Source organism: Mus caroli, unplaced genomic scaffold (genome assembly GCF_978045245.1).
Source record: "Mus caroli unplaced genomic scaffold, Mus_caroli_1 scaffold_6, whole genome shotgun sequence".
NCBI classification, from domain to species: domain Eukaryota; kingdom Metazoa; phylum Chordata; class Mammalia; order Rodentia; family Muridae; genus Mus; species Mus caroli.
The window spans coordinates 131,959,443-132,031,531 of NW_028227261.1; the positions used below are offsets into that span (position 1 = coordinate 131,959,443).

The 72,089-nt window shown below is 40.1% G+C and overlaps 1 pseudogene; it reads right to left on the reverse strand.

Moving 5' to 3' along the window:
* Positions 1-7,105: 7,105 nt before the first annotated feature.
* Positions 7,106-11,335, reverse strand: LOC110292424 (endogenous retrovirus group K member 10 Gag polyprotein-like; annotated as a pseudogene).
* Between the last annotated feature and the right edge of the window lie 60,754 nt (positions 11,336-72,089).

Below are 72,089 nucleotides of genomic sequence, written 5' to 3' on the forward strand. Positions count from 1 at the left end.
ATATTTTTAATGTAACATCTGTATTCATTCTTCCAGTATTTCATACATGCATACAATGTATTCTGAACATATGCCCCCCAGACTCCCACTTCCCCCAACTCCTTTCAGCTCAATTCTCATCACCTACCTACTCTCCTAATTTTACATCTGCTTCTATAAATATTTTTAATAATCATCAAAGTTACTTTGTGCTGATCAAACACTTACAGGCATCTCAAATACTCTTTTGGGTATGGACCTATCAACAAGAATGTGATTGACCTACATGGGCCCACCTGACTCTTCCTCTCCCGGAAGCCACTAACTATCAGTAATGGCTATCAGATTAGGAACCCTCTATACTAACACTAAGCTGTTGATTGGCTTGTTCTTGTTCATGCGTTATGAAGACTACCATAGGGGCTGTCAGGTCATGACTGTACTGTCAGGTCCAGAAGATATGGTTGCCCTCTGCCTCTCCCTGACCTCTGGTTCTTAAAATCATTCCACCTATTTCAGGTGCATCTAGTTTTAAAATTACTTTTTAAGTTTATATGTTACAGCTTTACAGCCCTTAACATCTCAATAAAATGCCTTTAAAGTAAAAATTAGCATTGCTAAATTTATTAAATCATACTTATAAAAACTTAATACAATGAAATGTGTGTAGTGTTTTGCTCTCCAAATCTAGATGAATGATAGAAAGCTCAACCAAATTTCAAAAGCACTTCCCTTCTGTGAAGACACAGAGATTCCTCTTTACATAATATGATACACTTTAGGTATATTTTGATAAAAGACTGAATAAGCAGTTGTTATCATCTAAAATCACTTGATCTCCTACCTTTTCACTTCCTCCTTTCTTAGCCACCCTCCCTGTCTCATCGGTTTCTTTAAGTTGGTCCTCAGCATCTTTTCTCCCTTACTGGTTCTCTTGTGGGTGAGTGGGTCTGCTTCCAAACTTAGACCTCCGCCCTCTTGTCCGCCATCACTGACTTCTCATTTGTAGAAATACAGGATCCCCTCCATCCAAATTTTATTTTACTGTTTTTATTTTCTGCCATTAACTTCTAATATTTCCCGAAGCCTCTTAATAATATACTACTTTTATGACTTTTATCCTGTAGTGACCATAATCTTTAAAACACTCCTTGGCCAGCTCACCTAGACATTGTTATGACTTTCCTAACCATGACTTCTGTGTGTTTTCTTCCTTTGGATTCTAAACAGCTCTGATCATCACTGCATTCTAGTGATGCCAGCTGTTTCAAACTTGACATATTCCTGCTTTGTCTTATTTTACATACATTTTCTTTCTGATTTAAAGCACATAAAGATTGGGATTGCTGTGTTGAGATGTGCCTGAGTCGTTCTGTCAGGAGTCAGCCCCCACACATTGCACACACTGCTTAAGCTTGTGTTCTTTCTCCTTATTGCCATCACATGCAGTGAATGGGAAAGCAATTCTATATCAGAGAAACAAGTGTGCATCTCGCTGCCTTTCTAGTCTGCTTCATAAAACTCAGTCAACTCAGAAGCCCTCAGTCCTGCTGACCGCAGCTGGACTTTGGGGTTTTTGCTTATTTTTTTATAATGTACTTCAGTACTTGTGTGATATTTTTTTAAGGACAGTCAATTTTGTTTCCAATGAGATTATATACCATCAGGATGAAAGAAAATCCTTTATGTGGCAGGTACAAAGTCACATATTTGCCATTTTTCATCATGTATCTTCTATAGATTAATAATGTTGAAGACACTTAGAATCTATATAAAAACATAAAATTGTAAGATAGGTTTATCTAGTTTTCCTCTAGTTAAAAAAAAATCTGTTCTCTACCTATCTGAAAGCAACTTTAATTTTTTTTCTCATTCTTAAAATGTTCTAAAATTTAATCTAATTGAATAGAATTGTATCATTTTGCCCTCTCCTTTTCTTCTCTCCAGCCTCTCCCAGCTACCTTCCTTCAAACCCCTCCCATGCCTCCACTTTCAAATTGGATAGTCTCTTTGCCCTTGATTAGTTTTTTTTTTTTTTTTTGGGAGGGGGGTTGGTTTTTGGTTTTTGGTTTTTCGAGACAGGGTTTCTCTGTGTAGCTCTGGTTGTCCTGGGACTCACTTTGTTGACCAGGATGGCCTCCAACTCAGAAATCTACCTGCCTCTGCCTCCCGAGTGCTGGGATTAAAGGCGTGCACCACCATGCCCAGCTTCATTAATTAGTATTGTTACATACATGCATATCAGTGGGTATATACATCCACACATATGCATATGTATGTGCATATGTATATATATATATATAATATTCATATTTTATGTGAATTTTGTATAAATTCATATAAATATACATATAAAATATACATATATTCACATCTCTGTATTTATGTACACATACACAATCTGCTGAAACCCTTTTTGTTAGTGTTGTGTATTCAGTTTCAGGCCTGACCATTTTGCTTTGAGCAATCTGAGAGAGGCTAAATTTTCTCCTAATCACCATTAGCTGCATGTAGTTATTTGTGTAGAAGCAGGAGCCCATGAGATTTTCCCCTTCCATATGAACAAGTTCACTGATATCATCGATGTTCCAGTCTTGTTCATTCAGCAGTTTCTAGAAGGTTGTTCCATAGCAGATTTCCTGTTATTCTGGTTCCTACATCTGTCTGCCCCCTCTTACTTAAGGTTCCTGAGCCATAGATACAATAAATTAGTAAATACATATGAAAACCCAAAGTGTAATGGGTTAATCTGGGAGGAAAAATGTGATCAAATATGTTGTATAAATTTATTAAAATTAGTAAAAATATTTTATTAGTTAAAAAAACAAAAACAAATGATAGCAAGAATCATGAAGTTTCCAAACACTGAAGAATATGTTTTTGGCATATCTGTTGCAAGCCGTTCAGTTGCTCACATGGACCAGGTATACCTGAGAGGCAGGCCAGTGCCTGGAACCAGCTGCAGGTGATGGCGTGCAGGATAGGGTGTAGTCTCTGGAATAGCTCCGGGGGGCCTCTCAGCAGGTAGCAGTATCTTGAAGAGGAACAGCAACAATGGCTAAACAATAGAGTTATCTAGGAAGGAAGGCTCCACACTAGGTAATCTCCTTAGTGGCAGCAAGGTCAAGGTCTGGCCTGCTTCAGGTTTGTTGGAGGTTACATCTCCTCCCTGTTATTAATATTTAAAAAATAAGGCTGGACTGAGGCATAAAATTTATTTATGCTCCATAGTCCTGTCCAGGTGTTATGGTGGCTGGCGGCCTCCCCTGTCTTAGGAAATCTTAGATCTTCCCAAATCATCCTTATCTGTCATAGGAGTGTACATGCAGCTTGTTTGTGTTTATTTTACACAAAACATGGCTCTGTGGTGTATTATTAATAGCCACGGCCTCTTGGCATGTACCCCTGTCTTAGATTGGTATGATTCCGAGATCTAGGTGCCCGTCATTGACTGCCAGGCCCTCATTAGCACACCTTATTTCCAATTCAGACCAAAGCCACAATATGTACTTAGAATGCTTCTTCATGAACATTAATAACTACAACCTGTGCTGTTGGAGGTGAGGCTGTACACCTGCTGTGGTCAGGCTGAAGGGCATTGAGTGACCTGCTTGAAAAACAAAGTCGAGACAGTGAAAGGCACAGTACAAAAGCTTCTTTTGGGGAAGTCCAGGTACTCCATTCAATTGCGAATTAGCAATGATCAGACTTAGACTTAGAGCTCCCGGTGTGGGGGAGGTGACTTTGAGAATTGCAGAAAGGCTACAGCTTCCCTGGGAGTGGAGGCTGTGCTCCAATCTAACTTTTTGGCTAAAGAGGATTTGTAGTCATAATCAATGTTAGAGTCATACATACTAGAAGATTCAGGATCTGTGTCCAGTTGACAAACTAATCTCTCAGGCAGCCATCACGCTCCGTCTTCTTTTTTGTGAAAAAACACAGACGGAGTCCCTTCCCCAGATTAGGACCGGGTCTGGACCCTTCCATTCCTAGGTTAATGGGTTCCACCACTTTACCATGGCATAAGAACTAGAAGTAACTGGATGCCAGTGGCGATCCACTGCAGACTGATCTTTAATGTCAGTCTGCAAAAAATTTAGAACAAATAAAGCAAAAGCAAGATGTGCCTTTGGTGACCTTGGGGAATATAACTGTCCTTGTTTTGTTTTTAAAAGCCTATTTTTTAAAGTGCAATGAGCACATTCAACTATTCCTTGTCCCATGGGGTTATAAGGAATTCCAGTTTTATGTTTGATGCCAAATTCTTTACAAAATGAAGTAAAATTTCTAAGTTTAGGCAATCCCATGGCATTAAAGGCTTGTAGGCAACTATCAATTACATTTTTGGAGGCTTCTCCAGTATGCAGAGAAGCAAAAAGAAATCCTGAACAAGTATCAATACAAACATCTATATATTTTAATTTTCCAAATTCTGCAAAATGAGTTACATTCATTTGCCAAATATGATTAGGCATAAGACCTCGAGGATTAACTCCTAAATGTGGCAATGGAGACAATGTAATACATTTAGGACATTGTTTTACAATCATTCTTGCCTGCTCCTTAGTGATCTTATGTCGGAGCCTTAAGGTATAACTAGAGATATGAAATTTTTCATGATCACGTTTGGCCAAAGCAACAGGATCTGAAATTAAGGCTTCTCCTTTTACAGCTCTGTCGATGCAATCATTGCCTTCAGCTAAAGGTCCAGGAAGAGCAGAATGAGATCGTATGTGGCCAATATAAAATGGGTGTTTTCGGGCAAGAATGATGTTTTGCAAGTGTGAAAACAGGGATCCTACTGGCGTATTAAAGTTAAACGTACCACAGGTCTCCAATAAGGGTACCGATTGTGCAACATATAAACTATCAGTAAAAATATTAAAAGCCTCATGCACCGCTGAAAGACATTCAGTACTGCTAATTCTGCTAATTGGGCTGAGAAGCCAGGAGTCTTTATGATTGATTACCTGTTGATTATTTATAAGAAATCCAGTTCGTCCTTTAGAGGTGCCATCAGTAAACACCAGAACAGCACTGTGTAAGGGTTGTAAAGAGGTCATATTAGGAAATATCACCTCATGTACATTCAAAAATTTTATCAACCTATCTTGAGGGTAGTGGCTGTCTATAGTTCCGTTAAACCCTATTTGAGCAAGCAACCAATCTGTACTATGCTGCTTCAGCCAAGTGTCTTGACTTACACTGTAAGGCTGAACAATAATATCTGGCTCTTTGCCAAAATAAGTTAGTGCCTGCTTCCTTCCAAGGATAATCATCTGGGCTACTGCTTCATATTATGGCAAGATAATACATTTAGGAGAAATCCTCAAATGTATCCACATTAGAGGAGACTTTTGTCATAACAATCCTGTAGGCACATGAATCATATCAAAAATTAGCATATGTAAAGGCAAAGAGTAATCTATATAAGTGACAAATTGCTCTTCAATAGATTTTTCCACTTGTTGTAAGGCCAGCAATCCTTCTGAGGTTAGAGATCTAGGGGAGGTAGGATCAGAACTCCCTTTAAGACTATCAAATAAAGGTTTCAACTCCCCTATAGTGAGCTTTAAATAGGGGTGAAGCCAATTAATATCACCTAACAATTTTTGAAAATCATTCAAAGTCCTTAAGTTGTCTCTGTGAATAACTATCTTCTGGGGAAAAGCAGCTTGATCAGTAAGTTTAAAGCCCAAATAATTATAAGGATCATGAGTTTGTATCTTTCCAGGAGCTATCTGTATTCCTTTTTCAGCTAAATCTTTTTGTAAATCTCTATAACACAAAAGCAAATCCTGGGGGTCTTTTCCTGACATCAAAACATCATCTGTGAAATGAATGATGTAAATCATGGGCCATTGTCATCTTACAGGCTGAATGGGTTGTGCCACAAACTTTTGGCATAAGGTAGGACTATTAGCCATGCCCTGTGAGAGAAATATACATTGATATCTCTTCATAGGTTCCTTAAAATTTATAGAAGGAACACTAAAAGCAAATTTTTCACAACCCTTTGGATGTAAAGGAATAGTAAAGAAACAATCCTTCAGATCTACCACAATTTTATGATATCCTTTAGGAATGGCTACTGGGGATGGAAGCCCAGATTGTAAAGGTCCCATAGATACCATGGTCTCATTAACTTTTCTTAAATCTTGTAACAATCTCCATTTACCAGATTTTTTCTTGATAATGAAAATTGGTGTATTCCAAGGGGACTGAGATTCTCTGGTTGCTCCTGCACTAGTGAAGAAGCGGCTTCTATTTTTTCTTTAGGTAAAGACCACTGATCCACCCATACCAGAATATCATTAAGCCATTGAATTTTATCGGCTTGGGATGCAGGCAAGATAGTGGCCACTACTGAAAATACTCCAAACCTCTTGTGTTAGAGTGACGTTTAGGATCTTCAAAAGTCTTAATTCCTTGTCCCTATTTTTTAATCCATGACCAGGCAAAAGTCCCTGCCTGAGCATCTGCTTAGTCACCATCTCATTAGGACTGTACATTATAACGCCCATCTGTGACAAGAGATCTCTTCCCCATAGAGTTACAGGCAAATTTGACATAACATATGGCTGAATTTTTCCTGATTTTCCTTCCCCATCTCTCCAGGTTAGCAATTTGGAGCTTCGTTTTGGGTTACTAGCATAACCAATTCCTTGAAGGTGAGTAAGTGTATCAGTCAAAGGTCAAGTTGAGGGCCAATCCTGTCCTCTATGATTGTTACATCGGCTCCAGTATCTATCAACCCTTCAAAGCTTTTTCCATCAAATGTCAATTTAAGGTTAGGTCTCTAATTAGTAATAGATTGAACCCAATTCACAACAGAGGAGTCAAAAACACCTTGTCCTCTCTCATTCTTAACAAATCTGGACGGTGATGGATGTAGAGGAATTAAAACAAGTTGAGCAATTCTTTGATTAGCGGGTACAGTTATTAACACCATGAGGGGAAGCAGCTATGATTTTAATTTCTCCCTCATAATCATTATTTATAACACCTGTATAAATCTGCAGGCCTTTTACAATAGAACTGCTTCGTCCTAAAAGAAATCCAGAAGTTTCTACAGGTAGAGGTCCAATGACTCTGGTAGGCAGAGTTTGGACTCCCATTTCTGGGGTTAAAACTGTGTGGGTGGTGGAACAGAGGTCCAATCCTGCACCTCCTGGTTTTGCCCTGACAAGTTCAAAAACTGATCTCTTTGGCTGGGCAGGAGGTTTATAGCCCCATAAGCTGTTTTCTATGAGTAAGTCGGGGCCTGGAGCTGGCCCCTCCTCTCGTTTCCCGGCAACAGATGGCCCAGAGTGCCTGACTTGGATTTGCACACCTTAGCCCAGTGGTTGCCCTTTCTGCACTGGGGACAAATTCCTGGGGCACAGCCTACTTGCCCACTCTCAGCACCTTTGTTCTTAGGACAATCACTTTTAAAATGACCCAAACTTCCACACTTAAAACATGCATTATTTCCTCGTTTCCTCAGCAACATTGCTTGTACGCGGTCCCTTACAAAGCAGCTCCGAAAGCCAAACCCTAATTATATGACAGCCCGATTTCTGCACAGAGACGGACATATCCCGCTAAATCTGTTTGTCCTTTGTGCGGCTGGATAGCAGCACGACACATTGCGTTAGCATTCACATAAGCCAATTGCATAACGAAAGGACTGCCCGTGTAAGATTTTCCAAGGATTCTACTAGCTGCTATTAATAGCTTATCCACAAAGTTCTGGTAAGGCTCATCAGAACTCTGCCGAATGCTGGCTAAACTCCCACCAACATCCCCTCTAACCGATAACTGTCCCCAGCCACTGCAATCTGCACGTACACTCCAACAGGAAAACCAATCTGATTAGCCTGGCCCTCATACAGACCTTCTCCCAGAAGCATGTTCCTATCCCAGTCTAGATTACTGGTCTCAGCATTTAAACCTGCAGTTTTCTTACTGGCATCTCGCCATTCAGAATCTCAAAGTAAGAAATCTCCTCCTGACAGGGTGGCCTTACATAGAGTTTTCCAATCTAGGGGGGGTAAGTGTGACTTTACGACCATATCCAGTAATGCTTGTGTGAAAGGGACTGAAGGACTGTATTGCACAACAGCTGTTTTTAACTCCTTTATCAACTTGAAATCCAAAGTCCGGTAATGTCTGACTCTAGTATCTTGCTGGTCAATTACTTCCATGACAGGAAAGGCTAGCACATCAGAAATATCCTGTCCTCTCCCACGAGCCTGACTCACAGCTTTTCCTAGAGGCGCTTGGTACATTTCAGAAGAGTTACTCCTTCCTGTATCTGACATCCTTTTTAGCTCCCAAAGCTCATTAGTCAATTTTTGCAGCCTAACTTCAAACTCTAATTTGCTTAGTTGCGTGTCCCTATGAGTAGCATCTCCCATGGTGGAGGCTAGGTGGAGCAGGAGACTTGCAAGGAGGCCAATCCTCCTCAGAGTATTTGTCACCTCCTGTTTCTGAGTGATTTGCTTTGTCTAAAATTAGCTCATCATCAGCGTCTCTATATCTATCAAATTTAGAGTTGAGAGGACCCTTTTCTGAGAGGCGCTCTTCCTGAGATTCATCAAGCTCTGCCTGGGTACCATCTAACCCCTGTGAGATCACCTTTTCAATAGCATCTTTTACAAGCACCCAGAGACAAAGGGTGAAATTATCTGCCTGAGTGATTTTCAAGGCTTTTCCAATTTTCTCCCAGGTTCTGATATCTGAAGTTTCTTCTTCCTTGAACCATGGGCAACAAGAATCTATTCTATCTAGAAGATTTTCTAACAATTGTACTTCGAGCCCTACTCCTCTTGCTCGAGGTAACTCTTGAAAACTGAGGACTGATTCATTTCTTTCTTTCTTTCTTTCTTTTTTTTTTAAACCCTTTTCCTCTCGCCTGAGGCAGCTTTTAAAAGCTTCGAACTACCACCTGATCAGTTCCTAGTTCCGATAATTCCCCTGTAGACCCAAGCGGATCCAGCGCTGGTTTAGCACTGAATCCAAACTTAGCCCATATCTTTTCACACCTGTAGCACCCTTTTATAAATGAAGTTTTAAACTAGCGCTAAATGTGTACCTGTTGCTTCGGTCTCCGATGCGATCCTTTTCTTTTTCTTCCCGTGGAGCTCCACACACAACAGCGTTCCTTCAGCGTCTTCCTGAACTTCTTCAGGTCCCAGTCTGGGCGCCAAATTGTTGCGAGCCTTCCACTGGCTCACATGGACCTGGTACACCTGAGAGGCGGGCCAGCGGGCCAGAGCTGAAAGGAAGGGAAACTAGGCGAATGAGAGAGGAATGGAACTAAGACAGTATTCTGATCAATGCTCAAATGTTTAATGGCAGACACACTTTATAAAGGAGCCTTCATCCTTGGAGCCTGGAACCAGCTGCAGGTGATGACATGCAGGATAGGGCATAGTCTCCAGAATAGCTGTGGGGCCTCTCAGCAGGTAGCAGTATCTTGAAGAGGAACAGCGACAGTGGCTGAACAATAGGGTAATCTAGGGAGGAAGGCTCCACACTAGGTAATCTCCTTAGTGGCAGCAAAGTCAAGGTCTGGCTCAGCCTGCTTCAGGTTTGTTGGAGGTTATACATATCCATCCCTTCTATCTATTTTCTGACATAAGAAACTTTGAGAGGATTAATATTCTGACACAGACAGGCTGTGCAACCTTAGTTACCATTTTATTTCCCTATGGAAACATTTGATGGCATTCTGTGTAATAAAATCAGTGTTGAGACCTGCTCCCCTAGCATAACTGTAGCCATTTTGTTTTGTGCCTGCAGCCAACCATCTTATGCTGTTACAAAGAAACTTTCTCGTGTGCTGTTACTAGGAAACTTTCTCATGCCAGAGCTGATTGCATATTCTGTCATGTTTTATACTTTGCTGTTTTGAAAACCAATCACCATTCAAGTAAGTTAGAAACTCTTTGTATAGTTAGCCATCATAAGCTTAGACCCAAACCAAATGCCTGGCACCTATGTGTGAGCTTTTATGGTTTTTGCCCTTCTAAGCTGCCCCTGGGATGGACCCCAACATAAGAGAGACACCTGTACCAATATAAAAAGGCATTTGTAATAAAACTTACATTTTGAATAGGGGTCAAGTAAGATCCCAAGGCCTCCCTGGGAATTGACATCCTTCTTGGCAGAAAGAGACATGAACTGACATCCTGGTTGGCAAGATGGGACATGAATGATAGGCAAGGCAAGTCACCCTGCCACAGTTGAATAATCCAACGAATGAGAACAGGATAAGTGTATCGCAAAGTCATGTTCATAAGGAAGTCCCCTATCCCTAAGCCTGATTGGTGGAATAATTTGGTACAGCTGTTTGTGGATTTCAGGCTTAAAAGCTCTAGGAGATTCTGGCTCGGGGTCTTAGTCTCAGCTCCCGAGTCTAGTCTATATTCCTGATTGATCAGTCCTGAGGCAAATGGTCAATAAATTATCCATCTGACTGAGATCAGTGTTCCTATAGTTTGTGGGGCAACTTCAGAACCCTAACAATCAGTAACAAAAGTACTGTTATTCTAATCCTTCCAATGTTTCCCACCGCACGTATTTAAAACATACTTTCCATTAATCTGAAGTTTCTGATTCCCACTGCTCAGCCTAAAACTTGAGATAGTTGATAGGAAAATCCCTTTATTTACCTTACCAGTTAGATGCTTAATGCAATTGTATTTGTCAGGGCTCTCTAGAGTAACAGAACTTGCAGAATGAATCTATATAGAGAGATGTATAGATGAATGTCTCACCTAGTCTTCAGTATAGACAGGAACCATGAAGAAGTAGACTCGAATGTCAGTGAAGAAAGGGAGTTGCTAGCAAGAAAAGGGCAATAAAGCAAAAAGCAAAGGCTTTTGCTCTAGGTTTCCAGCAGAAGTTGTGGCCCAGATTAAAGGTATGTGCTCTTGACTCACAATCCAGATTAAAGGTGTATTTCTTCCTGCTCCAAAGGTATAGATTAGATGTGGAAGTCAACCAGGCTGTGCGCTGACTCACCACCTCACTGGGGGCATTGTTGATGTCTGCAGCCCATCTTGCCACCAAAGGTCACATGGATAGCAATGGTCTGTGCTGCAGCCTGAAGCCACATTGATGTCCAAAAGCCCATGTTGTTGGGCCCATGTTGACATTCATGGCCTGCACTACCACCTGAGGTCTTTGTGGTGTCTGGGTCTGTGCTGCCACCAAGATCTTTGTCTGGATCCATGGTCCTACTGCAGCCAGGGTGAGTGCTGATGCCTATGGCCTGTGTTACCACTGAAGGCCATATGGATATCTGTGGTCTGTGTTTCAGCCTGAGGCCATATTGATGTCCATAAGCCATGATGCAGTTGGGGGCCATGCTGACGTGAGTGGCCTGTACTGTCACCTGAGTCTATATGGATGCTCCATGATCTGAGCACCCCCCCTCCCCCAAGGTTTTTGTCTGGGTCTACGGTCTTACTGTGACCAGGAGCCACATTCATGGTCTATGTTGTTGCCAAAAATCTGTGTGGAGGCCCATGATTCATGTTTCCACTGATGGTGAAGAGCAAGAAGGCTAATTTGGCTATGATATCCGTGATTACAGATGAAGAGTTGAGAGGGCAGTTAAGAGGGAGCTTCTATTCCCTATCACCCCACACCTCCCCAATGTATCCACCTAGACAGGAATTCACCAAAGAGAACTCTTCAAATGTATAATCGAGAGACTGAAGAATAGCTTTTCACAATTCAGGCGGGAGTATGGGCAAGAAAGACTCAGTTCTAGTTATGGGATAGGCCTTTGTTTGACCATGCTCCAGTGAATATATAAATAAGACAATTGAATTTTTTTATATTCTTACTTTTATTTTTACTTCTGGGAATGACTCACAATAGAGAATAGACATGTAAGGACTGGGAATTATTTTTTACTTTTGGGGCTGGCTCACAATGTGGGGTAGAACCCAAAAAACTGGGAAGTAAACGTGATCCGCATGCATGATATGAAATTCCCAGAGAGGCAAGAAAAATATTATGTTGAAAAAAAAACCAAAAAAACAAATCTACTTACTTTAAATTAAGCAAAAAAAAAAAAAAAAAAAATCCTTCAAAGGTGTGCCCTCCATTTTGGATTTTAGTTTATTCTAGATGTAGTTAGGTTGGCAAACAAGAATAGCCATCAGAACAAGTGGACTTCTAAGTACATCAAAGGCAAAAGTAAATTCACACTCTTCATCATACACCAACACTGGCATCTATATCTAAATACTCCGTTCTGTTCTTAATAGACAAAGCCAGTTTATATTAAAAATACAATGTCTATAAAAACCATTCAGTCTCAAGAGCCAAAATACCTGTTTATGTGGCTGAAGCCTTCTGATAAATATACTCCAAGTATAACGGTTTTGTTACTTTTTCTGTTATTATGACAAAATCTATTTTTAAAGCTACTTAAAGGGCAGTTGTTTTGACTCATGGTTTATAGGGACAGTTCACCATAACCTGCCCATGAGTGTGGGGTTCATTATCAAGTGAATGGTGAGTCAGAGAACAGAGAGAGAGAGAGAGAGAGAGAGAGAGAGATGCTGGTACTCAGCTGGTTTTGTCATTTTTATTCAGTCTGAAACCTCACCCTGTGAAGCGAGATTACTTATAATTAGCATCACCAAATACAGTAAACTTGAAGAATGAGAGGTCTTCTGAATCTCTGAATGTTGTTCAGAGGAACATATCTTTTCAGACATATAAATTTAAAGTTGAAGGGTATTAATTTATAATATAAGACATTAGATAAATTCCAAACACATTTGTTGTGTTTGACCATGTATAACTTACCAATGCCCTGATTTTTCTGTGACACAGGAGAGTTGGATGACTTTCAGAAGAGACATGTTTAAAATGAGACTTTAATAAAAACTAATTCATAATAATTTAATAAAATCTCTCCATCTCATCTGGGGATTTTACTTTTAAAAAATAAGCAATTCCATTACTCAGCTCCAAAGAAATGTGAAATTATAGAGTTTTAATGTAATACATGATACCAGAAAATATTGAATTGAGTGAAGTAACAGAGAGACAAACACCACACATTCTCAGTTATTTGTAGATGCCAGCTCCAAGGCTTTAGATGTACGTATATGACCAAGTATAAGACTAGTACCAGAGAAGTCAAGAAGGACCATGTAGGAAGTTCATAGAAGGAGCTCTATGGAAGGAGCAGTAAAGCACAGGTATTAAGGAAGGATATAGGGAAAAAGAAGAGAGCCTTACCTGAAAAGCTGGAAGGAGGGCAACACAGGAAGGGCAAGTATAGAAGAAAGATGAATAGCACTAAGTACGTTATTAAAGGGCATACATAAATATATCATTCTATAGTTTCTTAAGATTGAATGTATACAGACTCATCCCCAGTTATACACCTGCTCCCATCTCCCTTTTCTCTCTGACTCAACATGTTTATGTTGACCATAACTTATATTTGTATTGTCTTCCATTTTGATTTGCATTGGAATCTAGCTAGTAGGAGGAAAAATAACCAAATAAAAAGTAAAATAATATAAAAACCTGCCATTTCTCCCCCCATGATTCTGCTTTGTAGATAGTAGTGTAGTTCAGATTAGATTAACCAGGGCAGAGTGTCCGAAGCATGGATGCATTAATTGGCCATTTCTGGACTTAGCCACACTGGGAAACAGAGGCCAGGATCCAATTAGAAAACTGACTTTGCCTGCCATAGAGTTCAACTATGTGAAATTTTCTCACACATACTTTATTATAATTTTGAAAACATATATGTAATAAATTGTAGTTATCTTTGTATTAATAAATGATTTTAAATGATTAGTGATTTCTCAGCAGTCATAATATTCCTCTTTCACGGACACTCCTCCATTGCTGCTGGGAGTAGAAACTGATACAACTACACTATAAATCAATCTGGCAGTTTCTCAGAAAATTGGAAATAGTTCTATCTGAAGATTCAGCTATACCATTCCTAGGCATATACCCAAAAGATGCTCTACCATACCACAAAGACATGTGTTCCACTCAGCTCATAACAGCTTTACTCATAATATCCAGAAACCAGAAGGAACTCAGATGTACCAGAATAGTGGATACAGAAAATATGGTTCATATTCACAATAGAATAGCATTGAGCTATTAAAATCAATAACATCATGAAATTTACAGGTAAATGGATTGAACTAGAAAATATCATCCTGAGTAAGGTAACCTAGACCCAAAAGGGTATGCATGATATGTACTCACTAATGAGTAGATATTAACCATAAAGTATAGGATAGCCATGATACACTCCACAGAGCCAAAGAAGCTAAACAGGTGAGGAACAACTTGGGAAAGCCTAAGTGAGTATGTTTGAATCTCACTTAGAAGAGGGAAAAAAAATAGTCATTGGAGGCAGATGGAGGGAGGAAACTGGGTGGGACAGGGGATTGGGATGGAGATTAGGGGAGGGGGTCAGAATCAGGAGTGAGGAGAGACAGAGAGGGCCAGAGAGCCAGGAGAATGAATGAAAAACACAGCTGGCAAGAGTGGGGGTTTGAGATATCTATATGACAGAGACCAAGGATTGGGGAGACTCCCAGAAGTTAATGTGGGTGACCTTATCTGAAATGCAGAGCAGTAGGGATATGAAACCTGAAGAGGCCACCTCCTGCAGCCAGGCAGGATCCCCCAGTGATGGGATAAGGACACTAACCCACCCACAAAACTTTTGACCCAAACTTTGTCCTGTCTAAAAGAAATGTAGGGACAAAGATGGGGCAGAGATTGGGGAATGGCCAACTTGAGACCCATCCCATGGGCTCCCCATCCACCTCTCCATCCCCTCACACTGTTCCCTCCTTTCATTCACCTTGATGACCCCCCTTTCCCCTTCTGAATGATATTCAAGCATTCTCCTTTGGGTCCTTCTTGTTATTTAGCTTCTTTGTGTGTATAGATTGTATCCTGGGTATTCTGTACTTTATGGCAGATATCCACTTATAAGTAAGTCCACACCATGCAAGTCCTTTTGAGCCTGGGTTCAAAATATCAACCTCACTCAGGATGATATTTTCTAGTAAAAGTCATGATGCCCTCGTTTTTAAAAGCTCAGTAGTATTCCCTTGTGTAAATGAACCACATTTTATTTTTTTGTTATTTGATTGGTTTTCTTGTCTGTTGTTTGTTTTATCTAATATTCATTATGTATATATGTTTTATAAGTGTGTTTTCAATCTATTTTACGTTTTCAGAACTTCTTATCACACACTGTGGTAAGAACACATGACTTAGCATTACAACTATGCATTAGCCTAAGATGAAAAATTGATTATATGGGAAACTCAAGGCAAATAAGGTTGGTTGTTATACATTTTTCTCTTGCAGCTTTAAAAACAGGCTGAATACAGAGTAGGATGTCAGTCTTAAGGCTTAAGTGACTTTAAGCTGTATTGTTAACTCTTGCTGTGAGATTCAGGAAAAATTTCTGTTTCTTAGAATGAAAGAGATATTTTGATAATATTGTATCACCACAATGATGTGTGTGTGTGTGTGTGTGTGTGTGTGTGTGTGTGTGTGTGTATTACATTCTTATAATTTAAACAGTTTTCTGTAATCTCTAAAGTGGTATATAGTAATGAATATAGCTCCACAAACAATTTATCATTCCTGCAGAATTATTTTCCTTATTTTTTCTTTTTTCTGTTTTTTAATTACTTTTATTTTTTATAGTCTAGTCATTGCTCCCCTCCCTGTCCAGCCTCCCTCATCTGACCCTGTCTCCAAGAACATGTCCCCCAATCCCACCAGTCCTCCCCACTCCCTGGGGCCTCAAGTCTCTCACTGGTTAGGCATATCTTCTTACACTGGGGCCAGACCAGACAGTCCTCTGCTGTATATGTGTCATGGGCACCAGACCAGCTAATATTTGCTGTCTAGTTGGTGGCTCAGAGTCTGAGAGATCTCAGGGGTCCAGGTTAGTTGAGACTTCTGGTTTTCCTATGGGGTCTCCTTCCTCCTCAGCTTTTTCCAGCTTTTCCCTAATTCAACCACAGGGGTCCCACAACTTCAGTCTAATGGTTGGGTGCAAGTATCTGTTTCTGTCTCAGTAAGCTGCTTGTTGGACCTCTTGCAGGACAGTCATGCTACGTTCCTGTCCATAAGCACACCATGGCATCAGTAATAGTGTCAGGTCTTGGAGTCTCCCCTTGAGATAGATCCCAATTTGGGCTGGTCACTGGACTGCCTTTCCCTCAGTCTCTTCTCCATTTCTGTCCCTACAGTTCTCATAGACAGGAACAATTCTGGCTCAGAGTTTTTGATTGTGGAATGGCAACCTCATTCCTTCACTTGATGCCCTGTCTTTCGACTGGAGATGGGTTCTACGAGTTCTTTATCCAGTCTTCAGTTGAGAGACATCTGGATTGTTTCCAGCTTCTGGCTATTACAAACACAGCTGCTATGAAGATAGCTGAGCAAGTGTCCTCATGGTATGGTGGAGCATCCTTGTCTGGCCTCAGTGGGAAAGGATGTGCCTAGTCTTGCAGTTACTTGAGATGCCAGGGTGAGTTGGTGTCCAGGGAGAACTTTCCCATTCTCAGAGGAGAAAAGGAGTTCTGGGAGGGGCTGTGTGAGGGGGAAGGGGGAGGGCTGCAATCAGGATGGAAAGTGAATAAATAAATAGAAAAAATAAAAACATTTAATAATTTAAAAATCAAATAAATAATCATTTTAAAATGTCATCTAAAATTAAAAAAAAAAAAAGTAAATTGACATGGGAAATGCCATCTTAATTGCCCTGAGGAAAAATCTACTTCAGAAATTTAAATAACCAGATTCTTTGTTTTTCATTAAGGTTTTCTTCCCTATCATCCACTTTTCTTTCTGTATTTCCCCCTCCAGTTTATCTTTCCTTCCCTCATTAAGAGCTGTTTTTGAGACTCTCTCTTTCCTTTCATCCTTCTGCCCAAGAGTCCCATCTTAGGTGATGGCTGCTTTCATTTTGCCTGGCATTTATCACCACTGCTGTCTTCACCCCCTTCCCTCTGTGGCACCAATCATGCCCACTACAATGGCAGGTGGATTTGTGTTTTCTGGCCTCACCTGTCCTTAAAGCGTCATCTTTATTTTAGGACAACTACAAACTTGTCCCAACTAAACTCACTAGCATTATTAAGCAAATTTCCATTCCTTATATTTTATTTCAGTTAATGTCTGACCTGGGAATTGACCCTCTAATCCTAACTTTTCCCTTCGTATTTTCAGGGATAAAACATTGCCAGTACTAGCCATAAGTGTGTTTTCTCAGTCTGTTTCTTCTGCGTCTTCCTATTCGAATGCACATTGAAGAATAAAACCATCACCAGTTCCTGCCCTTTTTTTTTTTTTTTTTTTTTTTTGCCAAAAGCAATCTGTAACAGGTCACTTCCTGTCTCACTTCCGGAAATGCACACACGAGCAACTCTAATGCCCCTGCTCCAGTGAGATTTCCTCAGAAACTGGACGAATGTGCATCTCACTTCTCCATGATCCTGGAGGACCTTGTACCAATCTTTGTTCCGGCTCCTGTTGAGTTGCTACACAAATTGTTCTCCTATGTGTGGCCCCAAGTGGACGGTTGGAGTGGGTGGCCCTACGCACCTTTTCTTTTCCATCATGTCTATCACATTACAAATGTTCAATAAATATTTGTTAAAGGAATGGATTAATTACAACACTCTCTTTTCTTCCTATCATGTTGTCTCAGTACTATAAAAGAGTCTTCTCTGTAAAACAATAGTATTCCAAAGGGGGATTTAATAATTCTGTAACTTGAAAATAAGCCCAGTTTGCTTAGAAAGCATATTCTGCTTCTACACTGGGAATTTTTATCTTGCTGATGTCAGCAAAACTGAACTCGGTTTTCTGAGTGAAATTAGTCTTGATTAGTTTATATTTGTTTTTTATTTGGAAACTATGAAATGTCTAGACAAAAAAATTGAAGAGAGTCCTTTCTTTCCTCTTCTATTCTGTGGCTGCATTATTGTCTACATATTCTAAACTGTGTTGATCATTGAAAAACTTGTTTGCTTTGGGTTCCAAGTCATCTTATGCCAGCTATCTTTGATACATTTGATACAGCATTTTTGCCTTTAAGAAGTTTTGTTTGTTTTTGAGACAGGGTTTCTCTGTATAGCCCTGGCTGTCCTGGAACTCACTCTGTAGACCAGGCTGGCCTCGAACTCAGAAATCCGCCTGCCTCTGCCTCCCGAGTGCTGGGATTAAAGGCGTGCGCCACCACGCCCGGCTAAGAAGTTTTACAATATTAAAATTAATATTCTTTTAGAAGGCAAGATGCAGTAACAACTGCACAGACTCTTTACAGATTTCAATTTGTAGCTGTAAAATGAGAACCAAGCCACAAAGATAATGTTATTGGAAAGAGTAAACTGAATAGTATTTATCAGCTGTTCAGAAATAAGCCTCATACTTAAAGCACATCATCAATAAAAGATGATTATTCTTTACTAGTCTATGCGTTTATTTTCATTTATAATAATTTTGTGTTTGTTAAGTTGTCACTATTAATATATTTTATTTTTCTATCCAACTTTCAGAAATGGAGAGCTAACATCACCCTAAATAATTATTGTAATCAATGACATCACTAATCATAAATAATTATTTTAGCCGAAGCTTTTGTGCATATCAGCACTCAAACCTTTTAGACACTTTCTTAAATAGTTTCCACCTTCTGGTTATGATCAATTCCCCTTGGGAAGGGGACAAAGGATGTATGTAGAAAAGGACAAGACTGTCATTGGGACATAAAATTGATAACATATCCCAGAATGCAATGTGCCCTCATGAAAATGATTTAGAGACTGTAAAATCTGCCGAAGTTAATCAAGGTATATTAATGGCTTCTTGAAGTTCCTTACATTTGAGGAATGGAGGGCCGGGAAGCCATAGAGGAAAAACGAAGCCATTTGGTAGCTAACGTTCAAGGATTGAGATGTTGAAGATTCTTATATTTATTCTCAATTTATTATCTCCAAAGCACTGGGAACTGGCTCTGGATTTGACAATGATACCTTCCCCTTTACAAAAGGAAGTCATAGAAAGAAGTTCAAACTGAAACTAAAACCTACTGGCTTGAAACATAGGTGGCTGTTGTTCAGCAATAGTGAAGAATATAAAATTATGGTCACTAACATGCAGCTTTTAAATATTTTTCCTAAACCTAAGAGGCTTTTTTAGCTGAAATCCATGGGAAGACTACTGGCTCCCTTTCCCATATAGTTTTGGTGGCGTATCTATTTATATAATATTAAAGCACTTGTCTTGGCTGATGATGTAACTCAATGGTTAAGTATTCAACCAGCATGTGCAGGACTTTGATCTGAAGTCCTTGAATCAGTACTGATATATCTGAATTTCCAGGTTTTGTTTTTGTTTCTTGTTTGTTTGTTTAACTTAAGAATCATCATACTATTTTTTGCACCTTGAATTCTTGAGTATCTATTAAACTTTTAGAACTTTGGGTCTATGCTTCTCAGGATAAGATTGAATCCATGGTGGGCTTTTAAACCTTTTCCTGCTTGGTGCAGTGACAGAAGCAAGCCTGTAGTCCTAGCTACTTCAGCAGTTGGAGCAGGAGGATCACTTGAATCTAAGACTTCTGGGTTGCAATGCCCTAGGTTGAATGAGTGTCTTTACCAAGTTGTCAAAATGCCTTTCTATTGGGGGCCGGAGACTACCAGGTTGCCTGAGAAGGGGTGAACCAGCTAGCCTGTGACATTACCATGTCTGCCGCATATGAGCTGGGTAACTAAGCTAATTTTTTGAACAGAATTATGATTCTCACTATGACATGGAGATAACGTGCTATTCTGCCTATCTCCTTCAGATAAAATCAAAGACCACATCCTGTGTAACTATAGCACTGTGTTATCCTTGAGTAGGGGTTGATGGACAGCACTGCTGGCTTTCAGGTTATTATTTACAAAGGGGTACTTTGAATTAATTGAGAAGACCTGTATTACAGCACAGAAATTCAAACTTCTCAGTTTTCTGAGAGTTATCTTAATTTGCATGCTGCATAAATAGTAATATTTGTAGAGAACCTCATGACTCCAATACATAATCAGGTCAGAGGAGCTGATTACAGAGACAGTAAATTAATCTTCTTTTAGTACTAATTAGCATTGAAATTTGGTTCTGATTCTGCATTTACTTAAGGCACCTCCATGTTTTCCTTCTCATTCTTTAATTTGTCCAGAAAATATTGAGCAAAAGCCCACAGTATGCTGGGGGCTGAGCTGGGAAGTCACTGTACTTGAAACCTGTAAAACACTTGCTTATAATTTAAAGTGAAAGCTGTTTCATAAAGGAATGTGCCAATAAGCAGAGTGGGAACACAGGAGAGAGAAGGCCTGATTCTGCCTGAAGGGGTCAGAAAAGTCTTCCCATTGTTTTACTGTTGCTTTCTTTAAAGAGTGAATAGAGACATAGCGTTGAATCAGTTCCAGAGTCACACTCAATATATCACCATCCTAATGCAGAAGAAAGAATCGTGGAAACTGAAAGGAAACACGATAACGAAGGAAGATAAGCGTCTTCCGGTCAATTGAGATTCTTTCATTTTAAACAACCTTTACCCTGTGTAATAACTACATTCATTCATTCATTCATTCATTCACTCTCTCTTCTTCTCAGGCATCAACTCTCTGTATTACTCTCTTGATATAAATATTTTAGGGACCTTCTAAAACTAAGAACTCATTGCTATGGCTGAGAATACCATGGACAGTGTGGCAGCCATGTGGTCACTACCTCCCCACCACTTGAGCCTTTCCTCTAAACACTACTGAGATGCACAGTTGATCAAACCATCCTTTTTTTTATATATATATATATATTTTTATTACATATTTTCCTCAATTACATTTCCAATGCTATCCCAAAAGTCCCCCATAGCGCCCCCCACTTCCCTACCCACCCATTCCCATTCTTTTGGCCCTGGCATTCCCCTATATTGGGGCATATAAAGTTTGCAAGACCAATGGGCCTCTCTTTCCATTGATGGCCGAATAGGCCATCTTTCGATACATATGCAGCTAGAGACAAGAGCTCCAGGGTTCTGGTTAGTACATCATGTTGTTCCAACAATAGGGTTGCAGATCCCTTTAGCTCCTTGGGTACTTTCTCTAGCTTCTCCATTGGGAGCCCTGTGATACATCCAATAGCTGACTGTGAACATCCACTCCTGTGTTTGCTAGGCCCCGGCATCGTCTCACAAGAGACAGCTATATTTGGGTCCTTTCAGCAAAATCTTGCTAGTGTATGCAATGGTGTCAGCGTTTAGAAGCTGATTATAGGACGGATCCCTGGATACAGCAGTCTCTAAATGGTCCATCCTTTCATCACAGCTACGAACTTTGTCTCTGTAACTCCTTCCCTGGGTGTTTTGTTCCCAATTCTAAGAAGGTGCACAGTGTCCACACTTTGGTCTTCATTCTTCTTGAGTTTCATGCGTTTATCAAATTGTATCTTATATCTTGGGTATCCTAAGTTTTGGGCTAATATCCACTTATCAATGAATACATATTGTGTGAGTTCTTTTGTGATTGTGTTACTTCACTCAAGATGATGCCCTCCAGGTCCATCCATTTGGCTAGGAATTTCATAAATTCATTCTTTTTAATAGCTGAGTAGTACTCCATTGTGTAAATGTACCATAATTTCTGTATCCATTCCTCTGTTGAGGGACATCTGGGTTCTTTCCAGCTTCTGGCTATTATAAATAGGGCTGCTATGAACATAGTGGAGCATGTTTCCTTTTTACCGGTTGGGACATCTTCTGGATATATGCCCAGGAGAGGTATTGCTGGATCCTCCGGTAGTACTATGTCCAATTTTCTGAGGAACCGCCAGACTGATTTCCAGAGTGGTTGTACAAGCTTGCAATCCCACCAACAATGGAGGAGTGTTCCTCTTTCTCCACATCCTCGCCAGCATCTGCTGTCACCTGAATTTTTGATCTTAGCCATTCTGACTGGTGTGAGGTGGAATCTCAGGGTTGTTTTGATTTGCATTTCCCTGATGATTAAGGATGTTGAACATTTTTTCAGGTGCTTCTCTGCCATTCGGTATTCCTCAGGTGAGAATTCTTTGTTCAGTTCTGAGCCCCATTTTTTAATGGGGTTATTTGACTTTCTGGAGTCCACCTTCTTGAGTTCTTTATATATATTGGATATTAGTCCCTTATCTGATTTAGGATAGGTGAAGATCCTTTCCCAATCTGTTGGTGGTTTTTTTGTCTTATTGATGGTGTCTTTAGCCTTGCAGAAGCTTTGTAGTTTCATGAGGTCCCACTTGTCAATTCTCGATCTTACAGCACAAGCCATTACTGTTCTATTCAGGAATTTTTCCCCTGTGCCCATATCTTCAAGGCTTTTCCCCACTTTCTCCTCTATAAGTTTCAGTGTCTCTGGTTTTATGTGAAGTTCCTTGATCCACTTAGACTTGACCTTAGTACAAGGAGATAGGAATGGATCGATTCGCATTCTTCTACATGTTAACAACCAGTTGTGCCAGCACCATTTGTTGAAAATGCTGTCTTTCTTCCACTGGATGTTTTTAGCTCCCTTGTCGAAGATCAAGTGACCATAGGTGTGTGGGTTTATCTCTGGGTCTTCAATTCTGTTCCATTGGTCTACTTGTCTGTCACTATACCAGTACCATGCAGTTTTTATCACAATTGCTCTGTAGTAGAGCTTTAGGTCCGGCATGGTGATTCCACCAGAGGTTCTTTTATCCTTGAGAAGAGTTTTTGCTATCCTAGGTTTTTTGTTATTCCAGATGAATTTGCAGATTGCACTTTCTACTTCGTTGAAGAATTGATTTGGAATTTTGATGGGGATTGCATTGAATCTGTAGATTGCTTTTGGCAAGATAGCCATTTTTACAATGTTGATCCTGCCAATCCATGAGCATGGGAGATCTTTCCATCTTCTGAGATCTTCTATAATTTCTTTCTTCAGAGACTTGAAGTTTTTATTATACAGATCTTTCACTTCCTTAGTTAGAGTCACGCCAAGATATTTTATATTATTTGTGACTATTGAGAAGGGTGTTGTTTCCCTAATTTCTTTCTCAGCCTGTTTATTCTTTGTGTAGAGAAAGGCCATTGATTTGTTTGAGTTAATTTTATATCCAGCTACTTCACCGAAGCTGTTTATCAGGCTTAGGAGTTCTCTGGTGGAATTTTTAGGGTCACTTAGATATACTATCATATCATCTGCAAAAAGTGATATTTTGACTTCATCTTTTCCAATTTGTATCCCTTTGATCTCCTTTTGTTGTCGAATTGCTCTGGCTAGGACTTCAAGTACAATGTTGAATAGGTATGGAGAAAGTGGACAGCCTTGTCTAGTCCCTGATTTTAGAGGGATTGCTTCAAGCTTCTCACCATTTACTTTGATGTTGGCTACTGGTTTGCTGTAGATTGCTTTTATCATGTTTAGGTATGGGCCTTGAATTCCTGATCTTTCCAAGACTTTTATCATGAATGGGTGTTGGATCTTGTCAAATGCTTTTTCCGCATCTAACGAGATGACCATGTGGTTTTTGTCTTTGAGTTTGTTTATATACTGGATTACGTTGATGGATTTCCGTATATTGAACCATCCCTGCATCCCTGGGATGAAACCTACTTGGTCAGGATGGATGATTGTTTTGATGTGTTCTTGGATTCGGTTAGCAAGAACTTTATTGAGGATTTTTGCATCAATATTCATAAGGGATATTGGTCTGAAGTTTTCTATCTTTGTTGGGTCTTTTTGTGGTTTAGGTATCAGAGTAATTGTGGCTTCATAGAATGAGTTGGGTAGAGTACCTTCTGTTTCTATTTTGTGGAATAGTTTGTGAAGAACTGGGATTAGATCTTCTTTGAAGGTCTGATAGAACTCTGCACTAAACCCATCTGGTCCTGGGCTTTTTTTAGTTGGGAGACTATTAATGACTTCTTCTTTTCTTTGGGGGATATAGGGCTGTTTAGATCATTAACCTGATCTTGATTCAACTTTGGTACCTGGTATCTGTCTAGGAACTTCTCCATTTCATCCAGGTTCTCCAGTTTTGTTGAGTGTAGCCTTTGGTAGAAGGATCTGATGGTGTTTTGGATGTCTTCAGGATCTGTTGTTATATCTCCTTTTTCATTTCTGATTTTGTTAATTAGGATGCTTTCCCTGTGCCCTTTAGTGAGTCTGGCTAAGGGTTTATCTATCTTGTTGATTTTCTCAAAGAACCAGCTCCTTGATTGGTTGATTCTTTGAATAGTTTTTCTTGTTTCCACTTGGTTGATTTCACCCCTGAGTTTGATTATTTCCTGCCGTCTACTCCTCTTGGGTGAATTTGCTTCCTTTTGTTCTAGTGCTTTTAGGTGTTTTGTCAAGCTGCTAATGTGTGCTCTCTCTAGTTTCCTTTTGGAGGCACTCAGAGCTATGAGTTTTCCTCTTAGAAATGCTTTCATTGCGTCCCATAAGTTTGGGTATGTTGTGGCTTCATTTTCATTGAACTCTAAAAAGTCCTTAATTTCTTTCTTTATTCCTTCCTTGACCAAAGTATCATTGAGAAGAGTGTTGTTCAGTTTCCACGTGAAGGTTGGCTTTCTATTATTTATTTTGTTATTGAAGATCAGCCTTAGTCCATGGTGATCTGATAGGATGCATGGGACAATTCCAATATTTTTATATCTGTTGAGGCCTGCTTTGTGACCAATTATGTGGTCAATTTTGGAGAAGGTACCATGAGGTGCTGAGAAGAAGGTATATCCTTTTGTTTTAGGATAGAATGTTCTGTAGATATCTGCCAGATCCATTTGATTCATAATTTATCTTAGTTTCACTGTGTCCCTGTTTAGTTTCTGTTTCCATGATCTGTCCATTGGTGAAAGTGGTGTGTTGAAGTCTCCCACTATTATTGTATGAGGTGCAATGTGTGCTTTGAGCTTTACTAAAGTTTCTTTAATGAATGTGGCTGCCTTTGTATTTGGAGCATAGATATTCAGGATTGATAGTTCCTCTTGGAGGATTTTACCTTTGATGAGTATGAAGTGTCCCTCCCTGTCTTTTTTAATGACTTTGGGTTGGAAGTCAATCTTATCAGATATTAGAATGGCTACTCCAGCTTGTTTCTTCATGCCATTTGCTTGGAAAATTGTTTTCCAGCCTTTCATTCTGAGGTAGTGTCTATCCTTTTCTCTGAGATGAGTTTCCTGTAAGCAGCAAAATGTTGGGTCTTGTTTGTGTAGCCAGTTTGTTAGTCTATGTCTTTTTATCGGGGAGTTGAGTCCATTGATATTAAGAGATATTAAGGAAAAGTAATTGTTGTTTCCTGTTATTTTTGTTGTTAAAGTTGGCATTTTGTTCTTGTGGCTGTCTTCTTTTAGGTTTGTTGAGGGATTACCTTCTTGTTGTTTCTAGGGCGTGGTTCCTGTCCTTGTATTGGTTTTTTTCTGTTATTATCCTTTGAAGGGCTGGATTCGTGGAGAGATAATGTGTGAATTTGGTTTTGTCGTGGAATACTTTGGTTTCTCCATCTATGTTAATTGAGAGTTTGGCTGGGTATAGTAGCCTGGGCTGGAATTTGTGTTCTTTTAGTGTCTGTATAACATCCGTCCAGGATCTTCTGGCTTTCATAGTCTCTGGTGAAAAATCTGGTGTAATTCTGATAGGCTTGCCTTTATATGTTACTTGGCCTTTTTCTCTTACTGCTTTTAGTATTCTATCTTTATTTAGAGCATTTGTTGCTCTGATTATTATGTGTCGGGAGGTATTTCTTTTCTGGTCCAGTCTATTTGGCGTTCTGTAGGCTTCTTGTATGTTCATGGGCGTCTCTTTCTTTAGATTTGGGAAGTTTTCTTCTATAATTTTGTTGAAGATGTTTGCTGGTCCTTTGAGTTGAAAATCTTCATTCTCATCCACTCCTATTATCCGTAGGTTTGGTCTTCTCATTGCGTCCTGTATTTCTTGGATGTTTTGAGTTAGGATCTTTTTGCATTTTACATTTTCCTTGATTGTTGTGCCGATGTTCTCTATGGAATCTTCTGCACCTGAGATTCTCTCTTCCATCTCTTGTATTCTGTTGCTGATGCTCGTATCTATGGTTCCAGATTTCTTTCCTAGGGTTTCTATCTCCAGTGTTGCCTCATTTTGGGTTTTCTTTATTGTGTCTACTTCCCTTTTTAGGTCTAGTATGGTTTTGTTCATTTCCATCATCTGTTTGGATGTGTTTTCCTGTTTTTCTGTAAGGACTTCTACCTGTTTGATTATGTTATCGTGTTTTTCTTTAAGGATTTGTAACTCTTTAGCAGTGTTCTCCTGCAATTCTTTAAGGGATTTTTGTGCTTTCTCTTTATTGTCTTCTGCCTGTTTAGCAGTGTTCTCCTGCATTTCTTTAAGTGTGTTATTAAAGTCCTTCTTGAAGTTCTCTATCATCGTCAGGAGATATGCTTTTAAATCCGTGTCTAGCTTTTCCGGTGTGTTGGGGTGCCCTGGACTGGGCGAAGTGGGGGTGCTGGGTTCTGATGATGGTGAGTGGTCTTGGTTTCTGTTAGTAAGATTATTACGTTTACCTTTCGCCATCTGGTAATCTCTGGGGTTAGTTGTTATCGTTGTCACTGTTTAAAGATTGGAGCAGAAGCTGTGTTCCACTCACCAGCAGTCTCTAAATCCTGCGGCGGGGGTCGTGGGTAGCTGACGGTACCCCGGTGCTGGTCCAGCCGGAAGAGGCCTGTGGTCCTACACAGGCTGTTTTTCTGCTTCCCTAACTAATGCAGTCTCTGGTCCCGCGTGCAATTGGATTGGAGCAGAAGCTGTGTTCCACTCTCCAGAAGTCTTAAGATCCTGTGGTGGGTGTTGTGTGTAGCTGGCGAGTGTCAGCCGACCCTGCGCCCCAGCTGCCCAGGTGCTTTTCTGACCGGAAGAGGGTTGTGGCCCTATGTAGGCCGGATTTCTCTCTCCCCAACCAGAGCAGTCTCAGGTCCCGCGTGATTGGACTGGAACAGAAGCTGTGTTCCACTCACCAGCAGTCCCAAAATCCTGCGGAGGGGGTCGTGGGTAGCTGGCGGGTGTCAGGCAACCCTGCGCTCCCGCTACCCAGGCGCTGATCCGGCCGGATGAGGCCTGTGGCCCTACTCAGGCCGGTTTCTGCTTCCCTAACTAATGCAGTCTCAGGTCCCGCGCAATTGGATTGGAGCAGAAGCTGTGTTCCACTCACCAGCAGTCCCAAAATCCTTCGGAGGCGGTCGTGGGTAGCTGGCGGGTGTCAGGCAACCCTGTGCTCCCGCTACCCCGGTGCTGATCTGGCCGGATGAGGCCTGTGGCCCTACTCAGGCCGGTTTCTGCTTCCCTAACTAATGCAGTCTCAGGTCCCGCGCAATTGGATTGGAGCAGAAGCTGTGCTCCACTCACCAGAAGTCTTAAGATCCTGTGGCGGGTGTTGTGGGTAGCTGGCGAGTGTCAGCAGACCCTGCGCCCCAGCTGCCCGGGTGCTTTTCTGACCGGAAGAGGGTTGTGGCCCTATGTAGGCCGGATTTCTCTCTCCCCAGCCAGAGCAGTCTCAGGTCCCGCGTGATTGGACTGGAGCAGAAGCTGTGTTCCACTCACCAGCAGTCCCAAAATCCTGGGCGGGGGTCGTGGGTAGCTGGCGGGTGTCAGGCAACCCTGTGCTCCCGCTACCCTGGCGCTGATCCGGCCGGATGTGGCCTCTCAAACCATCCTTTTAAGAGGCCTTTGTTGTTCAACCTGGCTGTTCTCATTCTTCAGGTCTCCTCTGTCAGATGGGTTTCTCTGCTAATTGAATCTAAGTTTATTCCTATTTTCCCCCAATATTCTTTCATTCGACCATTCTGGTCTACTTGACAGAGCCTTGCAAGCTTAAACAATATATTGGTTTGATCTTTGTATGCTATCTACTTCCCTTTTTCTGTTTTGTCTCCACTATCAAGTACACATCTTTGCATAAAAGAGGTTCTTTACACCGATTTAAAGAATGGACAAGTACTTTATCATAGCTGTCATGATTAGAAACGCGGTTGTCAGTAGCCAGTTTGAGAACTGTTTCTGTTTGGATTGCACAATTCAGGGTGAACTGAGTGGCAAACAAGTGTCCAGATTTCCAGGTATTGAGCCTATGGTTTAAAAGTTGCTTCCCTGTCATTTGGCTTTCAACAAGAGTGATGGGAATTTGCCTACCAAAGTAGTTTTGGCACTGACTGGTACCATTTGCTTCTCTAGACCTCTGTAAATGTTGCTCCCACAGATACCTAGACACTTGAGAACTGTACCTGGGCGAACACTCTTCTCTCAGGTTAGCCAGTCAGCACAGAGTTACTAAGCAGTCAGAATGCACAGCATCAGTGTGGGTGGATGTTAATAGGTGTCAGAGTCTGGCTTAATAGAATGCCAGACACTAAGTAATGTGTAAAGAAGACAGGTCTGCCTGGTTCATGATTCTTGTTGACAGGATGTCCAAAGAGCACTTCATGAGGGCTGTGGCTGAGTAACATGACAGATGCTGAAAGAGAATTGGCAGCAGGTAGAAGGGACACTCGTGTAAGTGAGCAGCAAAGTCCTAGTTTCCTCTCTATTAGAAACCTTTCCGTACTACAACACAAGATGCTCTGCTGGGCTTGTTCATTCATTTGTTTGTTTCTTTGTTTGTGGTCTTGCGATGTAACCCAGGCAGCCGCTCAAATTGTGACTTCCTGACTGTTGAGGGCACATAGAGTCATGGGATACCATGTTATACAAAACCCTTTTCTCTTTTTTTTTTTTCAAGTTCTAATTCATTTTCTTTTATTTTTTTATTACATATTTTCCTCAATTACATTTCCAATGCTATCCCAAAAGTCCCCCATACCGCCCCCCCACTTCCCTACCCTCCCATTCCCATTCTTTTGGCCCTGGCATTCCCCTATATTGGGGCATATAAAGTTTGCAAGTCCAATGGGCCTCTCTTTCCAGACCCTTTTCTCTTAAAGATCTGCCACTTTCTAATATTGTCACCTTAGGACCAAGCTTTCACAACATGAGGGACAATCCATAAGTAAACCATAACAATCGACTCTGTTCCATTTCAGCCTTGCAAGTGCCTTTCAGAAAGGAAGTATCTTGTACCTAGCACTTTGAGAGGTAATTAAAAGAAATAGTGAGGTGTAATATGGATTCCATACCCCTAAGGCATGTCCGGACTGACAAGAAATGTGGTGAGGTGTTTGCTAAATCAAAATGTGAAGTGGGCTGTGATCGTGAAGTGGAATGAACAAATTGAACTTTGAATGCCTTAGGGCTAGTGGTGTGTGTGTGTGTGTGTGTGTGTGTATGTGTGTGTGTGTGTTAATATGTGTGTATAAATATATGTGTGTGCGGTGTGCACATACACATTGAGATAATATTACAATCCTATAGACTTGCTCAGTCTTCCAAAGACTAGCTCAAGCTTTGATAAAACAAACAAGCAAACAAGAAACAACAGCAACAAAAACTCATGGTCTCAACTAAAGCTGTGAGTTTCTTTGTTGTTTGATGGGAAATTCTATAATACAATTAATGCTTTATGATCTGTGTTCCACAGGTAATAGCCACTACCAACATACGTGGCTTTTGTGCATTTGAAATGCATCTGATACAGTTTTTATTTCATTTGTGTTAAACTGCAATAGCCATGGAATGACAGTGGCTATGATACTGTCCTAAGTCAGACTGGATTTGTATCCACTGTTGTGTACAACACAACCAATCCAACTTTTGTGCTAAAAATAAACAGCATCAGCAAGGAATGACTTACTAGAGGTGTCTCTGTGCCACAGTGTCTTCTTATTGCAATGAAGTAATATTTCTGCATATCATATTGGAATCTTTTATATTACCTTAAAAGGGAGGTGGCTTACAGAAATGTTTTAACAACATGCATTCTGAAAAAAAAAATACTCTGTCTCTTGAGTTTGCAAACTTTGGTGCTGAGACTTCTATAATTTTCACATGATTTTGATGGGTGAAGGAAAAAGTAATTGGAATTGTAGTTGAAGTGGATACTCTGCAGAATTTTCTTTCACTAATTTAAATAAATCAACATTTTTCCTTGTGTGTGAAATTTTTTGAAATAAATGCAAAATTGCCTTAAGAAAGGGCTCATAAATATCCATGTACTTTCTGGGTATCACTTAGTTATTAAGAGGGAGAGAAGCAGAGAGATACAGGGAAAGTCAAAAAACCTGAGAGAGATAGATGGGGAAAAAACAGAGAGAGAATACCTTTAGCTAAAATTTCAGAATAGGAAATAGTCTCTAAGGTTAAAGGAATGTCAAGGAGAAAATTTGCATAATCCATTCATCACAAACCTATCCAACAAGTATAATCTAGATCAATAACCCCCCAGAATGTAATCAATACTCCATAAGGGCACAATCATTCACCAGCCCTGTCTGCTTCATCCTTACAAAGCTTACCTCGACTCCCCAGAATGTGGAGCAACTCTGACTCATTTCTGCAAAGTACTCTTACCAACCAGGATGAACACATAGAACAGAACCCAGAGAGTATTAGTTGTTTCATAAGTTAGAAACCGCAGCTGACCCATCAAACAAAACCAGGCATCCCAGGTCAAAATCACCAGTAGATAAAACCAAGACAGTTTTACCTCGATGTATTGAGAACACTTCCATTCTGTTTCCTGGAAAGGGAATGACTGGGTTTTAAAGAATACTCTTAATGTGTAGCTATAATACATGTATATCATCATATTTTATTATGTCATGTCTTTGTTTTCTTTCTTTTGCTGTGATATCACACTGAGCAAAACAAGATTGGAGAGGAAAGGGTCATTTGGCTTACACTTCCTCATAACAGCCACCATTATGGGGAGTCAGGACAGGAACTTAGCAGACAGAAACCACAGAGGAATGCAATTTACTGACTTGCCTATAAGAGTAAGGTCACCTTCCCATGGGTGACATTATCCACAGTGGCCTGGCTCCTCTTCAATTAGCAATCAATAAAGTGTTCCACAGAGATACACATAGGCCAATCATCTGATGGAGTCAATTCCTCAACTAGGGCTCCTTCTTCCCAGGTATGTGAAGTTTACAAGCAAGAAGAGCCATTACAAGTGAAGCTGAAACATGGGAATTAAGAAAAAGTGCAATAAAATATTTAGCTCATTGGAGTATTTATTTGGGGATATGGTTTCGCACTATTTTATTATTTAAAACAATTCTTAAATTTAAATATTTTTGCTGATATTCTTTTCCTCCTAGTAATTCCAGATCCTCTATGTCCCTACTCACTCAATTTTAAGTTCTTTCTCAAAAAACAAGAAAACAAATCTAAACACCACCAAAATATCAAGCAGTCTAGCAATCAATCAAACACACAAACAAACAAACAACAACAAAAGAAAACCCCACCGAAGTATAACCAAATGAAAGCACACAATGAAACTGTGTAGTCCATTATATTTTGGACTATAACTCCTGAACATGAGGATTGCCTTGGACTGGTCATTACATTGGAAAAAAGTATTTTTTCCCTCCCTCAGCAAGTATAAGTGACAATTCAGTTGTTAACCTTTACTCTAGTGGCGTCGTTTCCATTCATTCATTCATTCAAAATATAGCAAAATAAAATATATTGAGATAAAATAAAAACTGTCACACCAGATTTGGACAAGATAGGCCAACAGAAGGAAAAGAGCCCAAGAGAAGAGTTCCCTTGATCAAACACTCGGGAATTCTATAAAAACACTAAACTGGAGCCATCCATGACATAAGTACAAAGAACTAGGCAGACTGGTGCAGGCCTTGTGTATACTCTTTCATTCTCTGTTCATGGAAATTTAGAGGGCCTTGTTTTTTGGTGTCCTCCATTCCTCCAGCTCTTATACTCTTTGTGGCTACTCTTCTACTAGGTCCCTGAGCAGAAGGATTTGATGGAGACAATCTAGACATGTTCAGATGCTTATAAATCTATGAGTACTATCTGGCTGTAGGGGGTCTATATTTGGTCCTATCTCCTGCAGGAGGAAGCTTCCCTCTTGATGGTTGAACAAGGTACTCATCTATCAGCATAGCAAAATATTTTTAGGAGACAGCTCTTCACTACATTGCTTTTCTTTTTGCACAGTATTATCTGGTTTTACCCTGGATCCCTGAACTATCTAGTCTCAGGTTCTAGCTCACTCAAGTAGTGGCTGATGAGGGTTTCATCTTATGGAGTGAACTTTAAGTCAAATCAGTTACTGCTTGCTTATTCCCACAAGTTTTGTGCCTTCATTGCCTTAGTATATCTAATATGTCTTGCAGGACTACACAATTTCAGACTAAAGGTTTGTAGCTGATTTGCTATTCACCTTTCTCTTTTGATAGCTTGCAGGGTACCTTTCCGGACCAAAGATGCTGGGATATATGGGATAAAGACTCTATGTAGGCACCATCTTGACTTTTCCATGTTCAATGAATTGTGTGTGTGGACTGTCCTAGGCAATGGGGTTGTGCTGCCAGCTTGCAGAGGGCAACCCATTGTATTGACAACAGCCTGGGTTATCTGGGTATTTCCAAAGAACCCCCTTAGCCAACAACTCAACTGAATGCAACCCAGTCCTAGTACTAGAAGTCTTCTTTAGCATCAAGACATGGCCACTGGAGACCCTATGTCCCCCATTACTTGGTGATTTCATTTAGATCAACAACATATATGTATATATTTTGGCAAGTTTCTACTGTGTCAGGTTTCCAAACTACCCCTCAAAAGTTCCTTACTTAAGCTGTCTCCCAGTATTCCCGCCTAAAACCACTTCTCCAATTGTAGCCTCCCCCAGCCTCGAAGCAGACTTTGACCTTGCTGCCACTAATAAGGAGATTACCTAGGGTGGAGCCTTCCAACCTAGATGGCTCTATTGCTCTGTCACCTGCCACTGTTCTCCTCCAAGACACTGCTACCTGCTGAGAGGCCCCTGAGATATTCCGGAGGAACATCCTATCCTGCATGTCGCCTACAGGCTGACTCCAGACACCAAGAATGGACTGGCGGGGGATGGACCTTCCCCCTTATAAACACACTCTCTTAGTAAACTCACAGGCCTTGAACAGAAAACGTGTCTTGTTCTCCGTAATCTCTCTCGACGTCTAAGTCTCTTTCAGGCCCAGCCTGCCTCCCAAGTGTACCCGGTTCATGTAGGCCACAGCCGTCATACAACATCCGATCGTCCTCCCCACTTAATCTTCTCATTCCAAAACCCCTTCCATCTAACCCATCCCCTACTAGTTAGAATAGAATAACTATCCTATAACCCTTTCCTAAAAAGAAATACTTTTCTTCTAGTTCCTTACTGTATACATACCTTCTATGGTTCTATGGATTATCATTTACTTAACAGCTATTATCCACATATAAGAGAAGACATACCATAGTTGATTTTTTTTTTTTTTAGTTCTATCCATTTGCCTGCCAATTTCATGATGTCAGCTTTTTAGTGGCTGAGTTATACTCCATTGTATAAATGTACTGCATTTTCTTTATTCATTTCTATGTTGAGGGACGTCTGGGTTGTTTCTGGCTATTATAAATATAGCATCAGTGAACGTGGTGGAGCAAGTATCTCTCAGGCAGGATGAAGTATCCTTTTAATATATGCCAAAGAGTAGCATAGCTGGATATTGAGGTAAATAGATTTCCGTCTTTCTGAGTAACCACCACATTAATATCCATAGTGGAGCTAGCTACGAGTTTCCACTCCCACCAGCAATGGATGGGAGTTCCTTTTATTCCACATTCTCACAGCATAAGCTATTATTTGTTCTTTAGATCTTACCCATTCTGACAGATATAAGATGAAATCTCAAAGTAGTTTCAATTTACATACCCCCGATTGCTAAGGATGTTGAACATTTCTTTAAGTGTTCACTCCCATTGGTCAATATATCTGTTTTGCACCAATACCAACCATTGTGGAGTTGTTTTTGTTTTCCTTTGTTTTGTTTTGTTTTGTTTTGTTTTGTTTTGTTTTGTTTTGTTTTGTTTTGTTTTACTATAGCCGTTTAGTGTAATTGGAGGTGGTGACTATTACAGCAGTTCATTTATTCTTAAAGACTGTTGTAGTTATCCAAGGTTTCCATTGTTCTATTCCTTCCCAGATCTGTGAAAAATTGCGCTGAAATTTTTTATTGAATTGAATCTATAGACTGCTTTTGATAGTATGCCACTTTTCCATTAATATGTTTATTTATTCACTCTTCATTCTATGACAGCCTCCTACCAGCCCCTCCCCACCAAAAATAAGCCTTTCCCTTACCATATCCCTCTTTCTTCTCCTCAGAGAAGGGGGAGGCCCTGCTGGGTACCAACCCACTCTGGTCGATTGAGTCACTGCAGGTCTGGGCACATCCTCTCTCACTGAGGTCAGACAAGGCAGCCCAGTTAGGGGAATTGAATCCATAGGCAGGCAACAGACTCAGAGAAAGCCCCTGCTCCAGTTGTTGGGGACTCACATGAAGACCAAGCTGCATATCTGCTACATATGTTCAAGAGAGACAAGGTCTAGTCCATTGCTTGCTATTTGGTTGATGGTTGTGCCTCTGACCTCAAAGGTCCAAGCTAGCTTATTCTGTTGGTCGCCTTGTCCCTATCCATTTTGGAACTTCCCCCAACACTTCCACAAGATTCCATCTAGAGACTGCCATATCTGGGGATCCATCCCATAATGGATCGCTTCCAAACGCTGACACCACTGCACACACTAGCAAGATTTTGCTGGAAGGACCCAGATATAGCTCTCTCTTGTGAGACTATGCAGGGGCCTAGCAAACACAGAAGTGGATGCTCACAGTCAGCTATTGGATGGATCACAGGGCCCCCAATGGAGGAGCTAGAGAAAGTACCCAAGGAGCTGGGGGGATCTGTAACCCTATAGGTGGAACAACAATATGAACTAACCAGTACCTCGGAGCTCTTGACTCTAGCTGCATATGTATCAAAAGATGGCCTAATCGGCCTTCACTGGAAAGAGAGGCCCATTGGACTTGCAAACTTTATATGCCCCAGTACAGGGGAATGCCAGGGCCAAAAAGTGGGAGTAGGTGGGTAGGGGAGTTGGGGGGAGGGTATGGGGGACTTTTGGGATAGCATTGGAAATGTAAATGAGGAAAATACCTAATAAAAATATTTAAAAAAAAAAAAAGATTCCCAGAGCTCCACCCAATGATTGCTGTTCAGTGTTCGTATCTGTTCTTGTCAGCTTCAGGGTGGAAATGCTCAGAGGAGAGTTATGCTAGGCTCCTGTCTGCAAGCATAACAAAGTATCATTAATAATGCCAAGTTTTCATTCTTGTCCATGAGATGGATCTCAAGTTGGACTGGTAACTGGATGGTCATCCCCTCAGTCTCTGTTTCATCTTTGTCCCTACACATCCTGTACACAGGACATATATTGTTTCAAGCATTTTGTGGGTGAGTTGGTGTCCTTACCCCTCCACTGGGAGTCCTGTGTGGCTAGAAGAGGTGACAACTTCAGGTTCCATATACTCAAATTCTACGAGTCTAGACTAAAGTCACCCTCATAGACTCCCTGGAGCCTTTCCAGTCCTATTCCATCCAGTCTCTGGCCAATCCTAGAGATGCCCCCACACCCCAGCTGCTGATTTCCATTCACTTTCCAGGCCCTTTCTCCCTAGGTCTCCCCACACTTGATTTCCCACTCCCCATCCCCCTCTCTATCCACTCTCCCACCCAGTTCCCTCCCTCCATTTATTTCAGATAACTATATTATTTCCCATGCTGAGTGAAATTCAAGCATCCTCCTTTGGGTCTTCCTTCTTGTTTAGCTTCTTTGGGTCTATTGATTATAATATGATTATACTGTACTTCATAGCTAATATCCACTTATAAGTGAATATATACCATGAATGTCCTTTTGTGTCTGAGCTACCTCACTCAGGAAGATATTTTATAGTCCCATCTATTTTCCTGTAAATTTCATAATGCCCTTTCTTTTAATAGCTGGATAGTATTCCATTTTGTAAACGAGCCACAATTTCTTTATCCATTCTTCAGTTGAGGAACATCTGGATTGTTTCCAGTTTCTAACTATTACAAATAAAGCTTCTACGAACATAGTTCAGCAAGTATCCTTGTGGTGTGATGGGACATCTTTTAGATATATGACCAGTAGTAGCAGAGCTGAGTCTTGAGGTAGAATTATTACCAATTTTCTGAGAAATGGCCAGATTGATTTCCAGAGTGGATGTCCAGTTTGTACTACCACCAGCAGTGGAGGAAGTGATCCCCCTGCTACACATCCTCACCAGCATGAGCTGTTGCATGAGTTTTTCCTCTGATCCATTCTGATGGGTGTAAGATGAAATCTTAGAGTCATTTTGATTTGTATTTCTCTAATGACTAAGAAAATTGAACATTTCTTTTAAGAGTTTCTCAACCATTAAAGATTCTTCTGTTGAGAATTTTCTGTTTACCTCTGTACCCCATATTTTTTAACTGGTGTATTTTGTTTGTTGGGGTCTAACTTCTTGAGTTCTCTATGTTTTTTTTATATAAATTCTCTGTCAGATGTAGTGTTGGTGATCATGGTTTTTGTCTTATAGAAACTTTCCAGTTTGTTGAGGTCCCATTTATTAGGTGTTGATCTTAGTGCCTGAGCTATTGGTGTTTTGTTCATGAAGTTGTCTCCTGTACCAATACATTCAAGGCTATTCCCCACTTTCTCTTCTATTAGATTTAGTGTATCCTGTTTTATGTCTTGATATTTGATCCACGTGGACTTGAACCCTGTGCAAGGTGAACAATTTGAATCTATTTGTATTCTGCTACATTCAGACATCCAGTTAGATCAGCACCATTTGTTGAAGATGCTTTCTTTTATCCATTGTATGGTTTTGGCTTTTTTGTCAAAACTAAAGTGTCTCTAGGTGTTGTGTGTTTATTTCTGGGTCTTTAACTAGATTTCATTAATCAACCTGTCTGTTTCTATGCCAATACCATGAGGTTTTTATTACTATTGATCTATAGTACAGCCTGAAATCAGGAATGGTGATATCTCCAAAAGTTCTTTTATTGTACAGAATAGTTTTTACTCTCCTGGGATTTTGTTTGTTTGTTTGTTTTTGATTTTTATATGAAGTTGAGAATTGCTCTTTTAAGGTCTCAAAAGAATTATGTTGGAATTTTGATGGCAATTGCATGGAATCTATAGATTTCTTTTGGTAAGATATCCATTTTTACTATGTTAATACTACTGATCCTGAGCATGGGAGATCTTTCCACCTTCTGATATCTTCTGCAATTTCTTTATTCAGAGACTAGAAGTTCTTATCGTATAGGTCTTTCACTTGCTTTCTTAGAGTTACACCAAGATATTTTATATTATTTGTGGCTATTATGAAGAGTGTAGTTTTCCTGATTTCTTTCTCAATATGTCTATCATTTGTATAAAGAGGGCTACTGATTTTTTAGCTAATCTTCTACCCAACCACTTTGCTGAAGGAGTTTACCAGTTGTAGGAATTCTCTGGTAGAATTTCTGAGATCACTTTTATGTACTATCATACCGTTTGCCAATAGTGATACTTTGACTTCTTCCTTTCCAATTTGTTTCCCCTTGATCTCTTTAGCTGTGTTATTGATGTAGCAAGAAATTCAAATTCCATATTAAGAGATATGAAGAGAGTGGACAGTTTTGAATTGTCCTTAATTTTAATGGAATAGCTTTAAGTTTCTCTTAATTTGATGTTGGCTATTGGCTTGCTGTCTATTGCCTTTATTGTGTTTAGGTATGTGCCTTGTATCCCTGATCTCTCCAAGACTTTAAAAATGAGTGGGTGTTCGATATTGTCAAAGGTTTTTAGTTGTCTAATGAGATGAATGTGTGGTTTTTTTAAAGTTTATTTATGTGGTGAATAGGATGCCTTTTTTTTTACTATGTTAATCCTACAGATCCATGAATGTGGAAGATTTTTCCATCTTGTCATAACTTCTTTAATATCTATCTTCAATGAATTGAAGTTTTTATCAAGCAAGTCTTCCACTTGCTTGATTAGACATATTTTATATTATTTAAGACTATTGTGAAAGGTGTTGGTTCCCTGACTTCTTTCTCAGACCATTTGTCATATGTATATATTAAGGTTACTAAATTTTGTCAGTTAAATTTTTTTTATCCACCTACATTTCTGAAAGTGTTTATCTGCTGTAGCACTTTCCTGGAAGTAATTGTTGGAACACTATACTATCCTATCGTCTGCAAATAAAGATACTTTGACATCTTTCTTTTCACACTGTATCCTTTTCATCTACCTCAGTTGCCCTAGCTAAGATTTCAAGTACTGTATTGAATAATTATAGAGTGGAGAGCCTTTCCTTGCTTGTGATTATAGAGGAATTGTTTTCAGTTTCTGTTCCTTTAGTTTGATGTTGGATATGGGCTTGCTGTAAACTGCCAATATTATATTGAAGCATGTCCCTTGTATCTCTAATCTATCCAGGACTTTTATCATGAACAAGTGTTGAATTTTTTCAAGAACCTTCTCTTTATCTAATGAGATGATCATATGATTTTTATGTCAGTTTGTTCATATGGCTGATTATATTTATGGTTTATGAATTTATGTATGTTAAACCTTCCCTGCCACTCTGAAATGAAGCCCTTTGATCATGGTAAACAATTATTTTGATATGTTCTTGGATATGGTATTTTATTGAGGATTTTTGCATCTATATTCATACAGGAAATTGGTTTGCAATATTTTCATTTGTTTTTAGGACTTTATGTGGTTTGGGATATCAGGTTAACTGTGGCCTCATAAAATGAATTTGGTAATATTTCTTTTGTTTCTATTTTGTGGAATAATTTTAAGAGTGTTGACTTTAACTTTTCACTAACTGTAGGCCTGGACTTTTTTGGGGATGTGGACACTTGTTTTTATTTCACTAGAAGCTATAGATCTGTTTAAATTACTTTTCTGAACTTTATTTGCTAAGTGATACATATAGAAAAACTATCCATTTCTTTTAGATTTTATAATTTGGTCTAGTGTAGCTTTCTAAAGTATATCATTATGATTCTCTGCATTTCCTTGGTGTCTGTTGTTATATTTCTCTCTTTTCTTTTCTTTTCTTTTTTTTATTGCGTATTAAATTTATTTACATTACAAATGCTATCTCCCTTCCCAATTTCCCCTCCAAAAACTCTCATCCCGTGACCCTTCCCCCTGCCTCTATGAGGGTATTCCCCGAACTGTCCACCCACTCCTACCCTGGATCATCAAGCCTCCATAGGACCAAGGGGCTCCCCTCACAGTGATGCCCAATAAGGCAATCCTCTACTACATATCCAGCTAGAGTCATGGGTCCTCCAATGTGTACGCTTTGGTTGGTGGTTTAGTCTCTGGGAGCTTTGGAAGGTCTGGTTGGTTGATATTATGGTTCTTCCTATGGGGTTGCAAACCCCTTCAGCTCCTTCAGTCCTTGCCCTAATTTCTCCATTAGAGTCCCAGAGCTCAGTCCACTGTTTGGCTGTGTGCATCCACATCTGTATTGGTCAGGTTCTCACAGATCCTTTCAGGGGATAGCTATTGTAGATTCCTGTCAGCAAATATTGCTTGGCATCAGCAATAGTGTATGGGTTTGGTGTCTACAGATGGGATGGATCCTTAGATGGGGCAGTCTCTGGATGGCCTTTTCTTCAGTCTCTGCTCCACTCTTTGTCCCTGCATTTCCTTTTGATAAGAGGAATTCTGGATTAATATTTTTAAGGTGGGTCATCCCTCAACCAGGGACCATGCCTATCCACGTGGATATAGTCTCTACAGGTTCTATCTTGCCTTTGTTGGGTATTTTGGCTAATGCCCTCCCCGTTGGATCCTGGGAACCTCTTGGGTCTCTGAGATTCTGAGACTTTCTAGTGGCTACACCCAGTTCCTCCTCCCCCTCTGCTACAGACCTCCTTTCAAATTCCTGACCCTCTGTACTTCTCCACCATTTTCTCCAGCCGCCCTTTTTCCTTCCCCTCCTATCTCCCTTCCAGATCCATCTCTTTCTCTAATTTCCAAGATTATTTTCTTCCTCCTTCTGAGTCAGACTATACTATTCACACTTTGGTGTCGTCTTCTTTCTTCTTGGGTTTCATATGGTTTGTGAGTTGTATCATGGTATTCTGAGCTTCTTTATGGCTAATATCCACTTATCAGAGAGTACATACCATGTGTGTTCTTTTGTGACTGGGTTATCTCATTCAGGATATTTTCAAGTTCCACCCACTTGCCTATGAATTTCATGAAGTCATTGTTTTTAATAGCTGAGTAGTACTCCATTGTATAAATGTACCACATTTTCTGTGTCCATTCCTCTGTTGAAGGACAACGAGTTTCTTTCCAGCTTCTGGCTATTATAAATAAGGCTGCTGTGAACATAATGGAACATGTGTCCTTGTTATATGTTGGAGCATCGTTTGAGTGTATGCCCAGGAGCAGTAAAAAAAGAATCAAGTAGAACTATTTCCAATTTTCTGAGGAACCACCAAACTGATTTCCAGAGTGGTCATACCTGCTTGTAATTCCGCCAGCAAAGGAGGAGTGTTACTCTTTCTCCACATCCTTGACATCATCTGCTGTCACCATTAAAATTCCAACTCAATTCTTCACAGACATTGAAAGAGCAATTCTCAAGTTTATCTGGAATAACAAAAAACCCAGGATAGAAAAAACATTCTCAACAATAAAAGAACTTCTGGGGAAGTCACCATCCCTGACCCCAAGGGATTTTATAGACTAATAGTGATTTAAAAAAAAAAAAAAAAAAAGGCATGACACTGGTAGAGAGACAAGCAGGTAGATCAACGGAATAGAATTTAAGACCAGAAATTAACCCACACACCTTTTGGAACTTGATCTATGTCTCCCTTTTTATTTCTAATTTGTTATGGATATTCTTTCTGCCTTTTAGTTAATTTGGATAAATATTTGTCAATCTTATTGATATTCTTAAACAATTCTTTGTTTCATTGATTCTTTGTATTATTTTGTTGTTGTTATTGTTTCTGTTTTTACTGATTTCATCCCTGTGTTTGAATATTTATTGCCATCTACTCTTAGTATAATTACTTCTTTTCCTTCTGGAGGCTTTAAGTCTGCTATTAAGTTGCTAGAGAGTCTTTGAGAAGACACAATCCACTCCACCTGAAAAGCAGGCAAGCTAATAGCAGATTCTTCTCTCTCTGCCCCCTTCAAATATAATCCCCACATCTCATCCCCAGCTCTGTGACAGAACACCTATGACAACCTTATTTCCAACCTGCCTCATCTCATGCAGATCCCACAGATCTTTTGCTCCTAATACCCCACACCACACCAGTTCACGACTTTACCCCATCTCCCAACTCCTTGGGAACCCACAGACCACTCTTGCCAGGGAAGCAAGTAAGCTGCCCACAGATCTTTACCTCTCTTCCATTCCTCCAAATCCAAACCTCAGGCCTCTTCCCCACCTATGTAGCAATCAGTATTTCTTAAAACTGTTTTACAGCTGGGCGTGGTGGCACACACCTTTAACCCCAGCACTCGGGAGGCAGAGGCAGACAGATTTCTGAGTTCAAGGCCAGCCCGGTCTACAAAGTGAGTTCCAGGACAGCCAGGGCTATACAGAAAAATGCTGTCTTGAAACACACACACACACACACACTCACACACACACACACTCACACACACACACACACACACACAAAACTGTTTTACAAATAAATTATGGTAAATTGGCTAATATTTTAAGGGTCTGATAGTTAAAGGAATACTATAGAGAATAGAATTTTCACTTCCTAATTTTTCTTGTAAATTCTGACACTGTTCCCTTAATACATAAATCAGTCCTTGGTTTGTGTTTTCAACTAATTTATATTTTCAAACCTATGGCTAAGAGGATAATGCAGCCACACTGCTATTACTATCAAGTCAATCTTGTAGGCAGGTTTTGGTAATGACAGGTTGTAACTATTCAAGTGACATAACATAAACAACATTGTGCAAAGTATTATGTTGTAGTGTGGAGAATGAAAAGTGGATGTTTGGAAGGAAAGTTGAGAATATCTTGTACCAACAGAAAACAAGGTGGCCTGACCTAGATCTCAAGCTAGGAATGAAGGAAAGTGAGTTGAAGTATTTTTGTCTATTTGTTTGTTTGTTTGTTTGTTTGTTTTAATTTTATTTATTTTTTAGTTAGGTGTTTTCTTCATTTACATTTCCAATGCTATCCCGAAACTTCCCTGTACCTTCCCCCCCCCCGACTCCCCTACCCACCCACTCCCACTTCTTGGCCCTGGCATTCCCCCATACTGAGGCATATAAAGTTTGCAAGACCAAGGGGCCTCTCTTCCCAATGATGGCCAACTAGGCCATCTTCTCATACATATACAGCTAGAGACAAGAGCTCCGGGGGTACTGGTTAGTTCATATTGTTGTTCCACCTATAGGGTTGCAGACCCCTTTAGCTCCTTGGGTACTTTCTCTAGCTCCTCCATTGGGGGCCCTGTGATCCATCCAATAGCTGACTATGAGCATCCACTTTTGTGTTTGCCAGGTACCGGCATAGCCTCACAAGAGACAGCTATATCAGGGTCCTTTCAGCAAAATCTTGCTGGTGTATGCAATGGTGTCAGCGTTTGGAGGCTGATTATGGAATGGATCCCCAGATATGGAAGTCTGTTGATAGTCCATCCTTTTGCCTCAGCTCTAAACTTTGTCTGTGTAACTCCTTCCATGGGTGTTTTGTTCCCAGTTCTCAGAAGGGGCAAAGTGTCCACACTTTGGTCTTTATTCTTCTTAAGTTTCATGTGTTTTGCAAATTGTATCTTGTATCTTGGGTATTCTAAGTTTTTGGACTAATATCCACTTATCAGTGAATACATATCTATTCACACATTGACGAGTTGGATTTAGGAAGAGAAAGCAGAGGGAAATAATAGTTGATTGAAAGAATTGGTGCTTTCTCAGACAAGGGAAGATCACACAAGCAGATGTGAGGACAGGTATTTCTTTGGAAAAGTTAAGTTTAAAACACTTTGAAATTCCATGTACATGTCAGTGTAACTAAATTTAAATACTTATTCTAAAAATTGCATATTCATGTTATCCAGTCATCTAGCTAATGTAGTGTTAGCACGTCATGTTTTATTGTTATAAACATACAAAGAGTACTAACATTATTGGGAACGGAAGTGAAAAGAGCAGCAATTGCTGTAGACTTTTGAATAATCTGCACAGCTTATGTTCAAATCAGAAAACTTTTATGAGCATCTATCATTATCCAGGTATTGTGCATCATACAACAAAGAGACAAGATGAGGATATGAATAGCAGTGTCTCCCCTTTCTCAAGCCTTCAGGCAAATTATAGAAGAGGATAGATTGTCAAATAACAGAAACTCAGAAAAAAAATAAGAGGCATTAACTTGGTGACTATTTTGCTGGACATGAAAGAAGTCAAAGGAGTGTACAAAAAGCTTAAATAAGAATAGAAGAACCTGTATGCTATACCCAAGATAAGCTCAGCATCGTTCCCACCAGAGTGAGGATTTCAACAGCGGAGACTTAATCAACAGCGCTAGCTAAGCTACAAAGTTAGAGGGGAATCAAATCGAGGGGAGACCTGGAAAGGGGGTAATATTTGAATGTAAATAAAGAAAATAGCCAATAAAAGGGAAAATGTTGGAGGATCTGGTGGGAAAAAATACTGAACTGCTAGAATCAAGACAGAAAGCATTTAGGGGGCAGTGTTCTCTGCTGTAACAGGACATAATATGTAAGACAATGAAAGAACCCAGATGCCCCTCAACAGAGGAATGGATACAGAAAATGTGGTACATTTACACAATGGAGTACTACTCAGCTATTAAAAGGAATGAATTTATGAAATTCCTAGGCAAATGGATGGATCTGGAGGGCATCATTCTGAGTGAGGTAACATATTCACAAAGGAACTCACACAATATGTACTCACTGATAAGTGGATATTAGCCCAAAAACTTAGGATATCCAAGATATAAGATACAATTTGTTAAACGCATGAAACTCAAGAAGAACGAAGACCAAAGTGTGGACACTGTGCCCCTTCTTGGAATTGGGAACAAAACACCCATGGAAAGAGTTACAGAGATAAAGTTTGGAGCTGTGAAGAAAGGATGGACCATCTAAAGACTGCCATATCCAGGGATCCATCCCATAATCAGCTTCCAAACGCTGACACCATTGTATACACTAGCAAGATTTTGCTGAAAGGACCCAGATATAGCTGTCTCTTGTGAGACAATGCTGGGGCCTAGCAAACACAGAAGTGGATGCTCACAGTCAGCTATTGGATGGATCACAGGGCCCCCAATGGAGGAGCTAGAGAAAGTACCCAAGGAGCTAAAGGGAACTGCAACCCCATAGGTGGATCATTATTATGAACTAACCAGTACCCCAGAGCTCTTGTCTCTAGCTGCATTTGTATCAAAAGATGGCCTAGTAGGCCATCACTGGAAAGAGAGGCCCATTGGACTTGCCAACTTTATATGCCCCAGTACAGGGGAATGCCAGGGCCAAGGGGTGGGTGGGTGGGTGGGGGACTGGGGGGGGAGTGTATTGGGGACTTTTTGGATAGCATTGGAAATGTAATTGAGGAAATTACCTAATTAAAAAAAAAAAAGAAAGACTCCATATCCAGCAGTAAATGGCCAACACAAAACAACTCAATGATGATTTTGTAAAAAAAAAAAAAAAAAAAGATATTACAAGGCTAGCAAGAATAGACAGCAAAAAATTTCCACCTTGTTTCTTGTTAGAAGGAAGATAAGGCTTGAACAAAGATATGACCAAATCAAACAGAACTAGCAACTGTAGTCTAGTGTCCTTGTTCATACTTCCATTGAGCTATATATTATATACAATTTATGTAAAAATATGTCCATACACACACATATATATGTGTATATATATATATATATATATATATATATATATATATATATACACATATATATGTACCTTTTGTCTTATAAAAGTTTGTATGTGCATAGCTGGAATACATGATTATAGTCTTAGAAAACACACTGTATTTTGTGTTATCATAACAGATATTTCATTCCTAATAATATGTTGCAGTAATGTATTATTGTGAATTCTTAAGAGCCACAGAATGCTGGTTCATTTTTCTTACCTTCATTATTAGTTGACACGAGTCTCTGGATAAGTAACAGAGTCTTCAGATGCACCTACCTTCTTAATGACTAAACATGGTTGGAATCTCTTTCACACTTTAAAAAACGTGAGTACCTCAGTCTCGTGTCACAATGCAGATGAAAAATTCTTTCTAAAACTTAAAAATAAAGCCTAACTTAAGCCTGACACTGGCGTATTTTAAAAACTGGAATAAAGATAAAGACAAATAATATCAGCTTTATAGTCAAATCTACTACTGGTGGGACAGCTAGGTGAAAACAGCAAAAAATATGCAGAAAAGCATGATAGAAGTTATTGTTCAGCTCAGGGTGACACACAATCACAATCTGTTAAACAGAAAATTTTGATTGGTGATTATACTCTTAATTGGTTTATTAATCTATATAATTAACTGAGTTACAGATTCAATTTAACATACACAAATGGTTGGTAAAGGTGTATGAAGACATGTTCATTTTCAGCTAAAAATAGATCATATGTGATAGACTCCTATTATCTTTAAGTACCAAATTTTAAGAAATATTAGTCAGCTTTGGGTTTTTTCTAATTGCCTAAAACACACATTTTTGTAATTGAATAAAAGAGCATATAATATCATGTTTCTCTGCTCCAACTTCCAGATCTCCTGAACCTCCCCACCCACACAATTTTTATCTTATTTTTCTCATTCTATTTCAAAAACAAACAAAAAACAAAAGCAAAGACATAACACAAAGCCATAAAAAACAAAATTCAAAATAATACCAAGCAGAAGACTAGTAAGACAAAACACACCAAGACAAAGCAAAAGGTACACAAAAATACTATTGAGTTCATTTCATGTTGGTTAACTATTCCTGGACATGAGACCTGTCCTGAACTGTGATTAACACACCTAGTAAGACAGATTTCACTCTTGACTAGAAGAAACCAACAGCGTATGTTTTCTTTTTTTTTTTTTTAAAGATTTATTTATTGATTATATGTAAGTACACTGTAGCTGTCCTCAGACACTCCAGAAGAGGGCGCCAGATCTCGTTACGGATGGTTGTGAGCCACCATGTGGTTGCTGGGATTTGAACTCTGGACCTTTGGAAGAGCAGTCGGGTGCTCTTACCCACTGAGCCATCTCACCAGCCCCGCGTATGTTTTCTTGATTATAGGTGGTACCATTAACCCTCAATATGGGGACTCGATCTGACTTAGACTTAGTCAGGCCCTGTGTGTGCTGTCATTTTCCTGTGAGTTTATCATATGTGTATCTTTCCTGTTCTATCTAAAGGACTTAATTTCCTTGGTGTCATCTGTCATCTCTGGCTCTTACAATATTTCCATATCCTCTTCTCTGAACATAGTTCTGTGTAACTCAAGCTCTAAAGTAGCATCCAGTAATCCTGACAAGTATTATGTAACATAGAATGGGAAAAAATATCAGATAGGAAGGGTGTTGCCTTTAAGTCAGTGTGTTATTGAACAGAGAGAAGAAAACGAACTGAACAAGACATATTGCAAACAGAAGTGCATGTGTCTGCCCTTTCACATCCTCTTACCCCCTCCAGAAATAATTCAACTCCAAGATAACAACAGGAATGTGAAATGTGGTTGAGTTTCTGAGCAGTGCACATGGGTTTTCACTACTAAGAACCAAGGAGGCAAAGGTCCCCAAAAGGTCTTCTGAACACCAGAGGCCTTTATCCAGGGTACCACACAAAGCTGTATGCCTGTCAGGTGCTGTGGTTTCTACATAAATAGAGAAGAAAGGGGGACTAATGTTTCCTCCCATACTTACATAAATCACAAAGTCTTTATCCAATCAGCCATTGGAAAACTATTTACTGAGTGCCAGCTATGTGCCTGGCACACAGCACTTAGAGGACAGATGTCTCTGCTCATCAGAAGCTCAGGCCTGGTCTCCAGGGATTTTTAGAACCACCATCAGAGCCTGAGAGCAGAATGATGCATGCCTGTTCTAGCCTGGAGAAGACACTGCATTGGCAATGTACGAGGGAAATAATGAGGATGTTGTAAAGAGATGAGCATAGTGTCTTACTTTTTACTGTTCTTGTTTCACTGAAGGTAAGGATGAAAGTCAGACAACATATATATGCAAATTATTGGCATGTGTGGGGAGAAATGTTCTGTTGCAATAAATACTCAACACTCATTTTAAAGGCATCTTTTATTAGGTATTTTCTTCATTTACATTTCAAATGCTATTCCCAAAGCTTCTAGACCCTCCCCCCGCCCTGGTCCCCAACCCACCCACCCCTGCTTCCTGGCCCTGACATTCCCCTGTACTGGGAATGCAACACAAACACTCATTTTTTAATCATATGAAACAACTTTTTGAGCACAGGTAAATATATTATGTATGTAACTGAAATAAGACATAATATTAACTAAATTAGTCATCACTTATATGAATTTTTAATCTAGTATGCAAAATGTGAGACCATACATACATGTTCTCTCACACACATACACATTTTTGTTTTTCAATTATCTGCCCAATAATAAACTATCCTAAAATATTCAAAAGAAATTAGTTACTACAATTTATAATTTCAAAAAAATTTTCCTAAAATTGTTTGCTAGTAGAATTATCCAAGAGCGTCTCTTTTTTCGTTGAGAGTGGGTTTTATTTTAAGATATTTTTAAAGATGTAGTTCATTAAAATCTTTGGTCTCGGCAAGCCTGAGATATCAAGATAATTTCAAGGCCAAAAGATATCACAAAAGAAAGTAAAATAAGTAAAACAGCTATGGTTATACCAGCGTGGCAGCGGCAACCTTTAGAGCTACCAGGAACATCCAATACTCTCTGCTTGCTTATCATCCTGTTTATCAAAACCCAATTTGAATATATTATTTTAAGTTAGACCAACATTATTTTAACAGACTGTGATCTTCTATTGAATAAGATGTATAAAAACTATGTTCTCCATAAAAATAATGAGAAAGAACCTCATCTATATGTATGTAGGCATCTGCATCACAAGAATTGGATTTAACACAAGATTTTGCTTTATTTTTTTAGATGATAGCAACCTCTAGCCAGGTGGCCTAGCACTGCAATGCATTAAACCTTTAGGTAGTTTCTCATGGACCTGCTGCAGATTGGTTGCTGATTGTTTCTTAGCTCTGCTTCAAAAGCACACGTTACTGTACATGCAATTTCCACAGAGGCGGAAATGTGTTTGCTATGGGTCAGTGAACACTCCTTTCCAGGGTACTTCTGCAATGAAGCCCCACGATTAACACAGGGTCCTTAATGATGGGCGGGGGATGAAGCATTCCAAGATTGGCCTGGATTCCTGCCAGAAGGGAGAGAAAAGGGTCTTTGTGTGTGGACATCTGAAGGGCGGGCATAAACATGTTAGTTGATACTTAGCACCCAAACCCAATGCCAAAACCGTTAGCTCCCCTCAATAGCCTCCTCTGGTCTCAACTGTCTGCAACAGCAGAGCCGCCACCTCCGTAGACAGGACTTGCTTGCCACAAAGTTTGTGCAGCCTCAAAACAGCAGCTGTTAGAAGCCAGTGGACTCCGGTTCACTGACTTATGCACACACTTTTCATGTTTTTCTGGAGACAAGTTACTCTTTTTTTTTTCATACCTACTGGATCTTCACATTTTTAATAATTTCCATGTCAATTGTGTGGTTCAGTCCCTCAGGCACTTGCAGAAGAAGCCCAAAAAATTCATATGAAATTGTTAGTTTTTACAGTAAGAGGCCCCAATAATTTGTGGAGTGATTTTTTTTCAGACATTTTGCTTTGGTTTTCCTTTCCTGCTATCCCCACCCACTTTCTACTTTAGGATATTCAAGAGATTCCGAAGACCCAGCAGCAACTTCTCCAGAGATGGATGTGTGGAGATGCCAGGCTGACTTCTCTGCTGAGAAGTCTGGCCATGTGTGCACTTCAGGAGAGCTGGCTCCCTCAGAATTCCCTTGGGGTCCCTCTTCCACCACAGCTGGATCTAATCTCACACCTTCAATAACTGTTGTGCTCAGTTTAGTTTCTGGCAGACAGTTATCTGTGTTATATAAGCCCCATGGGAACATGAGAAAACCTCTATCTTTACAGAGAACCGATGGCCAGACAGGTTGCCACAGAGGCAGTTGCAGAAATCTCTGCTTATAAGAAGCCATGTGCAGCCAGATAAGAAATAAAATGGCATGTGTGAAGTTCAAAGGATCTGAGTCTCTTCTCCCCACACTTATTCATGCAAAATAATAACTCTACCTTAAAGGCCATTGTGTAATTCTCATATATGAAGAGCAGTCCTGTACCTGGCAGGTGATTAACATGTTTTCAAATGAGCCAGGGCTCAACTCTGAAACACTGGTTTTCATCCAGCAGCCCTGATCTGACCACTACAGGTCAACTAAAGTCAGTGTGGGTGTCTGTAGTCTGAAAGCAGTGCACTTGTTAGGATCAGAAGTTTTATTTTCATTAGATATTTTCTTTATTTACATTTCAAATGTTATCCCCTTTCCTGGTTTCCCCTCCGAAAACCCCCTATCTCCTCCCCGCTCTCCCTGCTCACCAACACACCCACTCCAGCTTCCTGGCCCTGGCATTCCCCTTCACTGGGACATAGAGCCTTCACAGGACCAAGGGCCTCTCCTCCCATTGAAGACCAACTAGGCCATCCTCTGCTACATATGCAGCTGGAACCAGGAGTCCCTCCATGTGTACTCTTTGGATGGTGGTTTGGTCCCTGGGAGCTCTTGAGGTACTGGTTGGTTCATATTGATGTTCCTCCTACGGGGCTGCAAACCCCTTCAGCTCCTTGGGTCCTTTTTCTAACTCTTTCATTGGGGACTCTGTGCTCAGTGCAATGGATTAGAGCATCTAATTAGAGAGTAAGTTCCAGTAAGGGGATAGTTTAACGAGGACAATGACAAAGCATTATTAAATGAAAAACCTTCTTAACACACTCATAAAACACATTCAGTAATTTTGAAATGGCAATCTGATAGTATTGGACATTCTGAACTTTACTAGGCTACATTTCTTTTTTTTTTTTTTCATTTTATTTTTTTTTAATATGTTTATTACATATTTTCCTCAATTACGTTTCCAATGCTATCCCAAAAGTCCCCCATAGCGCCCCCCACTTCCCTACCCACCCATTCCCATTCTTTTGGCCCTGGCATTCCCCTATATTGGGGCATATAAAGTTTGCAAATCCAATGGGCCTCTCTTTCCATTGATGGCTGACTAGGCCATCTTTCGATACATATGCAGCTAGAGACAAGAGCTCCGGGGTTCTGGTTAGTACATCATGTTGTTCCAACAATAGGGTTGCAGATCCCTTTAGCTCCTTGGGTACTTTCTCTAGCTTCTCCATTGGGAGCCCTGTGATACATCCAATAGCTGACTGTGAACATCCACTCCTGTGTTTGCTAGGCCCCAGCATCGTCTCACAAGAGACAGCTATATTTGGGTCCTTTCAGCAAAATCTTGCTAGTGTATGCAATGGTGTCAGCGTTTAGAAGTTGATTATGGGATGGATCCCTGGATACGGCAGTCTCTAAATGGTCCATCCTTTCATCACCGCTACGAACTTTGTCTCTGTAACTCCTTCCCTGGGTGTTTTGTTCCCAATTCTAAGAAGGTGCACAGTGTCCACACTTTGGTCTTCATTCTTCTTGAGTTTCATGCGTTTATCAAATTGTATCTTAAATCTTGGGTATCCTAAGTTTTGGGCTAATATCCACTTATCAGTGAATACATATTGTGTGAGTTCTTTTGTGATTGTGTTATTTCACTCAAGATGATGCCCTCCAGGTCCATCCATTTGGCTAGGAATTTCATAAATTCATTCTTTTTAATAGCTGAGTAGTACTCCATTGTGTAAATGTACCATAATTTCTGTATCCATTCCTCTGTTGAGGGACATCTGGGTTCTTTCCAGCTTCTGGCTATTATAAATAGGGCTGCTATGAACATAGTGGAACATGTGTCCTTTTTACTGGTTGGGACATCTTCTGGATATATGCCCAGGAGAGGTATTGCTGGATCCTCCGGTAGTACTATGTCCAATTTTCTGAGGAACCGCCAGACTGATTTCCAGAGTGGTTGTACAAGCTTGCAATCCCACCAACAATGGAGGAGTGTTCCTCTTTCTCCACATCCTCGCCAGCAACTGCTGTCACCTGAATTTTTGATCTTAGCCATTCTGACTGGTATGAGGTGGAATCTCAGGGTTGTTTTGATTTGCATTTCCCTGATGATTAAGGATGTTGAACATTTTTTCAGGTGCTTCTCTGCCATTCGGTATTCCTCAGGTGAGAATTCTTTGTTCAGTTCTGAGCCCCATTTTTTAATGGGGTTATTTGACTTTCTGGAGTCCACCTTCTTGAGTTCTTTATATATATTGGATATTAGTCCCTTATCTGATTTAGGATAGGTGAAGATCCTTTCCCAATCTGTTGGTGGTTTTTTTGTCTTATTGATGGTGTCTTTAGCCTTGCAGAAGCTTTGTAGTTTCATGAGGTCCCACTTGTCAATTCTCAATCTTACAGCACAAGCCATTACTGTTCTATTCAGGAATTTTTCCCCTGTGCCCATATCTTCAAGGCTTTTCCCCACTTTCTCCTCTATAAGTTTCAGTGTCTCTGGTTTTATGTGAAGTTCCTTGATCCACTTAGACTTGACCTTAGTACAAGGAGATAGGAATGGATCGATTCGCATTCTTCTACATGTTAACAACCAGTTGTGCCAGCACCATTTGTTGAAAATGCTGTCTTTCTTCCACTGGATGTTTTTAGCTCCCTTGTCGAAGATCAAGTGACCGTAGGTGTGTGGGTTCATTTCTGGGTCTTCAATTCTATTCCATTGGTCTATTTGTCTGTCACTATACCAGTACCATGCAGTTTTTATCACAATTGCTCTGTAGTAGAGCTTTAGGTCCGGCATGGTGATTCCACCAGAGGTTCTTTTATCCTTGAGAAGAGTTTTTGCTATCCTAGGTTTTTTGTTATTCCAGATGAATTTGCAGATTGCACTTTCTAATTCGTTGAAGAATTGATTTGGAATTTTGATGGGGATTGCATTGAATCTGTAGATTGCTTTTGGCAAGATAGCCATTTTTACAATGTTGATCCTGCCAATCCATGAGCATGGGAGATCTTTCCATCTTCTGAGATCTTCTATAATTTCTTTCTTCAGAGACTTGAAGTTTTTATCATACAGATCTTTCACTTCCTTAGTTAGAGTCATGCCAAGATATTTTATATTATTTGTGACTATTGAGAAGGGTGTTGTTTCCCTAATTTCTTTCTCAGCCTGTTTATTCTTTGTGTAGAGAAAGGCCATTGATTTGTTTGAGTTAATTTTATATCCAGCTACTTCACCGAAGCTGTTTATCAGGCTTAGGAGTTCTCTGGTGGAATTTTTAGGGTCCCTTATATATACTATCATATCATCTGCAAAAAGTGATATTTTGACTTCATCTTTTCCAATTTGTATCCCTTTGATCTCCTTTTGTTGTCGAATTGCTCTGGCTAGGACTTCAAGTACAATGTTGAATAGGTATGGAGAAAGTGGACAGCCTTGTCTAGTCCCTGATTTTAGAGGGATTGCTTCACGCTTCTGACCATTTACTTTGATGTTGGCTACTGGTTTGCTGTAGATTGCTTTTATCATGTTTAGGTATGGGCCTTGAATTCCTGATCTTTCCAAGACTTTTATCATGAATGGGTGTTGGATCTTGTCAAATGCTTTTTCCGCATCTAAGGAGATGGCCATGTGGTTTTGTCTTTGAGTTTGTTTATATACTGGATTACGTTGATGGATTTTCGTATATTGAACCATCCCTGCATCCCTGGGATGAATCCTATTTGGTCAGGATGGATGATTGTTTTGATGTGTTCTTGGATTCGGTTAGCAAGAATTTTATTGAGGATTTTTGCATCAATATTCATAAGGGATATTGGTCTGAAGTTTTCTATCTTTGTTGGGTCTTTTGGTGGTTTAGGTATCAGAGTAATTGTGGCTTCATAGAATGAGTTGGGTAGAGTACCTTCTGTTTCTATTTTGTGGAATAGTTTGTGAAGAACTGGGATTAGATCTTCTTTGAAGGTCTGATAGAACTCTGCACTAAACCCATCTGGTCCTGGGCTTTTTTTGGTTGGGAGACTATTAATGACTGCTTCTATTTCTTTGGGGGATATAGGGCTGTTTAGATCATTAACCTGATCTTGATTCAACTTTGGTACCTGGTATCTGTCTAGGAACTTCTCCATTTCATCCAGGTTCTCCAGTTTTGTTGAGTATAGCCTTTGGTAGAAGGATCTGATGGTGTTTTGGATGTCTTCAGGATCTGTTGTTATGTCTCCTTTTTCATTTCTGATTTTGTTAATTAGGATGCTTTCCCTGTGCCCTCTAGTGAGTCTGGCTAAGGGTTTATCTATCTTGTTGATTTTCTCAAAGAACCAGCTCCTTGATTGGTTGATTCTTTGAATAGTTTTTCTTGTTTCCACTTGGTTGATTTCACCCATGAGTTTGATTATTTCCTGCCGTCTACTCCTCTTGGGTGAATTTGCTTCCTTTTGTTCTAGTGCTTTTAGGTGTGTTGTCAAGCTGCTAATGTGTGCTCTCTCTAGTTTCCTTTTGGAGGCACTCAGAGCTATGAGTTTTCCTCTTAGAAATGCTTTCATGGCGTCCCATAAGTTTGGGTATGTTGTGGCTTCATTTTCATTGAACTCTAAAAAGTCCTTAATTTCTTTCTTTATTCCTTCCTTGACCAAGGTATCATTGAGAAGAGTGTTGTTCAGTTTCCACGTGAAGGTTGGCTTTCTATTATTTATTTTGTTATTGAAGATCAGCTTTAGTCCATGGTTATCTGATAGGATGCATGGGACAATTTCAATGTTTTTGTATCTGTTGAGTCCTGTTTTGTGCCCAATTACGTGGTCAATTTTGGAGAAGGTACCATGAGGTGCTGAGAAGAAGGTGTATCCTTTTGTTTTAGGGTAAAATGTTCTGTAGATAACTGCCAGATCCATTTGATCCATAACTTCTGTTAGTTTCACTGTGTCCCTGTTTAGTTTCTGTTTCCATGATCTGTCCATTGGTGAAAGTGGTGTGTTGAAGTCTCCCATTATTATTGTATGAGGTGCAATGTGTGCTTTGAGATTTACTAAAGTTTCTTTAATGAATGAGGCTGCCTTTGTATTTGGAGCATAGATATTCAGGATTGATAGTTCCTCTTGGAGGATTTTACCTTTGATGAGTATGAAGTGCCCCTCCCTGTCTTTTTTGATGACTTTGGGTTGGAAGTCAATCTTATCTGATATTAGAATGGCTACTCCAGCTTGTTTCTTCAGACCATTTGCTTGGAAAATTGTTTTCCAGCCTTTCATTCTGAGGTAGTGTCTATCTTTTTCTCTGAGATGAGTTTCTTGTAAGCAGCAAAATGTTGGGTCTTGTTTGTGTAGCCAGTTTGTTAGTCTATGTCTTTTTATCGGGGAGTTGAGTCCATTGATATTAAGAGATATTAAGGAAAAGTAATTGTTGTTTCCTGTTATTTTTGTTGTTAACATTGGCATTCTGTTCTTGTGGCTGTCTTCTTTTAGGTTTGTTGAGGGATTACCTTCTTGTTGTTTCTAGGGCGTGGTTCCTGTCCTTGTATTGGTTTTTTTCTGTTATTATCCTTTGAAGGGCTGGATTCGTGGAGAGATAATGTGTGAATTTGGTTTTGTCGTGGAATACTTTGGTTTCTCCATCTATGTTAATTGAGAGTTTGGCTGGGTATAGTAGCCTGGGCTGGAATTTGTGTTCTTTTAGTGTCTGTATAACCTCTGTCCAGGATCTTCTGGCTTTCATAGTCTCTGGTGAAAAATTTGGTGTAATTCTGATAGGCTTGCCTTTATATGTTACTTGACCTTTTTCTCTTACTGCTTTTAGTATTCTATCTTTATTTAGTGCATTTGTTGTTCTGATTATTATGTGTCGGGAGGTATTTCTTTTCTGGTCCAGCCTATTTGGAGTTCTGTAGGTTTCTTGTATGTTCATGGGCATCTCTTTCTTTAGATTTGGGAAGTTTTCTTCTATAATTTTGTTGAAGATGTTTGCTGGTCCTTTGAGTTGAAAATCTTCATTCTCATCCACTCCTATTATCCGTAGGTTTGGTCTTCTCATTGTGTCCTGTATTTCCTGGATGTTTTGAGTTAGGATCTTTTTGCATTTTCCATTTTCCTTGATTGTTGTGCCCATGTTCTCTATGGAATCTTCTGCACCTGAGATTCTCTCTTCCATCTCTTGTATTCTGTTGCTGATGCTTGCATCTATGGTTCCTGATTTCTTTCCTAGGGTTTCTATCTCCAGTGTTGCCTCATTTTGGGTTTTCTTTATTGTGTCTACTTCCCTTTTTAGGTCTAGTATGGTTTTGTTCATTTCCATCATCTGATTGGATGTGTTTTCCTGTTTCTCTTTAAGGACTTCTACCAGTTTGGTTGTGTTTTCCTGTTTTTCTTTAAGGACTTGTAACTCTTTAGCCATGTTCTCCTGTAGTTCTTTAAAGTCCTTCTTGATGTCCTCTACCATCATCATGAGATATGCTTTTAAATCCAGGTCTAGTTTTTCAGGTGTGTTGGGGTGCCCTGGACTGGGCGAAGTGGGAGTGCTGGGTCCTGATGATGGTGAGTGGTCTTGGTTTCTGTTAGTAAGATTCTTACCTTTACCTCTCGCCATCTGGTAATCTCTGGAGTTGTTATAGTTGTCTCTGTTCAGAGGTTGTTCTTCTGGGGATTCTGAGTATCCTCTGTCAGCAGACCTGGGAGACGGGCTCTCTCCTCTGAGTTTCAGTGGTTAGAGCACTCCCTGCTGACAAGCTTTCCTATTAAAGGGAAGGTGTAGAGATATCTGGGGTTTGGACCTCCTCCTGGCCGAAGAAGAAGGCGGAAAACAGGACCTTTCCCAGATGCTGTGTTGCTTTGGCAGGTCACAGAAGCTGTAGGCTTCTGTGGTACACACTCTCGGCTGTGCAGACTAAGTTCCTAAGTTCAGTGGAGTCCTGGATCCAAGATGTGCTCCCTGCTCCTGAGGCAGAGGGCTCCTGTGCAGGGCAGACCACTGTCTTCCAGCTAGGAGGGTGCCGGATGTCTGTGGCCCCAAAAGGGTGCTGGCTCAGCGGCTCTGTGGCTCCCGCCTGTCCCAGAAGCTGTCTGCCTCTGTGGTCCTCAGTCTTACCTGTACAGACTAAGTTCGGCGGAGTCCCGGAGCCAAGATGGCGCTCCCTGCAGGGCAGGTCACTGTCCTCCGGCTGGGAGGGTGTCGGATGTCTGCGGCCCCAAAAGGGTGCTGCCTCAGCGGCTCTGTGGCTCCCGCCTGTCCCAGAAGCCGTCTGCCTCTGTGGTCCCCACTCTGACCTGTACAGACTAAGCTCGGCGGAGTCCCGGAGCCAAGATGGCGCTCCCTGCAGGGCAGGTCACTGTCCTCCGACTGGGAGGGTGCCGGATGTCTGAGGCCCCAAAAGGGTGCTGCCTCAGTGGCTCTGTGGCTCCCGCCTGTCCCAGAAGCTGTCTGCCTCTGTGGTCCTCACTCTAACCTGTAGACTAAGTTCGGAGGAGTCCCGGAGCCAAGATGGCGCTCTCTGCAGGGCAGGTCTCTGTCCTCCGGCTGGGAGGGTGCTGGAAGTCTGCGGCCCCAAAAGGGTGCTGCCTCAGCGGCTCTGTGGCTCCCGCCTGTCCCAGAAGCTGTCTGCCTCTGTGGTCCCCACTCTGACCTGTACAGACTAAGTTCGGCGGAGTCCCGGAGCCAAGATGGCGCTCCCTGCAGGGCAGGTCACTGTCCTCCGACTGGGAGGGTGCCGGATGTCTGCGGCCCCTAAAGGGTGCTGCCTCAGCAGCTCTGTGGCTCCCGCCTGTCCCAGAAGCCGTCTGCCCCCGTGGTCCCCACTCTGACCTGTACAGACTAAGCTCGGCGGAGTCCCGGAGCCAAGATGGCGCTCCCTGCAGGGCAGGTCACTGTCCTCCGACTGGGCTAGGCTACATTTCATAAGCTCCAATCACCATACACTGTGATGTATTTTATTAAATAGTAATGGTAAATATATATATTTATAGACATGTATGCATGTAGTGCTGAGGAATGGTGGGGCTTTGAGGAGTGAGGCACACATTCCTGAAAGAACGAAAGCTTCTGAGAACAGTGAACGTGTCACTACAAATATAGCCAGCCTGATGAACATCCAAAGTGCATTGGAATATATTAATGTAATTGTATGTTATAGGTTTTATGTATCATTAGGAAGGCCATCACAGATGTGTGTTGAATTGCTGAAGGAAAAAGGATTGCATGACCAGTGTTCTTTGAGGAGCTGAGGATGAATACACTCGCTTCATTAGCGTAATCTCACTGTAACCCAGCACTCTTTCTAATATTAGAGTAAGAAAGGACTATAAGAAACCTCCAGATCCCAAATTCCCTGTATACTTTGCCACCAGATCTGTATGTCTCTAAAACACAAAACTAGCACGGCCAATAGCTGCTTATGATCAAAGACATCAACCCTGCTATATGATAAATCATAGAACTTCCCCTCCAAACTGTACAGTGCTTTGACTTCTGACTTCTGCAGCTTTGTGAGATCTTATGCTATTTTCAAACACCACAACAACCTTATATCATGGAGTTATTAGTGAAGTAAAAAATGACAAAGTTCTTTAAAACACAAACCCCAATAATCTTTAATTGGTGTTACTTAAAGTTAAGCTAAGTGTTTGTGTTTCTTCTGCTGATGACAATTGAGAATGAACACACACAATAATTTTTGCCAGTAAGAATTTCATTAAGGTTCTTAATTTCTACAAAGTTATAATACAGTGCCTTGTCATTTAATCTCCAAATTACACAGGTAGATCTTTGTGTTTAGCTCTTTTTAATTACAAAGAAGGCAAGCAGCGTACAAATTGCCTTCTGAGTTGAGCTTTCTGGATGATCAAGAGAAAAGGGAAGCATGACAAACTCCTGAGGAAGTGTCACAGCACTTCCAGAGTCTTGGAACCAAAGGCCACACAGGCGTCTCAGAAGCCTGCATTTGGATGCTCTGGCTTTCACTCCTCCCTCCTTCCAACACAAGGCTTCTGCCTTCCTTCTCGGGAATTGCTTCACTTTGGACCACAAATCCATTTTTTATATTTAGAGACAGAGAGAGAGAGAGAGAGAGAGAGAGAGAGAGAGAGAGAGAGAGAGAGAGAGAGAGAGAGAGATAAATAGATGATAGATAGATAGATTCTTCTCTCATATAATACATCCTGTCCACAGTTTCCTCTCCCTTCACTCCTCCTCCTACCATCTACCACCTCATGTGGACATGTACACGCGAACACAAGAGCACGTAGACACACACACACACACACACACACACTCACACACCTCACCTCTTCACCAATCCACTCCCCTTCCATCTTCCATCAAGAAAGACCAGGCCTCCAAGAGACAACAAACAAACACAACAGCACTAAATACAATGAGGCAAGGCAAGAGCCCTCACACTAAAGCCAAACCAGGCAAACTAACAGGAGAAAAAGAACCCCAAGAGCAGGCAAAAGAGGCAGAGGAACATCTCCCACAGTTAAGAGTTCCACAAAACCACCAAGCTAACAGCCACAACATCTATTAAGAGGACCTGCTGCTGGCCCCTGCAGAGGCCATGCTTGCCTCTTCAATCTCTATGAGCCCATATGAGCCCTGCTTAGTTGATTCTGTGAGTTATATTCTCCTGGTGTCCTCGATCTCCACTAACTCCACAATTCTTCTGCACCCATTTCTGCAGGATTCCCTGAGCTCCAAGGGAAGGGACAGAGTGAACACATCTGATTTAGACTCTCTGCCTATAATGTCTGGCTGTGGGTCTCTGCATATGCCCCCCATCTGCTGCCAGAGGAAGCCTGTCTGATGACCTCGAGATACAACACTGATCTAACAAAAGAATAGGAGAGATGAAACTTGTAGAGCCCACCTCCAGCAGAAAGTGAGGGATAGGGTTGTTATCCAACAGTCAAAAACCTTGACTCATACTTGTTCCTGTCTGAAAGGTGGAGAAGAGCCTGAAAAAAAGGAAGTCCAGGAATAGGGACAAAGTGGAATCCAGCTTAAGGGGAGGCCCCAAGGCCTGACACTATTACTAAGGCTATGGAATATTAACAAAAAAGGAACCAATCATGACTGCCCTCTGAAACAATGAACAAGCAGCTGAAAAGAGTCAGATGCAGATATTTGCACCAAGCCAATGGAAAAAAAGCTGCTGACCATTGTGGTTGAATTAGGGAAAAATTGGAAGAAGCTGGGAAGGAAGGTGAGGACCAGCAGTCTCAATTTATCTGGACCCCTGAGATCACTCAAACACTGGACCACCAAACAGACAGCATACACCACCTGATATGAGGTCCCCAACATATATGCAGCAGAGGACAGCCGGGTCCGAGCTCAGTCAGAGAAGATACACCTAACCTTCAAGAGACTGGAGGCCCCAGGGAGTGGGGAGAACTAGTGGGTTGGGATGTGGGGGCTGGAGACATCATTGTGGAGAAAGGGGGAGGAAGTATAGAATGTGGAACAATTAGAGGGTAGACCAGGAAGGGTATAAAATATGGAGTGTAAAAAAAAAGATTAAATATTTTTTTAAATCATTTCAATAATGTTTTTAGACAAGTTGTGTTTGATTCTACCCTAGATCTGGAGGATATCGAGGCTCTGGTTCCTGGCCATATATATAGTGTCAGGCATTGAGCCTCAAGTTAAACCAGACACTGGTAGACACTCCCACACACAAGATTAGAGCCACTATTGCCAGTGTATATTTTGCAGCCTGGACAGACTGATGTTCAAATGTTTTGTGACTGAGTTAGTGTCCATGTTTCTCTTTCACCACATGCAGAGTGCCTTTCTGTACCAAAGAAACTAGAATGTAGGCATGAGGGCTTCACAGGCATCAACTCAATATCCTCAATATTCCTTATTTATAGTTTTATTCATTCTTTGTCAATTCCACGTCATGCACCCCAGCCCCACCTATCTTCCCATTTTTTCAGATCCACCCTCTGCCCTTGCAACCTTCCTGCACCCAAAGGAAGAGAAAATAAAATAGAATAAAAGGAAAATCTTGTTGAGGAAACAATAGGATACTACATTGTGTCATACAGTACACCCTTTTGTCCAAACATCTTTACTGCAAATGTTCGTTGAAATGAGTCATTGATCTGTGTTGAGACCTCTGCCTTCTGCTACATCATCATTACTGGATTATCACTGGAACTCCTCTCAGATATCCTGTTATTACCCTGAGTCATGGAGATCCTGAAGCTTTGATTCAGCAGGACCAGTCCTTTCAAAAGGCTGAGAAACACCGAAAGAAATGTTCAAAGTCCTTGATGATCAGGGAAATGCAAATTAAAACATCTCTGAGATTCCACCTTACACCAATCAGAATAGCTGAAATCAAAAACTCAGGTGATGGTACATGTTGGAAAGGATGTGGAGAAAGAGAAATACTCCTCCATTGCTGGTGGAATTGCAAACTGGTACAACCACTCTGGAAATTAATTTGGAGGTTCCTCCGAAAATTGAAAATAGATCTATCTGAAGACCCAGCTATACCACTCTTGGGCATATACCCAAAATATGTCCCACAATGTCACAGGGGCACCTGTTCCACTATGTTCATAGTGACCTTATTTGTGATAGCCAGAAGCTGGAAACAACCCAAATGCCCCAAAATGTAAGAATGGATACAGAAAATGTGGTCCATTTAAAAAATGGAATACTGCTCAGCTATTAAGAACAAGAGCACCATAAGTTTTGCAGGCAAATGGATGGAACTAGAAAATACCATCCTGAGTGAGGTAACTCAGACCCAAAATGACATGCATTGTATGTATTCATTAATAAGTGGATATTAGCTTTTAAAAAGTATAGAATTCCCAGGATATAATCCACAGAACTCAAGAAGGTTACCGAGCTAAAGGGCCCAAGTGAGGATGCCTTACTCCCATTTGGGAGGGAGAAGAAACAATCAAGGGAGGCAGAGGGAAAGGGGGATCTTGGTGGGAAAGGAGCCAGGGAGGGGAAAGGGGGAACATGATCAGGTATTGGGGAAGGGAAAACAGGACTGAAGCCCTGAGGTCCAGCAGAAAGAATGGAAACAGGCAATCTGGGGAGGTGGGAGGTGGGGGGACCCTCTAGAATATACCAGAGACCTGGGAGGTAAGTGAATATCAGGACTTAAAGGGAGGGACTTTAGGTGAAATGCCCTACACTAGGGAGAGGGTGCTTGTAGAGAGACCACCTCTAGTACAAAGACAGGGTAGCAAGTGGAGGGATGGGGTTTCTCAAAGAACCAACACTTTGTATCATTGATTCTTTTTATTGTTCTTTGTTTCTATTTTGTTGATTTCAAGGTTCTGATTATTTCTTGCCATCTATTCTCCTTATTTATTTTTGTTCTAGAGCATCCAGGTGTGCTGTTAAGCTGTTGGTATGAGATCTCCCCATTTTTTTAGGTAAACAATTAGTACTATTTACTCCCTCTTAGAATAGCCTTCATTGTGCCCAGTAAGTTGGGTATGTTATGTATTTATTTTTATTATATGCTAGAAAATCTTTCACTTCTGTTTTTATTTATGTCTCTAACCATTTTCTATTCAGTATAAAGTTCTTGAGTTCCTATGAGTTTGAAAGCTTTATCTTTTTAGTTGTTGTTGGTACCCAGCATTAACTTATGATGGTCTAATAGAATGTGAAAAGTTATTGCAATTTTTTGTATCTGTTTAGGTTTGTTTTGTGTCTGAGTATGTGGTCTATCATAGAAAAAGTCCAGTGAGGTACTGAGAATAAGGTATATTGTTTGGGTATGCCCAAAGTCTCTCATTTCTTGAATAATGTCTCACCCTGGGTCTCTATATTTGTCCCCATCTTCTGTAGGAGGAAGTTTCCCTAATGATGACTGAACAAGGCCATCTTTAGAATAGCAGATCAGTAGGAAGCATTTTGTCACTACATCATTTTTCTTTTTTACACAGTTTTATTTGGTTTTGCCCTACATCTAGTCTAAAGTTATAGCCCATTCAAGGAGTGGTGAACAAGGGTTTCATCTCAGAGAATGGAAATTAAGCCAAATAAGTTGGGAGTTGGTTACTCCCTCAAGTTTTGTGCCACCATTGCCCTAACGGATCTTACAGTTGGTACGCCATTTCAAAGAGTATGCAGCTGGCTTGCTGTTTATATTTCTCTTTTGATAGCATGCAGAGTTCCTTCCTGGACCAAAGATGTTGGAACATAGGGGTGAAGGCTCTCTGTAGGCACCATCTTGATATCTCCCTGTTCAGTGAGTTGTGTGGGCATTATCTTCATCAATGCAGTCTTGTCAGATTGTGGAGAGCAACCTATAGTCTTAACAATAGCCTGGATTGTTTGCAGACTCCAATTTGGTGATTTAATTTAGGTCACTTTCATATATGTATGTATTTTAGAAAGTTCTATTGCATTATATTTCCATACTTCTCCTAAAATGCCCCTTAATTTTACAGGTCTATGTTTCCTCCAAAAATCCTCTCCCTTCACCTTTTCCTCTTTATCCTCCAATTCCACCACACTTCAATCTAGCTTTATCTATTTTATTTCTCTTTCCTAATGAGATGTATCTGGTCCCTCTAGTCCTTATTGTATCCATTCTCTGTGTGAGACCATGGATGGTAGGTTGTTTATCATTGACTAAAGTTCATACATGCCATATTTGCCTTTAGGGGTCTGAGGTACCTTACTCAGGATGATTTTTCCTAATTACATCCGTTTCCCTCTAAATTTTACCATGTCAATTTTTTAATGCCTGAGTAATATTTTATTGCCTAAATGTACATTTTTTAAAAATCCATTCTCCTGTTGAAGGACATCAATGTTTTTCTAACTCTGGAAATTATGAATAGAGAAGCAATATACAGGATTGAGCAACAGTGCATGTGGTAGAATGATGCATTCTTTGGATATGTGGCTAAGAGTACAATATATGGATCTTGAAGTAGATCAACTCTCACATTTCTGAGGAACATCACACATATTTTCATGCTGGATATACAAGTTTATACTCCTAACGGCAATACATGTTACTACACATCCTTGAGGGTATGTGGACTTGTTTTACTGATCTTAAACATTCTAGCAAGTATAAAGTAAAATCTCAAAGTAACTTTGAGTTCCATTTTACTGGTGGCTGAGTGTATGTAGCTCCTTGTATTAGAACAGCTAATCACACTCCCCAGAAACTGTTTATACCAGAGTGTCTGCATGTAGCTTCTGAGAGCCTGACACCAGTTGGTTCTGATTGGTAAATAAAGAAGCCAGCAGCCAATGATTGGGCTGGGCAAATAGAGGTGGAACATGAAAATTTCCTGGGCTTGGGATCAAGAGAGAAGAAGAAAAGAGTGGAGAAAGTAGAGACGTGATATTTGAGAAGTAAGCAGGACATAGAGGCGTAGTCACCATGTGAAGGATTCAGGAGTCAAGAGAGTGTGGCCCAAAGTGATGACCTAGTTGGGCAGCCTTCTGGGTCTAGAGCAGCCAGGTAGACTGTAGAATTTAGTAAGTAATAACTCAGAATTATTGGCAGAAGATGGATTAATCACATGGAGATAGTTAAAAGTGGCACTGATTAAGGCATATCAGAATATAAAGACTGTATGTATGTCTTGCATTCAGAAACCCAGAACATTGGGGTAGGAAGCAAAACTGCACACCAAAGGGATTTAATTTTTTAAATATTTAATTCTACAGCTGAGGATATTGAACATCTAAATCTTTCTTAGAAATTCAAGAATCCTATTTAGAACCTTACCACATTTTTTTATTTGTTTTCTTGATATCTGTTTTTTTTTTAATCTTAGCCCTCTATGAGATGTGTAGTAGATAAACATCTTTTCCCATTGGTAGGATGCCTCTTTGACTAAATGACAATGTCTTTGTCATGCAGAAGCTGTTCAGTTTCATGGTGTCTGGTTTATTAATTGTTGATCTTATTGTTTATGCTAATGGTATTCTGTTCAGAAAGTCTCTTCCGGTGCCAATGAGTTCAAGCCTGTTCCTCACATTTTCTTTCTCTCTCTTTTATTAAGTTCAGTGTCTCTGATTTTATGTTGAGGTCTTTGATCCACTTGGACTTGAGTTTGGGCAAGCTGATAAGTATAGATCTACTTATACTTTTCTACATGCAGACATTGTTTGAACAGAACCATTTTAAGAAGATGATGTATTTTTCCAGTTTGGACTTCTGGATTCTTTCTCAAAACTCATGTGTCAATAGCTCTGAGGATTACTGTGTGGGTCTTAATTCAATTCCACGATCATATGTGTTTTTGTGCTAATATCAAGCTAGGTTTTATTTTCTTTGTTTCTCTTTGTTTTGTTTTGTTTGGTTTTGTTTTGTTTTGTTTTACTACATCTCTGCAATATAATTTGAAATTGGGGATGGTGAAAACTCCAGCAGTTCTTTTTTGGTTCAAGATTGTTTTAGCTACTCAGCATTTTTCTTTTTTACATATGAAGTTGAAAATTGTTCTTTCAAGGTCTGGGTAGAATTGTGTTGGAATTTTGATGGAGATTGAATTGAAGAGATAGATAGATAGATAGATAGATAGATAGATAGATAGATAGATAGATGATAGATAGATAGATAGATAGATAGATAGATAGATAGATAGATAGATAGATAGATAGATAGTTTTGGTAAAATAACAGTTTTATCATGTTAATACTACAGATCCATGACATGAAAGATCTTTCTATCTTTACATATCTTCTTTAATTTCTATCTTCAGTGAACTGAAGTTTTTATTATATAAGTATTTCACTTGCTTGGTTAGAATCACCCCCAACATATTTTGTATTATGTAGGACTATTGTGAAAGGTGTTATTTCCCTGACTTCTTTCTCAGACCATTTATAATTTACATGTATTAGGGCTACTAATTTTGTGAGTTAATTTTGTATCCAGCTACTTTGCTGAAAGTGGTTATCTGATGTAGGAGGGGTTTTGGTAGTAATTTTTGGGTCACTTATGTATAGTATCTTACATAGGGGAATTTTAATTCAGCAATATGGCTGCTTTGACAAGGAATCACATCCAAAGACCTAGATCTGTGTGATCTGACTGGAATAATGTATGTCACAAATACAAACTTGCCTTTAGTATACACCTTTAAGGTTGAATTAATTTGTAGAAGGAAACAGCCATGCTTGAAACTGAGGTCTAATTCAAAGGCAGATTAAGTGATGAATCAGAGAAAGATTTGATAGAAAAAGTCAACAGGATGAGCCCAAATCTCATGAGAACAGACAGGATAGAGATACTATTAAGAGAAGTCCAGGGAGAGAGTGTCAGTCAGTTCTGTTCTGTGGAATTGAGTTTATTTGTGAGTTTATGAAGTTCAGTGCAGGTCAGCAGAGGCAGTGGAAGGCAGAGAATAAGAGGAAGCCAGAAGATTAGAACAAATTGCCAGAGTTAGTTTGAGGCCAAGAAGGCAATTCAATGGGAAGCTGAGAGAAGCCAGATTGAATCAGTCAGCTTGGAAAGGAGTTCGAGGCAGAACAGCTGAGTCAAACCAGTCAGCCAGAGTTCAGAAAGAACTAGAAAGGGTGAGTTTATCCAGCAGTAAGCCTCTGAGATGACAATTACATCAGGCAAATAAATGTTACTTTTACAATCCTATCCTCCAAGCTTTTCTTGCCCCAGATTTTAGTGGTATTGCTTTGAATTTCTCTCGATTTAATTTGATGTTGGCTATGGGCTTGCTGTAAACTGCCAATATTATGTTGAGGTACCCTTGGAGTATTCCAAATCTATCTAGGACTTTTATCATTAAAGAGTGTTGGGATACTGTCAAAGACCTTTTCTGCATCTAAGGATATGATTCTGTGGGTTTATTTATTCAGTTATATTTATTTATTTGCATATGTAAATCCTTCCTGCATTTCCAGAATGAAGCCTACTTGATCATAATGGGTGATCTTTTTCATGTGTTTTTCGATTTGGTTGGCAAGTATTTTATTCTATATTTTATAATTTTTATTATTATTAATTAGTTTTCATCACTTGAATTAATAAATAGTATAGAAGGTGATTTTTACAAAAACATGTATAACAAAATTTTTTAAGTATAAAGTTTTTACATCAGTATATTCTTGTGACTTTTCTAAGGCACACACACACAAAAAAAATTTTACTTTACACTACATTTCCTTTCTATTTTATTGAAAATCGATTTTTGTACAATATAATCTGATTATAATTTCCCCTATCCCTATTCCTCCCAGTTTACAACAAAAACTTTAAATATCTGAAGAAAGTCAAAGAGAAAGACATTAGAAAATGGAGAAATGGGCGGGTGGAAGGTATAGGAGACTTTCAGAGAGGAAACTAGGAAAGGGAATAAAATTTGAAATGTAAATGAAGAAAATTCCTAATAAAAATAAAAAAAAGAAAGAAAATGGAGAAACATCCCAGTCTCCTAGGTTTATACAGTTAATATAATAAAAATGAACCTTCTACCAAAACCATTTATAGATTCAATTAAATCTCAATCAAAATTGCCAACTTATTTTTACAAAAATGGGAAAAACTATTTTAATTTCATGTGGAAACACAAAAGAACTGTGTGTTTCACAATAGGTATCATATGATGTAAAAATCCTGGAAAGCTGAAAGAATTAGCATTCCTACCCTAGGTTCAAAACTATATTGCAGAATTATAGTAATTAAAATAACATGGTGATGGCACCAAAGAAAGGTAATGGAAGAAAATTGAAGAACCAAACATGAGTATGCATAATTACAACCATTTAATATTTAATAAAGGTGACAAAAATATACACTGAGAAAAGACAGCATTTTCAACAAATAGTGTTGAGGAAAACATGCTGTCCACATGTGAGAGAATAAAATTCAATCTATATCTGTCATCCTGACCAAAAACTAACTACAAATGGATTAAAGAGCTAAATTTGAAACATGAAACACTGAAACAACTAGAAAAAAATGGACAGCATCTTACATGATATACGTATAGAAAAATGATTTCCTACCTAGGACTTTATATTCCCAAGAATTGAGGCCACAAATTGATAAGTATCCCATAAATCTAAAAACCCCAGCATGGCACAACAAATAATAAATAGAGTGAAAAAAACAACAAAAGTGTAGAGAATCTTTCCCAGCTATATGTCTAATGGGGAACTGATATCTAGGATACACAAAGAACTTAAAAAATAAAGAGTCAACAATGAATCAAAAAACTCATTAAAAAGTCAAAAACTAATTAAAAATTGCTTTGGATATGAGCAGGGTATTATCAAGTTAAGAAATAAAGAGGTTCGAAAGATGGCCTAGTCGGCCATCAATGGAAAGAGAGGCCCATTGGACTTGCAAACTTTATATGCCCCAATATAGGGGAATGCCAGGGCCAAAAGAATGGGAATGGGTGGATAGGGAAGTGGGGGGCGCTATGGGGGACTTTTGGGATAGCATTGGAAATGTAATTGAGGAAAATATGTAATAAAAATATTAAAAATCAAAAAAAGAAAAAAAAAAGAAATAAAGAGGCTAAGAATTATCTCAAAAAAAGTGCTTACCATCCCTAGCAATTGTGGAAATGAAAATCAAAACAACTTAGAGATTTCAACTTACTCCTCAGAATGACAATGGTCAACAAAATAATCAACAATAAGGTTTAGAGAGGATGTGAGGGAAAGAAAACCTTTACTCGCTATTGGTGGGATTGCACACTAATGTAGCCATTCTGTAAACCATTGTGGAGAGTGCGCAAAGAGCTAAAAATAAATCTACAATATGACCCAGATATACCACTCCTCAGCATATGTTCAAAAGACTCAACATGCTACTTCACAGATAATTTGATCAGCCATAGTTATTGCTCCTCTATTCACAACAGCAAGAAAATAGAAACAACTAAGAAATGGATAATGAAATGTGGTGCATACACATTATAAAATTGTAACTAGCTGTAAGAAAATAAAATTTTCCGATAAATGGATAAAATTAGTCAAGATCCAGAAAGGTAAATATTGAACATCCTCTTTCATCTACAATTCATCGCTACAATGCTTCAGATGTGAGTGCATAAACTGAAATAACAGCAGAAACCAGAAAGCTATAAGAGCATTGTGTTGGGAGGTATTAGAGAGAACAACAAGCTACATGTAGTTTGAAGGAGGAACTTTGGAGGACATTAATTAAGGACTAAGAGATAAATTTAGAAGAAAGGAGGAGGAAAGGAAAATAACAATAAGGATGTCTGGGAAAGTCATAAGGAATCACATCATGTCTGTGTATGCATATATAATTAAAGTGAAATCTTAATCTTCTATGTGGGTGATAATCTGAGGGAACAATAATATTCCCTCAAAGAGCTTTAGATTATATAACAAAAATCCCAACACCAAGTTTGAGAAGATCCCCCTCAAGTTGTTGGCCAGGATTGTTCAAAAGACTCCCAAAACATTATAGGTCATTGTCTATTAGGTTTCCCTCCCAGGAGTAGAAAGTAAGTCCCTAGAGCTGAAACTCCATGCACTTCAAACATAGGGCCCAGAGGTCTAAGCTTTATCTGACCTGAAAGCCTCCTCCTCGAGGACAAATGTTCATGCTGCCAAAAGCCACCCATAAAACCTTCCAAAGGAAGAAAGCAATCAGCTGTGATGCCTGTGAACCCTAACAGCTATTCACCTGGCACAATGGCCATGGGGTGTGTTAGTGGTGCACATACCTAACCAATAACAGACTATTTGCTAACTGGACTTGCCTGGTCAGCAAAAAGGGAAGGTTGCCTGGTGCTAGAAAGCTAGCCAACTACCCAGAAACAGAGAAATCATGGATCTTGGAGGAGAACCTGTAACTGCCACTTTACTAAACATACAAAGTTCTGAACTAGACTCTAAAGATTTCTCTTTATACCCACAGTCAAAAGTCGTTCTCAGCCCTCATTGGTGAAGCTTCTTTTTGTAACAGAAGGAGATCATTAGAGAAAACCACAACCATTCAAAAAAAATGTAGGTAAGAAGAGATTGTGTGGTGGCCAGTTCCAACTGATGTATCTACAACATAATTCTTGTACCTACGACTTGAGGGATCATTGCAAGAGAGTGGGGTGATTGTAGGAGTCTGAGAAACAGTTTGCTGAGATGCGAGCACTCAAGAGGAAGAGACAGTTGGGTCACTGAGATAAGGGCTAGCCTAACCTACACATTGGGTTTAAGGACATACAGGGCTAAAAAGAAATCCTGTATTAAAAACCCAAAAGAGGAGGAGGGATAGGAGAGAGAGGAGGAAAAGAAGAAGAAAGAGGATGAAGAGGTGGTGGTAGAGGAGGTGGTAGTGGTCATGGCAGTGGGGGAGTTTTCTGTGAGTTGGTGTTCCCTAGAAATATCAGAAAAGCTACACCCAAGATGTCTGATCAATGTGGTTGCCTAAACAAAACCCAAACAATGAGGATATTAATGTACATTGTAACATGAAGGGGGAAATCTCAGAAGGACTCAGTCCTGGACAACGAACTACAGACAACTGGGGAATATCAAGAGCATGATAAAATGGTCTTCCTCAGAAAAAAAAAAGCCCTTAATGATCCCCCCTGAGATCAAATGTGTGCAGATAATATATGATCTGAGAAGGTTGCATGCATGTATTTACAGAGTATGTGTGTGTGTGTGTGTGTGTGTGAGAGAGAGAGAGAGAGAGAGAGAGAGAGAGAGAGAGAGAGAGAGAGAGAGAGAGAGAGAAAGAGAGATGGTACACATGGATATCACAACAATTAAAAATAAAGATGCCCAGCCAGAGCAAGTGAGGAAGTCATCTTGTGTCCCAGGTCCCTCAGAGACCAGTCTGTGCAGGTGAGTATGCTGACTGCAGAAGCAACACAGCTTCTGGGACAGGCCCCATTCTGGACTCCAGTCATCCAGGCACCTTCCCCACCAGAGGAGAGGTGGCCACCTGGGAGGGCTCTGATTATCCAGAGCAGGTGAGGGAACCATCTTGTGTCCTGGGCCCCTCTGAGACCAGTCTGTGCAGGTGAGCACGTAGACTGCAGAGGGTGAGCAAGTAGACTACAGAAGCCACACAGCTTCTGGGACAGACAAAAGCAACACAGCTTCTGGGACAGACCCCATTTCAGTCTCCAGACATCCGGGAACCTTCCCTGCAAGAGGAGAGGTGGCTGTCTAGGAGGTCTCTTACCCTCAGAGCAGATAAGGGAACCATCTTGTGTCCCAGGTCCACCAGAGACCAGTCTGTGCAGGTGAACACACAGACTGCAGAGGAAACACATCTTCTGGGACAGGCCCTGTTTCGGGCCTTCATCTTCAGCCAGGAGGCAGGACTGAATACCAGACCTCTGTGAGCCATCCCCACAAGAGGAGAGCTTGCCTGCAGAGAGTACTCTGACCACTGAGACTCAGAAGAGAGCTAGACTCCCAGGACTACTGACAGAGGCTAACAGAATCACAGGAGGAACAAGCTCCAGCCAGAGACAACTATAACAACTATCTCCAGAGATTACCAGATGGAGAAAGGCAAACTTAAGAATCTTACTAACAGAAACCAAGACCACTCACCAGCATCACAACCCAGCAATCCAAACTCAGCCAGTCCTGGAAGCCCCAACACACCTGAAAACCAAGGTTCAGGTTTAAAAATCATATCTCATGATGCTGGTAGAGGACTTTAAGAAGGGCATTAATGATACACACAAAGAAATACAGGAAAACATTGCTATAAAGGTAGAATTCCTTAAAAAGGAAACACAAAAACCCCTTAAAGAATTACAGGAAAACACAACTAAACAAGTGATAGAATTGAACAAAACCATCCAATACCTAAAAATAGAAGTAGAAACAATAAAGAAAACCCAAAGGGAGAAAACGCTGGAGATAGAAACCCTAGGAAAGAAATCAGAAACCATAGATACAAGCATCAGCAACAGAATACAAGAGATGGAAGAGAATCTCAGGTGCAGAAGATTCCATAGAGAACATGGACACAACAATCAAAGAATATGCAAAATGCAAAAAGATCCTAAGTCAAAACATCCAGAAAATCCAGGACACAATGAGAAGACCAAACCTACTCTTAATAGGAGTAGATTAAAATGAAGATTTTCAACATAAAGGACCAGCAAATATCTTCAACAAAATTATAAAAGAAAACTTCAAGAGATGCCCATGAACATACAAGAAGCCTGGACCAGAAAAGAAATTCGACCTGACACATAATAATCAGAACAACAAATGCACTAAATAAAGATAGAATATTAAAAGCAGTAAGTGAAAAAAGTCAAGTAACATATAAAGTTAGGCCTATTAGAATTACACCAGACTTCTCACTAGAGACTATAAAAGCCAGAAGATCCTGGACAGATGTTATACAGACCCTAAGAGAACACAAATGCCAACCCAGCCTACTATACCCAGCAAAACTCTCAATTACCATAGATAGAGAAACAAGAGTATTCCATGATAAAACCAAATTCACATCATATCTTTCCACGAATCCAGCCCTTCAAAGGATAATAGAGGGAAAACTACAACACAAGTATGGAAACTACACCCTAGAAAAAGCAAGAAAGTAACCCTTCAACAAACCTAAAAGAAGACAGCCACAAGAACAGAAGTCGAACTTTAACAACAAAAATAACAGGAAGCAACAATTACTTTTCTTTAATTACTCTTAACATCAATGGATTCAGTTCCCCAATAAAAAGACATAGACTGATAGATTGGCTACACAAACAAGACCCAAGATTTTGCTGCTTACAGGAAACCCACCTCAGGGAAAAAGACAGACACTACCTCAGAGTGAAAGGCTGGAAAACAATTTTGCC